Below are 71,025 nucleotides of genomic sequence, written 5' to 3'. Positions count from 1 at the left end.
GCCAAGGGGCGGCAACAATTCTTTTGGGCCATTTCTGCCAGGTCCATGAAGCATCAGTCTGCCCCATTCCTGCTGGCATGCAGTTCCTTGCACAATGACATCTCTCCTTATGTCAGGCACCTCACTGATGATGCTCAATGACCTCACAATCCAGACACCTGGTTTAAAGCCATCTCCTTGCTCACAGCAGAAACGGGCAGGGCAAGGAAAGCCCTGGGTTGGCTTGTTCCTGGGTTGAGACACCAGGAGTTTTGGAAGGGTGACCAACGCTGGAGTCTCTCTCCTGACTGATGTGACCACCAGCCCTTTGATGGTAACCCAGCTCCTGTCTTCTTGCTTTTCTGGGATCCCTGGGAACTAGGAAGGGGCAGGAGCTTCCCCCAAGTCCCCAGTCCATGGAGACTACTCTGGGACGAAGATTCAAGCCTCAGGATTGTGCTGTCGTGTGCTCTGCCCGGGCCCCCCGGTATCATTCTGGTTATAACTTGGGAGTACCCCACTGGACTGAGTGCTGGGCTGGTGGGAGTGGGACTCAATCTTCGGGGTGAGCAGAAGCACAGTCTTTGAAAGTGATTCTCTTCCCAAGGGCGGCGGCTGGCCCTGTCTATGCACCAGTTGTGCTTTGCTGGGGCTGTGATTTTTGACCAATCAACCCCCAGTGTGGCCACAGTGAAATCAATATAAATGCACTTCTGCTCTAGCTAGCCCTGTACGGGAAGGGGAGGAAGCTGGATAGGTAGAAGGCACCTCTACAGCAGTATAAGGGGGGGCTGCCCTGCTCACCCCTCTCCCATAGCGCTACCAGCCCCAACCCCTTGAGTAGCGCAGGCCTCACCGTGTTCAGTGGCTTTACCAGTGCAGGATTTGCCACGGGAGGTTATTTCCCAGTGACCAACGTTGCCTTCTGTCTGCTCTCCCAGTAGCTCAAAGTACAACAACATCCACCCGTTAATTTGTGACTGGTTTGTGTCCAACGCATTTTTATCCAGCCTGTGCACCGAGCACAAGCCATGTGACATTTGAGCAGAAGGCCTTAGTTCTTCAAGTGCTTGCTCGTGTCCATTCCATAGTAGGTGTGTGCTCCCCACATGCACCAGCACTGCAAGTTTTTCCCTCTGCAGTATCCATAGGGGACCAGCTCTGGCGCCCTCTGGAGTGGCGCCCGTATGACGCGGTATAAGGGGTGCCAGCTCCCCCCACCCTCAGTTCCTTCTTACCGCCAGTGACGGTGCTGGAACATCATCTTGCTTCGGCAAGCCTCCTCTGTCTCAGTCCGTTGATACGAGCTTTCCCTGTAAATCGTTAGTGTTATTAGTTTCCCTTAGTTAGTTCATTAGTCCTGGACGGGACTTAGCCTAGGGATGGGGCATGCCCCGATCCCCAGGCTTCAAACCCTGCAATCGTGGTAAAACAACGATGCCCATCAGCGATCCTCATAGTAGCTGTCTGAGGTGCCTGGGCGAGATCCAAAGCAGCGACAAATGTCGTATCTGTAAAGGGTTCATACCTCGGACAAAGAAGGAGCGAGACACATCTCCAGGTGCTCCCGATGGAACCAGCACTAGCACCGGAGCCGTCCTGCTCAGACTCTGCTCCCAGTACCGCTGTGTCAGTACGGAGGGCTCTGCCAGTGCCGTCCTCGGACCGACGCCAATCCCCCTCCCTGGTGCCGGCCAGGAGGCAAAGAAAGGCCGGGAGCGGATGATCGCCGACATCCCGTAAAGGGAAGGAGAGGGCCAGAGGGGAGCAAGGACCCAAGGAGGCAGCTCCTCACCTCTGTGTGGTAGTTGAGCCCAGACTCAGGTCGAGTGGGTTAGCCCATCCCGAGGCGTGCCTGCCACCCCGGACAGTGACGCGGCCTCCGGCACCTGGACGTGCCATTGATACCTGAGGCTGTGCAGGACATCTTTGTGTTACCAGTGTTTCCCACACCAGCCCCGTTCTTTGGGCAAACCCACCCTGGGATCTTTCCAGCGGTCCCCATCTGTGCGCAGGGCCGTCCCTACCCATACGCAAACTATGCAGCTGCATAGAGCACCAGGAAATTTGGCAAATTTCCTGGTTCCCTACGCAGCTGCGTGCTGCATCCAGCTCCAGCGGCCAGCCCGATTCCCCGGACGACTGAGCCGGCCCCTCGTGGGCCCCAGGAAAGCTGCCTCCGCCCCTGCCCCACCCCTTCCCCTCAGCCCCCGCCCCGCCTCTTCCCCCCCCTGCTCCCCCGCACCCCCACTCTGGCCCCCCCCCCCCAAACCCCGTCCCCTGAGCTATGCATCCCAGAGAACTGCAGCAGGGGTCAGTGTCGGGTCCGCCCTGCACTCACCGGGCGGCGGGAAGTGGAGCGACGCGACCCGGCCCCAGCCCGCTCCGCTCCGCCGGCTCCCAGCCGTGCTGCTGGTGAGTGTTGGGGGGCGGTTCCCCCCCTTCCCCCAAGCCTGGGAGCTGGGGGAGCAGAGCGGAGCAGGCTGGGGGTGAATGCAGGGGTGGGCCGGACCCCTGCTGCCTTCCTGCACTGGCTGCTCCTGCCTCACAAAGCCCTTGGGCGTAGGCCCCCCCCCCGCCCCACGGAGGCCTGGAACGCACCCCACCCCTGCAGAGGCCGGGGACGCCCCCCCTAAGAGGCCTGGGGCCGGCCCCCCCGCAGGGGGCTGCCTAGGTCACCACAATCTCTAGGGACGGCCCTGTCTGTGTGGCACTGCTCCCCACCTCAGGAAGTGTCCCTCCAGCGCTCACCCACGCTGAGCTGCTAGACCTCGGTCATGGGGAGGCAGGTCTGTCGGAGCCCCCACCAGTCTCTGGATTCGGGGCACCGCTCTTCGGGCTCGAGACGCAGATCGTTGGTGACTTGGTGCAGGCCCATGGAGGTGCGCCCGTCCCTGCAGCCCCGATATCAGGACTGACCTAGCCGCTCCCGTGTGTGTGGCACCGTTCCAGGGACACAAGACAATGGTCCCGGGAGTCTCACTACCGGTACAGGTCGCCATTGGGGCGACGCTCCCCATCTCGCTGGTCGACTCACTCCCGCTCTACGGACCAGCACTGCTTGAGAAGCGTGAGGCGTCGATCACCGGGCCGCCATCACAGATCCACCAAACGCCATCAATCTCCGGGAGCTCAGCACAGGGACTCATCACCCTCAGACAGATCCCCGTCGCAGCACGGGATCAGCACGGTCACGACCGGGACAAGCAGTCAGCACCATCCTGGTTTCCCAGACGCGGTCCCTCTTCTTCAAACTCCGGTACCAAGCAGGAGTCCATACCAGCGGGCCAGGGCCCTGCACCGGGAGTACCTACGCTACCGGCAGCACCACCTGTTCATCGTGGCCCTAGGGCCAGTGGCTGCCCATGGTACCCCTGGAACTCTTGGGGGTTCCCGCAGCCCTCACAAGAGCTCAGGTCGGCCTCAGGGGCCTCGGACAAGCCACCGGCCACTGTCTCCCGCCTGCTCTCTGACGTGGCGGGTTCCGGGAAGAAGACCCCTCAGCTCCACCTGGCTCCCACGGAGGAACCAGCTGAGCAGCCTTTGGAGACAGCAATGCCTCCGGTGCTCGTTTCATCATTCTCCTCCTCGTTCTCCCCCGATGAGGCGATTACGGGGGCCCCTCAGCTCATCCAGTCCCGCAGGGTGGTGCTAAGGCCCATCGGGAGCTGGTAAGAAGGGTCACCTCAAACTTGGGGCTTCATGCTGAGGAGCCGAAGGAACCCTCGGACTCCCTATTCAATGTCCTCAGCTTGGCAGCCCCAGCCCAGGTGGCGTTGCCCTTACACAAGGGGGTGGCAAAGATCACCAAGTCCCTATGGCAGACTCCCTCGTCGCTGTCCCCCATCTCCAAAAGGGTCGAGCAAAAGCACTATGTGTCCGCTAAAGGATATGAATACCTTTATACGCACCCTGCCCCAAGCACCCTGGTGGTCTGAGCCGGTAATGAACGGGAAAGGCAGGGCCAACCAGCAGTGACCCCCAAGAATAAAGACTCGAAGAGACTCTATTTATTTGGAAGGAAAATGTATTCTTCCCGGAGCCTTCAGCTGCGAGTGGCCAATCACTAGGTCCTGCTTGGCCGCTACGATTTCAACGTGTGGCCGTCCATGGCCAAGTTTGAGGATTCGCTGCCTGAGGACCCAAGAAGGAGTTCCACGTGATCCTCAAAGAGGGCAAAGCAGTAGCCAAAGCGGCCCTCCAGGAGGCCTCAGAGGTGGCGGACTCTGCAGCCATCTCAATGACGAGGGCACCCTGGCTACACTCACTGGGTCTGTCGACGGCGGTCCCAGAGTCGATACAGGATCTCCCGTTCGATGGCCAAGCTCTGTTTGCAGAACAAACAGGTCCAAAGCTACGTGCTCTAAAGGCCTCCTGGGTGATGCTGAGGACCTCGGGCCTGGCCAGAAAGCAGTTTAAACCGCAGCAACCCCATAAAAAGGGCAGAGGCTACAGACGCTGGCAAGATCACCAGCCAGCGCCCTCTGCCAAGCCGAGCTCCACCTGACACCAACAGGGTGGGAAGCCCAAGGACGACCTACCAGCCTGTTCCCTGGATCCTGCTTCCCCGCGCTTCTCCAACCGCCTGTCTCCTTTCCTCCCTGCATGGGCCTCTATAACTTGGGATCGTTGGGTCCTCGACACCGTGGTGCAGGGTTATACTCTCCAGTTTATTTCCACCTCCCTTCCCCGTCCCTCTTCAGGGACCCTTCTCACGAGCAGCTGCTCACCCGGGAGGTTCAGAGCCTCTGCAAGTGGGGTCTGTGGAGGAAGTCCCTCAGGAGTACAGGGGCAAGGGATTCTACTCCCAGTACTTTCTGATCCCCAAAGCCAAAGGGGGTCTGAGACCCATTCTGGACCTGTGAGACCTCAACAAGTATCTCAAGAAGCTGAAGTTCCGCATGGTCTCCCTGGCCTCCATCATTCCCACCCTGGATCCGGGAGACTGGTACACCGCCCTCGAGTTGAAAGACGTGTACTTCCCCGTATCAATATTCCCAGGACACAGGCAATTCCTGCGTTTCACGGTGGGTCTCACCCACTACCAGTTCACAGTGCTCCCGTTTGGCCGGGCTACAGCCCCGAGGGTGTTTACCAAATGCATGGCAGTGGTGGCAGCCTACCTCAGGCAGCGAGGCATCCAGGTTTACCCGTACCTCGACGACTGGCTTATCAAGGGCCACTCCAGGTCTCAAGTCCAGCAAGATATCTCAGTGCTGCAGCTCACGTGCCATGCCCTGAGCCTGTTGATAAACGAGGAAAAATCAACGTTAGTCCCAGTACAAAGAATAGAATTCATTGGAGCGGTTCTCGACTCCACCCTTGCCAGAGCATTTCTGCCACAGGACAGGTTCGAGACGATGGCGAGTCTCATTGCCAGCATCTTGGCATATCCCCTAACCATGGCCTGGATCTGCCTCCGGTTGTTGGGCCACATGGCGGCCACCATGTCCACCATGCGAGGCTCAGGCTGCAGCCCCTCCAGCGGTGGCTGTTCACAGTCTACACCCTGTCCAGAGATCATCTGAACAAGGTTGTCATGATTGCACCAAAGGGTGGACCGATCCGAGGATGTTCCTGGAAGGAGTTCTGTTTGAGAGTCCTCGACCCTCAGTATCTCTGATACCGGATGCCTCTGACCTTGGCTGGGGAGCTCATCTCAGCACGTTGCAGACGCAAGGGAGGTGGTCCCCAGAGGAGCTGACATTGCACAGAAATGTCAGGGAGCTCAGGACAGGTGGAGTCTACCTGCAGCACCTTTCCGGCCGAAGTGTGTGGGTACTCACGGACAACACGGCCTCGATGTTTTACCTCAACAGGCGGGGGGGGGGCGGGGGCTCGCTTGTCAGCCCTCTGTCAGGAAGCACTCCAATTGTGGGACTTTTGCACCCAGCACGACATCCACCTGGAGGCGTTGCACCTCCCCGGCATCCAGAATGCGCTGGCGGATTGCCTCAGCAGGTAGGTCCTCCTTCTGTCCCTACGAGTGCCGGTGCTCTTCCGGAGCTGTTTGCCACTAGACAGAACAGGAAGTGCCAGCAATTCTGCTCTCTCCAGGGCCGAGGCAGGGACTCCCTTTCTGGCACCTTCCTTCTGTCATGGGAGGGGGGTCTGATGTACGCGTCCCCGCCGATTCCGCTGGTCAGCAGGGTCCTAGCAAAAGTCAAGAGACAAGGCGAGAGTCATCATGATCAGCCTGGTGTGGCCTTGCCAGCACTGGTTCGGCACGCTCATGGACCTGGCCGTGGCTCCCCCATGGCCACTGCCCAGCCGTCCGGATCTCCTTTCGCAAGACCACAGCTCCTGCACCCAAACCTTCCCTCCCTCCACCTCATGGCTTGGTTGCTGAGTGGCTGAACCTAGAGGAAAGAGCCTGCTCCAGCCAGGTACAGCAGGTCCTCTTGGAAAGCAGAAAGCCCTCCACCAGAGCGACTTACCTGGCAAAGTGGAAGCGGTTTTCCTGCTGGGCAGAGGAGCGTGGTATCTCCTCAACACAGTCGCCTGTGCAGTCCATCCTCGATTACCTGCTCCACCTTAAGCAGCAAGGCCTCGCGCTTTCCTCCATCAAAGTGCACTTAGCAGCCATATCGGCTTTCCACCAGCAGGTCCAGAGCCAATCGGTGTTCTCACACCACATGTCCGTCCGGTTCCTGAAGGACTACAGCAGCTCTTCCCACCGGTCCAGGACCCGATTCCGCAATGGGACCTCAACCTCGTCCTCTTGAGGCTCATGGGGCCTCCCTTTGAGCCCCTGGCCTCGTGCCCCTTGTCACATCTGTAGGAAGGTAGCTTTTCTTGTAGCCATTACCTCGGCGAGGCAAGTCTCCGAGATTAAAGCCCTCGCCTCGGAGCCCCTGTACACTACACGGTTTTCTACAAGCTCCAGCTGCGAGCCCACCTGGCATTCCGGCCTGAGGTGGTGTCTCACTTCCACATTAACCAGGATATCTTTCTCCCGGTTCTGTGTCCAAAACCACCCTCGACTGCGGAGGAGAGGCAGCTGCACACCTTAGATGTCCAGCACGCTCTGGCCTTCCACCTGGAGCTCTCCAAGGCCTTCCGCAAGTCGACCCGACTCTTTATTGCGACCGTGGGCAGGATGAAAGGCCTACCGGTGTCCTCGCAGATCACATCGGGCATCCAGACCTGTTATGAGTTGGCATGGACTGAGTCACCACCTATACTAAAGGCCCACTCGACCAGGGCACAAGCGTCCTCAGGGGCCTTCCTAGCGCATGTCCCCATCCAAGACATCTGCAGGGCTACCATGTGGTCATCAGTACACACGTTCACGATGCATTACGCCATTACCCAGCAGGCCAGAGATGACACTGGGTTTGGCAGAACTGTGGCAATCGACATGTCTATGAACTCCTACCCGCCTCCGGTGGCACTGCTTGGGCATCACCTACAATGGAATGGACATGAGGAAGCACTCAAAGAAAAAAACAGTTTCATAACTTGTGTTCTTCGAGATGTGTTGCTCATGTCCATTCCACAACCCGCCCTCCTTCCCCACTGTCGGAGTTTCTGGCAAGAAGGAACTGCGAGTGGGGGGAGCCAGCGGTGCCCCTTATACCGCGCCATATGGGTGCCACTCCAGAGGGCGCCAGAGCCGGTCCCCTACAGATACCACTGAGGGAAAAACTTCCAGCACTGGTGCATGTGGCGAGCACACACACACCTACAATGGAATGGACATGAGCAAGCACCCGGGCTTCAAACCTTGTGACTGTTGCAAGAAACCTATGCCAGTCAGTGATCCCCAGAGAAGCTGTTTGAAGTGCTTAGGGGAAACCCACGTTAGCCACAAGTGTCACATTTGCAAGAGCTTCTGACTGCAGACCAAAAAGGAGCAGGACATTCATCTCCGAGCGCTCCTTATGGAGTTGGCCCTTACACTGGCCTCAGAGCCCACCAGATCGGACTCTACTCCCAGCACTGCGACCTCGGTGCGGAGTGCACCACCGGCACCGGCCTCAGACCGGCACCGATCACCATCCCTGGTACCAGCTAAAAAGCAGAGAGAGGCTAGGAGGGGACGTTCTCCTACACCCCATAAAGGGGAGGAGAGCAAAGATCCATGAGGGACAGTTCTTCCCCTCCGGATGGAGGTCAGGCTCCGACTCCCGCTGAACGGTTGAGCCCACTCCAAGACCCGCCCACCACCCTGGGGAGCGGCAGAGGCACTCAGCACCTGGTGGTGCTGTCCACACTGGAGGCTTTTCAGGCTGCAAAGGACATTCTGTCTCTTCCGGTGCCACCCATGCTAGCCGTTGAGGTGCCTCGTTCGAGGGGTAAACTTGCCTTGGGACCCTTTCAGCGGTTCCCATCAGTGCAGCACTGCTCCTCGCCGCAGGGGGTGCCCCATCAGTGCTCACCTGAGCAGCGCCACCAGACGCGGGTTGGCTTGCCTGCCAGAGTTCCTGGGGTCTGTCCCTGGACTCCAGGCAGCATTCCTCAGGCTCGAGGCGGTGATAGCCAGTGGGCTAGCACAGACCCGCAGAGGCGCGCCACCAGTCCCCAGAGCCCTGGTGCTGGGAGCTCCCGAGCCCGTCTCCCAGCTCACAGCACCGCTCCGGAGAGTCGAGACGCTGGTCCCCGGAGCCCCATCACCAATTGCCGGTACGGTTCACCGCGGGCACGTCAACTGTCTCCAACACGCCCATTACCAATTTGCAGTGCTCCCTTTTGGCCTAGCAACAGTGCGAAGGGTGTTTACGAAATGCATGTTGGTGGTGACGGCCTACCTCAGGCGTCGGGGTATCCAGATTTACCCATATCTCGATGACTGGCTCATCAAGGGCCGCTCAGGGTCCAGGTCCAGCACAGCGTCGAGATGCTGCAAGCCACGTGTCGAGCCCTGGGCCTGCTGATAAACGAACAAAAATCAATGTTAAACTCCATCCCTTGGACCGGGATTATCGGAGCGATGCTCCACTCGGCCAGAGCCAGAGCAGTCCTGCCAGTGGCCAGGTTCAGGGCAATGTCCGATCCGATTGCTAGCATCACCGCACATCCGCTCACCATGGCCTGGATCTGTCTCAGACTATTGGGTCACATGGCAGCATGCACATATGTTGTCCGCCATGCGAGATTCAGGCTGCGCCCCCTTCAGACGTGGATGGTGTCAGTCTGCTCCCCGGCCAGACATCACCTTGACAAAGTTATCACGATCCCTCCAAGGGTACTTGCCTCTCTGCAGTGGTGGTCCGACCCCAGGTTGGTGTTGGAAGGAGTGTCGTTCGGGAGCCTGCAACCCATGGTCTCCCTGATTTTGAATGCGTCCGACCTCAGTTGGTGAGCACATCTCGTACGCTGCGGACTCAAGGGTTATGGTCTCAAGAGGAGCTCGCATTACATATAAACATAAGGGAGCTCAGGGCCATCCGTCTAGCCTGTGGTGTCTTCCTTCCCCAGCTGTCCGGTCGGGTAGTGCAGGTGTTGACAGACAACATGACCTCCATGTTCTATGTCAACAGATGGGGCGGGGGGGGGGGGGGCGTGTTCATCGGCTCTGTGCCAGGAGGCCCTCTGCCTGTGGGACTTCTGCATTCAGCATGTGATCCACATGGAAGCCTCGCATCTCCCCGGCATCTGGAACACGCTGGCAAATTGCCTCAGCAGGTCCTTCTCTCACCACGAGTGGTCACTCCACTTGGAGATCATCAGGGCGCTCTTCCAGAAGTGGGGGGCTCCTTGAGTGGACCTGTTTGCCACCAGACTGAACAGAAAGTGTCATCAGTTCTGCTCTCTCCAAGGCCTTGGCAGAGGCTCCCTTTACGATGCTTTTCTCCCGTCATATTTGGGAGACCTGATGTATGCCTTCCCGCCAAATCCACTTATCAGCAAAGTCCTCTCAAAAACCAAGAGGGACAAGGCACGAGTCATTATGATCACCTTGGCGTGGCCTTGCCAGCATTGGTTTGGCGTGCTCATGGACCTCGCTGTGGCAGCCCCATGGCTACTGCCCAGCCACCCGGACCTACTCTCGCAGGATCATGGTCAGCTCCTGAACCCAAACCTCACCTCTCTCCACCTCACAGCTTGGATGCTGCGTGGCTGAATCCGGAGGAACAGGCCTGCTCTAGTCAGGTACAGCAGGATCTCTTGGAAAGCAGAAAGCCCTCCACCAGAGCGACTTACCTGGCAAAGTGGAAGCGTTTTTTTCTTGCTGGGTGTCTGAGTGCAACATCTCCCCTACCCAGTCGTCTGTGCAGTCCATCCTGGATTACCTGTTTCACTTAAAGCACCAGGGCCTTGCCTTCTCTTCGATCAAGGTGCACTAGGCAGCCATATTGGCCTTCTATCCTCATGTCCTGGGTAAATTGGTATTGCATGAGATGTCAATCAGGTTCCTGAAGGGCCTTGAACGGCTCATTCTGCTGATCTGGGGACCCGGTTCCCCACTGGGACCTCAACCTTGTCCTCTCCAGGCTCACGGATTCCCTCTTTGAGCCCATGGCTTCTTGTTCCCTTTCCCATCTGTCGTGGAAGGTTGCATTCCTTGTAGCGATTACCTCGGCAAGGCGTGTATCCGAGATCAAAGCCCTCACTTCGGAGCCTCCGTATTCTACAAGGACACGGTCCAGCTGCAGCCCCATCCGGCTTTCCTACCTGAAATGATGTCGCATTTCCATGTCAACCAGGATATCTTCCTCCCGGTGTTCTGTCCGAAGCCTCACTCTACCAATGAGAGGCGGCTGCACGCTCTGGATGTCCGGCGCACCCTGGCGTTGTACCTGGAGCACACCAAGCCCTTCCACAGATCGACCCAGCTCTTTATCACGACAGCTGACAGGATGAAGGGCCTTCCGGTGTCCTCTGAGAGGATTTCGAATTTGATCACCACCTGCATCTGTACTAGTTATGAGCTAGCACAGGCTGTGCCTCCACCGATAGTGACAGCTTAATCGACTAGGGCTCAGGCATCTTCGGCTGCCTTCCTGGCGCATGTCCCTATCCAGGACATCTGCAGGGGCGTGATGTGGTCTTCAGTACACACATTCCCGGCGCATTACGCCATCACCCAGCAAGCCAGAAATGATGCTGGGTTCAGCAGAGCTGTGTTGCAATCAACACGTCCAGGAACTCCTACCCGCCGCCGGTGGTACTGCTTGGGAGTCCCCTAGAATGGAATGGACAAGGATTGCCAACTTTCTACTGAAACAAAACCGAACACCCTTGCCCTGCCCCTGCCCCACCCCTCCTCTGAGGCCCCACCCCTGCCCTGCCCCTTCTCCGAGGTTCCGCCCCTAGCTCACTCCATACGCCCCCTCCCTCTGTCGATTGCTCTCCCCACCCTCACTCACTCGCTCATTTACACTGGGCTAGGGGTGAGGGCTCCGGCTGGGGCCAGGGATGAGGGATTTGGGGTGCAGGAGGGGGCTCCGGGCTGGGGGGGGGTGGAGCTGAGGGTTTGGAGTATGGGAGACGGCTCTGGGTTGACATAGGGGGTTAGGGTGTGGGAGGGGGTACGGGCTGGGGGGGGGTGGAGCTGAGGGGTTTGGAGTATGGGAGACGGCTCCGGGCTGACATAGGGGGTTAGGGTGTGGGAGGGAGTACGGGCTCTGGGCTGGGGGTGCGGGTTCCGGGGTGGGGCCAGAAATCATGAGTTCAGGGTGCGGGAGGGGGCTCCGGGCTGGGGTGCAGGCTCTGGTGTGGGGCCAGGGATGAGAGATTTGGGGAGTAGGAGGGTGCTCCAGGCTGGGATCGAGGGGTTCGGAGGGTGGGAGGGGGATCAGGGCTGTGGCAGGGGGTTGGGGTACAGGAGGGTTTTCTGGGTTCAGAGGGTGGGAGGAGGATCAGGGCTGGGGCAGGGAGATGGGGTGAGGGCTCTGGCTGGGGGTGTGGGCTCAGGGATGGGGTTGGTGATGAGGGATTTGGAATGTGGGAGGGTGCTTCATGCTGGGATCGAGGAGTTCAGAGGGTGGGAGGGGGATCTGGGCTGGGTCAGGGAGTAGGGGTGCGGGAGGGGGTGTGGAATGTCCCCCCTCCAGCTCCTATGCAGAGGCATAGCTAGGTGGTTCTGCATGCTGCCCTGTCCGCTGGCGCGCCCCGGCCGTTCCCATTGGCCACAGTTCCCGGCCAATGAGATCTGCAGAGCTGGTGCTTGGGGCAGGGGCAGCGCACGGAGCCCCCTGGCTGCCCCTACGCCTAGGAGCCGGAGGGGGGACATGCCGGCTACTTCCTCGAGCCACACGGAGCCACATAGGGAGCCTGCCTTAGTCCCGCTGCGCCACCAACTGGACTTTTAATGGCCTAGTCAGCGGTGCTGATCGGAGCCGCCAGGGTCCCTTTTCGACCGGGCGTTCCAGTCGAAAACCGGACACCTGGCAACCCTAGAATGGACATGAGCAAGCACTCAAAGAAGAAAAGACGGTTACCTTTCGTAACTGTTGTTCTTTGAGATGTGTTGCTCATATCCATTCCATGACCTGCCCTCCTGCCGCTCTATCGGAGTTCCGGCAAGAAGGAACTGAGGGAGGGGAGAGCTGGCTGAAACCGTTTATACCAGTGCTTACGCGCACCACTCCAGAGGGCGTCAGACCCGGTCCCCTATGGATACCAGTGAGGGAGAAACTTCCAGCACCAGTGCATGTGGCAAGCACACACACCTACAATGGATTGGACATGAGCAACACATCTCAAAGAACAACTGTTACGAAAGGTAACAGTCTTTTGTGACTGGTCGGATAAGTCACATGCTGACCTTCCATTGTGGGGCACTTTCCAGGCTTATACCCGACCCCGGTGAAACGGGCTAGCGAAAGGATCTGAGTCCTCGCTCCCACTTCCTTTACCCAGAGGCCTGCCTGAACTCAAGGGCTCCCCTTCCACTCTCCTGTGTGGCAGAGTCCTCGGAACCCCAACAAGGCTGGGCCCAGGATTCCTGGGGGGCTCAACCCCCAACCTTGTCGTGGTCACTCAGGGCAAGGGCTAGGGTGTCCCCACTCTGGGGTGCTCTCTCCACTCCGCACACTTCCCTGATCCACTGATCATTACATACAGTTCAAAGCAAATACACTTTATTAAACAGCAATCACTTAAAAAAATATGGAAAAAATGGGAAAGGTGAAAGGAAATCCCGTCACCCCGCTCTGTGGCCCGGGGACATCACAACCAGCGTCTCTGGAACGTCCGGGCAGTTCAGTCTGTTCCTCACACGGCCCAGGCCCTGCCCAGGCCCTGGCTGTGCTGCAGGGATGCTGCGGGTCAGACACTTTCTCTGGCAGTGGTCACACGACCTCAGGCTCTAGGTGGCAGGACCCTTCTTCCCAGCGTCGCCCCCGCCCCGTCGGGGTTACGATCCCCCCCAAGTCTGGCCTGCAGGGCCTCTTGGCTGAGACGTTTCCCTGTGCTGGGCCCACCGCCCAGGGTCCCCCCGTCACTCTCCCAGCTGCTCACTGCACACGGCTCTGGATGGCTCCGGCTCCAGCCCCCCCCTGCCTCAGCACCCAGGGCTGGCTCCAGCCTTTTTGCCGCCCCAAGCAACGGGGGGAAAAGAAAAAGAAAAAAAGATAAAGTGGTGATCGGCGGCACTTCGGCGGTAGCTCTACCGTGCCGCTGCATTCTTCGGCGGCAATTCGGTGGCTGGTCCTTCCCTCTGAGAGGGACCGAGGGACTCGCCGCCAAAGACCCGGACGTGCCGCCCCTTCCCCTTGGCCGCCCCAAGCACCTGCTTCCTGCGCTGGTGCCTGGAACCGGCCCTGTCAGCGCCGCTGCTGCTGCTCTGCCTCCAGCCCCCTGGGCTGCTTCTCTGGCCCCTCTGGCTCTGGTGGCTGCAGCTCTGCTCCCAGCACAGGTCTGCTCCCTGGGCTGCTTCTCTGGCCGGCCCGGCCCTGCTCCCCAGCTCAGCTCGGGCCCCTGCTCTCCCCTTAGCTCAGCCCCACTCTGTTCCAGGCCATTCCTGCTCACAGGAGGACGGGACCCCCCTGGCCTCCTGACACCCTCCCTGACCTGGAGCATTGGCCTCTCCCCATTGTTCCTGGGACTGTCAGTCTCAGGGTCCTGATTTCCCACCAACCCTCCCCCTTCCTTTTGGTACTGGGAGCTAGCAACCAACCCCCCCGACACACACTGAGTTTCAGTGAGGGGCCGACAGTCCTCTTACAGTAGTGATTTAACTATTGTTAATTCGCGTTTTGAGAGTGCCAGGCATTGTGTGGCCCGGAAGAGCTCACCGCCTATGACGACAAGCCTGAGCCGAAGAGAGAAACGGAGCTAATGTACCTTTCAAACTAGGTCTCCAGAATCCCCGCCCACCAGCCGCGCCGTCAGGGCCCGGCTGAGTCCTTGTAGGTGCTGCAGCATGGCTGGCGCTGACGGGGAAGGTCAGTGGCCTCAAAGCAGTGGTTCCCAAACTGGGGGTCACGACCCCAAGCAGAGTTGCTCCATCAGCAGGTGGGGGCGTGGCAATCCTGAGTGTGGGGAGGTCGCCATTTCACACAATGAAGCTATTTTGCTCTACAAAATGGTGCCTGCCATGCAGCGTGAGCTCGTGCACACTGTGTGCCTGGGGCCATGGGAAGCAACGCATCTGAAAATGGGGTGGTTGCAGGGAAAATGTTTGGGAGCCCTGTGCTAGGGGCTAGTGGTTCGGGTAAGTAGCCTGTGATCAGAGTATGAGCCTGGCACTGGGTAGGCCTGGATTCAAGTGTCTGCTCTGCCACTGATTCCCTGTGTGGCCTTGGGCAAGTCACTTGGACCCAGATCTAAAGGTATTTAGATTTCTAGCTCCCACGGACATCGACAGAGGTTGGGAGCCTAAATACCTTTTGTGGATCTGGCCCCTAGTCTCCCTTGGCCACAGTTGTCCACCTGTACAATGGGAATAATGACCCTGCCCTGCCCCAGGGCCACGTGAGGTAAATCCATTATAGACTGCGTGGTGCACAGTGCTGGAATCTATTGTGATAGGTGACGTGACATTGGCCGAGCCCAGTGTGCTTCCAAGAATCAGCCAATGGGTGGCCATGGCTGGCAGCGCTGTTGGAATGGGGATGAGGCCAACCCAGTGAGCCAGGAGGGGTTGGAGCTGGGAAGGCTTAGAAAGTGAGGCCAAGAGGAGGAGCTGGAAAGCAGGGACCTGGCAAAGGGATTAAGAGGGAGGCCTGGTCCTTGCAGCTCTCAGCTGCACCTGATGGGCTGGAGGGATACGCTGGCAGTGGGTGCACACGAGCTCCTGGCTCCAGCATTCATGTGCAGAAGTTTTAACAGTCAGTTCCCATGGAAACTCCTGTGTGTGACTTGAATATTTGCGTCCCACGAGCGTTGGTGCTGATCAAACCCCCTCAATGCAAGGGAAGCGCGGCTGGAGCCAGTTCAGCCAATATCCCCAGCAAGCCTTTCGCAGCATTTTCATCGTCCTGGCTGTTCTCTGTCAAAGTGCACTGGAAAGTGGGGAGATGCCTCCTGGTCTGTTCCGAGTCAGCACAAACATCGCTGGCCGTGGGCATCGCGCTAAGCAGCGCAGGCGTCGCCCAGCACACCCAGCTGGTGGCTCCAGCATGTTGCAAACACACATTAGGATGCTGGTCTTGCAGTCAGGGATCCTGGTGCCCTTCCAGCTCCACCATTCATTCCTTGGTGCCCTTGGTCAAGTCACTTCCCCCATAACGGGGCTACCGCTGCCCTCCTTTGCCAAGTGCGCTGTCCGAGCTGGCTGGTTACTGGCGTCAGGGTGACAGACCGGATGCCAAGACCAGAGGCTGCAATGGGCTGGCAGAGTCAATCTCACCACAGTCAGTGTGCGCACCTGGCAGTGATCATGAGGCAGGAGCCTTTCTCCTGAGGCTGTCCTCTGCTTCAGTGGGGCCCAGCCCAGGGCACAAGGGAGGGTTGTCCCTACACACACTGGCAGCAGCTCCTCTGGGGAGCCCATCAGCCGGTGCTGTGGCGCCATGGTCCTGGAGCAGCTGCTCTCCCCAACCCAGGGACGTCGCACACTGGGGACAGGGAAAAGGGCTGCTGGGATCCGTAAGGACCCCCAGGTTGTGTCATCCTCAGAGAGGGGAGCCAGGCAAACTGCTCCTCCCCTGCCTCAGCTGGGCCCTCCAGCTCCACAACCCCGCAGCTTCCCCTAGGCCCTGGCACTGCCCTGCGCCAGCCCAACAGCCTCACTCTGCCACCCCCTGCAAGCCTCACACCTGTGCCCTCCCATCAGGAATCAGGCTGGCCCTGAGCCCAGCCTGCCCGGTCTGTTCAGCTGTGGGGTCTTCGCCACGTGGGAGTCAGGGCTCACACTCCTGAGGGCACTGCTGAGGGGTTTTGGCCTGTGGCCCATGAAAGTGTCAGGGCTAGCAGGGCATGGGGTCACGCTCCCTGAGGTACCTAGTATCACAGAGCCCCTCCCCCAGTGGGATTCCTGCCCCAGGGTGAGGGGGCGGTGAGGGCAGCAGCAGGGCTGGGCTGGCCCAGGAGAACAGGGTAGGGACTGGAGTGTTGAGTGGAGCGGGGACCCAGCGCAAGGGCATGAGAAGGAGTGTGGGCAGCATGATGGGGGAGAGAGCAGTTGGGAAGGAGGAGATGGAAGGCCCAAACCTGGGGGGCAGAGGGGAGCGGGTGGGGGGAGGCAGAGGGGATACACTAAGCTGCGTTTGGTCTCCATCCCAAGCACTATCTGCTCGACACAGGCCAGGGCATGTGGGGCCCAGGGCAGCGGCTGCGCCCATCACTGCTGTGCTCCTGCCAGACCAGGCTCGGGGAACCAGCCCCTGTGCACGCTCAGGTTGGCGCATGGCAGGATCTTGTGATGAGGCGTTTGGGCAGCCTCCTGGCAGGAGCAGGGAGCAGCTCTGGGCTCTGTGCCACGCTGCCTCCGCCCCTGCCCGTGGCACTCCCGGGGTGGGGAAGAGAGTGCTATGCTGCCAGGGAGCCCAGCCTGCCATCCTCAGCCTCCCCCTAGCAGCCCTCGACTCCTCCACATCACCTCAGTGCACTGACTAGTTAGGAGTGAAACACCTGGGGACTGCATGTTCTCCTGGGCACTGTTGCGTGACAGAGGCCTGGGCATTGGGCTTTCTCCCTTCGATGAGACCGAAGGCGCAACGCTGCTGTCGCTGCACAGACCAGTGCCGGCCCGTTTGTCAGCAGCTCTGTACTGACTTGCTCCTATTTTGCAGGTTTGCAGGCAGCGCCCCCAGCGATTGTCCGGACCCTGCTGCTAAAGCTGTGTGTGACGCCCCCCCACCCCGCACTGGCTCAACTCCTGGGCCTGCAACAAGGAATCTCTGGGCCTAGCTATGCAGTCGAGGGCTGAATCGAAGGATCTGCTCTCTCCCTGGCTTGTTCCTTGCAGAATATAACATTGTGCAGGGGCTGCAGCCACAACAGGTTCCTCTGGAAAAGCTCCCGCAGGCGGAAAGGTGCCTTTGGGTTTACCATGGCGCTCCACCGACCAGCAGCCCTGCCTGCAGCAGAGCACAGAGGCAGCACGATGGAAAAGAGCCACTGCTAGTCTTGCTGCCTGAAGCATTGGAACTGGAGCACCCTTACTCCTGGAGACGGGACACTGGGAGCTGGATGGGGTTCTGAGCAATGGACAACTCACCAGAGTCATCAGCAGAGGAGCCTATGGAAGAGACAGCAGGGGAGCCATTGGCAGAGCCCGTGGAGGAGGCGCTCCCTTGCCTGACTCACGTCTACACACTCTATATTGGGAACCTGAACCCCAAGTACTCGCGGGAGGTTCTCTGCAGCATGCTGAAGGACATTCTGGGCACCGCCAGCCTCCCCCTGCAGCGGCATGACATAGAAGTGGTGAAGAAACCGAGACGGGCCTATGCCTTGGTGCAGGTGGCCACCGAGCTGAGCCTGGAGAACGTCCTGAAGCAGCTCCAGGTTGCCTCGGACATGGAGCAACATCTCCTCAGAGAGCTAGTGATGAAGGGGAAAACCCTGGTGGTGGGGGAAGGCAGGCGAGCCTCGCCCAGTGCTAAGGAGTGCCAAGAGGTAGGCCCAGGCATTGAGCTGTGACAGGCACAATGCACTACACTAGCGGAGTGTCAGTGAAGGCCCAGTGGGGAGGGCTGGACATGCTGCCTTTTGGTACTGAGATCACCAGGGCAGCAGGGCAAGGGGAGAGCTAAGCCCCAGCAACCCTTCCATCTGAAGGCTGGGCGCTTTGTTATTCCCTCCTTCCAAGAGATGAGCCACCTCATCCCATGGGCCGCAGCAGTCGTGTGAGCTGCTAAGAAGCGGAATGTCTCAGCAATCGGCGCTGCCTGCACGATTCCTGGCCCCCACGGTTTGCACTGCAGCAATGCCGCCTTCCTGGCTTGGCCCTGGAATGGGGCAGAGCTTCCCTGTCAACGCCAGCGCTGGGTTCCCGGTCTGGCCAGCTCGAGAGGTCATCCACCCTGGGATGGCTTCTCTCCTAACCATCGTGTCCAGGAGATGCTCTGAGAGAGGACACGCTGAGATACAGTGCAATCAAAACAAAGAGTCCTTGTGGCACCTTAGAGACTAACAAATTTATTTGGGCATAAGCTTTTGTGGGCTAAATGAGGCCAATGTAATCAAAGTGGCCCATTTCAAAGAGTTAACAAGAAGGTGTGAGTATCAACAGGGGGAAATTGTCCAGGGACATTGAAGTGTTCTCCTACTGGTTTTTGAATGTTACAATTCTTGATGTCTGATTTGTGTCCATTTATTCTTTTGCGCAGCGACTGTCCGGTTTGGCCAATGTACATGGCAGAGGGGCATTGCTGGCACATGATGGCATATATAATATTAGTAGATGTGCAGGTGACTGAGCCCCTGATGGTGTGACTGATGTGATTAAGTCCTATGATGGTGTCCCCTGAATAGATATGCGGACAGAGTTGGCACCAGGGTTTGTTGTAGGTTTGGTTCCTGGGTTAGTGTTTTTGTTGTGTGGTGTGTAGTTGCTGGTGAGTATTTGCTTCAGGTTGGGGGCCAGTAGGAGAACACTTCAATCTCCCTGGACACTCAATAACAGACTTAAAAGTGGCAATTCTTCAACAAAAAAACTTCAAAAACAGACTCCAATGAGAAACTGCAGAACTGGAATTAATTTGCAAACTGGACACCATCAAATTAGGCCTGAATAAAGACTGGGAGTGGATGGGTCATTACAAAAATTAATTCCCCCCTGCTGATACTCACACCTTCTTGTTAACTCTTTGAAATGGACCTCTTTGATTACATTGGCCTCATTAGCACTACAAAAGTGATGTCAACTGTTGAGAATTGCCTGCTTCCACCTTAATTGAATTGGCTCGTTAGCACTGACCTCCCACTTGGTAAGGCAACTCCCATCTCTTCATATGCTGTGTATTTATACTTCCCTACTGTATGTTCTACTGCATGCATCCGATGAAGTGGGTTCTAGCCCACGAAAGCTTATGTCCAAATAAATTTGTTAGTCTCTAAGGTGCCACAAGGACTCCTTGTTGTTTTTGCTGATACAGACTAACACGGCTGCCACTCTGAAAGCAGTGCAGTCAAAGGGGACATCCACGCCTCTGCTCGAGGTTCTTGTGCCACAGAATCCCTCTTAACCCATTTGAGGGCTTCAAAGGGACTGTGCTGGCCAGGCCTTGTGCTGCCCCCTGCCTGAGGGAGGGGGGTTCACCCCCTGTGCATAGACAGAGCCAGAGCTGCTGACCTTTTTTTAATCACTAAGTTGTTACTACGTTAGCCTCGAGGAGCCAGCACAGCTGAGAGAGCAGCTGGAGTCCGTTCCTTCTTGTGCACCGTCAACAGAACTGTTTGCCATGTTCCAGTCCGTTCGACCTGGGCAAGTCCAGCCAAGGCCTGGGCCTGTGTCTTTTGGGGCAGGATTAGGAGACAATGAGGGTTGCCCCTGTGCTACCAAGGGTATAATTTGGCCCTGTGGAAACTTTATACAGATGATAATGTGGGGGAAGGAAAGAGTCCAGCTTGACTCTCAGATCCCAGGGGAATTGGCAAGAGCAGTTAAGTAACCAATGCATTAGAAAATGTGCTACAGGGAAGGACCCGGAAGTGTCCAGGGAGATAGGACTGTGTGATGTGGACTGACTTACACAATGGGCATCCCCCTTGATTTCAGGGCAGAATTTCATTGATTTTAAGGCGAGCGGGTACTAGTATGCTCATCCAGCCTGACTCCCTGCAGAACACAGGCCAGAGAATTTCACCCAGAGATTCCTTTATCCAGGACAGTAATTTGTAGTTCTGCTCTGAGAATGGCATCATGGGCTCCATATTTGTTTGTTCTCCGTGACTCCAGCTCAGGCATGCTCAATCTACTGCTAAAAAGACGAGCTGTGTAACTGCCAGCGCTGCCAGGTCCCCCAGGACCTGAGAGTCAGGCTGGGCTCTTTTCCTTCTCACACATCAGCACCAGTTACAAAGACGCTGTATGGAACCCCCAGGCCTTCAATGGGTTTGCCCAGGGACAAGGGGGAGAATGAAGTCAATCGTTCTGTGGATGCTGCACAAGAAGGCATAGGCTACACGCCCTCGTCTGTCACTGGGCTGCTCTGACAGGAGTAAAAGGCGCAGTAAGACGTCGGCAGCTCTGCTGATGATTCTCACGGGGGGCAGATCTGAGCGTAGTCACTTGTTGCGGCAGGATTGCAATTAAATAAAAGGGCCCATGTGCTTTAAAGCCTGAATTTTATTATGACTAGGGCCCTTGTGCTGTTGTTATAAGGCTGGCTGCAGTCGTCCGTGTCACCCCCACTCTGCGCTGTCTGTCCCTGCATGCACGTGATGTTTAATCTTTCTGGCTCTGCACAGAGTGACACACAGATGAATGGTGCCAGCGCCCCAGAGTCTCCCGTGCTGGGGTGTTTGCAGTCTGGCAAGAGCAGGCTGTGGGGGGCCGAGGAAGCCCAGCCCAGCCCTTGTTGGAAGGGCCCCCCTCAAGCCCGGAAGCTGGTGGAGCGGCCGGCAGCGTTTCTTAGCGGCACCAGGTCAGACAGCGCCATCGTTCGGAGGGAGATCGTGGGCCAGGAGCGCTTGTTCTATGGAGCCTTCATGGGGAGCGAGACCAGGAACGTGGAGTTCAAGCGGGGTGGGGGGGAATACCTGAGTGTGACCCTCAAACACCACGTCCGGAAGTATGTATGCGCCTTCCTCAACAGCGAAGGGGGCAGCCTCTTTGTGGGGGTAGAGGACAGCGGCTTCGTGCATGGGGTCATGTGTGGGCACAAAGAGGAGGACCGCATCCGCCTGCTCATTGACTCCATTCTGAAAGGGTTCAAGCCGCAGGTGTTCCCCGATGCCTACACCCTGACCTTCATCCCTGTGGTCAAAGCAGAAGACACCGGCATCTTCCTGAAAGTGATCCGGCTAAGCGTTCATCTGCCCAGGCAGCAGGGGGAGCTGCTGCTTTATGAAACGGACCAGGGGGAAGTTTACCTGCGCCGGGACGGCAGCATCCAGGGACCACTCTCTGGGAGCGCCATCCAGGAGTGGTGCAGGCAGGTAACTGGCATGCAAGGGCCGCTAATGCAGCAAGGCAGCAAACTGCTGCTAAATACAGGGTGAGCCTGAGCTGCAACCAGTGATGCTAGTGCAGCCTGCCCTGCAGGGGGAACTGCAGCCCCCCTGCAGAAGGGATCCGAGGTGGAATTCACTCCTGAGCAGAGTCAGTGCAAGGCTGAATTTCACCCATCTATGGCTCTGCTCTCACCAACGGGCCCTAGGCAAAGCCATGGGGAGATGGTTTGATCCCCAGACCCTGTCTTTCTGTCTACATACACGCCTTCCCTCACTCGCTCTCTCTGACAGTAGACTAGGTCACGTGGCTGGAAACATTTAATCACAGTGCTTTCCGATACCCACTTTGTCCATTCCTTGTATTTGTCCATGTTTGTTGTGTCTTTGGCCCTTACAGCACATATGTCATGTAAAGGACCCGCATGGGCACAGCGGGGTCCAAACAACAGTGGTTATTAACTAGCCCCAGCTAGGGTGAGCAGATAGCAAATATGAAAAATCGGGACAGAGTGTGGGGGGTAATAGGCACTTATATAAGAAAAATCCCCAAATATTGGGACTGTCCTCATAAAATTGGGACATCTGGTTACCCTAGCCCCAGCCAGCTAGCCCAGCTACATACACACATTGCTGATCTTCAAAGTCCTGGTGGTTTCTGAGACTGGAGACAGTGAGCACCGCTAGAGGGCTCACAAACTATTTAAAGGGATGTCACCCAATTCCTAAACATCACAATTTCACAGAAGGGTTAGGAGCAAAAATAAACACAGTGGAAAGTAATGCTGAGAATCCAAGAAATCACTGTTTAATGTAGTCATCTACCGAAGTGCCTAACACATTTTGCTTAGAAGTAATAATAAAATGATCACTCTTCATTTGGCAAAGTTGTACAATGATAATGATCTTGAATTATTATAGTGTTATTAATTTAACCTGTAAAATATAACTATATATTCCAGTCTTTACTTACCTATAGTACAGTTGCTTCCCTCACCGCTGAAATCCAGCCACCTCTGAGGTGAAATATGGCAGATTCGCTAAGGCCTAGGGTTGGATTATGGTTAGGGATCAGGTTGGCGTTAGGTTGACTGTAACTTTATGGTTAAGGCTCAGACTAGGTTTAGGTTTTGGCCTAAATTGCAGTTAGGGTTGGGAATATTTTACATTAGGTGAAGTTACTGCTCTGCCTAGGCCTAGGGTTAGTTAGGCCCAAATTAGGGTTACTTCTCAGGTTAGGGTTAGCGCGTTACTGCTCAGTGTATGCAGTGTTGTGGTAAACTTTTAGGTTAGGGTTAGTTCTCAGTCTAGATTTAGGATTAGGAGTATCTCTAGGGTTACTGCTTGGCCTACACCTAAACCTGGTTTAAGAGTAGGCACAGATTAAGGTTAGGGTTTGGGTTATTGCTTGGCCTATGGCTATGCCTATAGCTAGGTTTGGGATTAGGGTTTCTTTCCAGCCTATGTCTAGTTTTAGGGTTAGGTTAGGGTGACTGCTCAGGGTAGAGGGAGCGGTACTGCTTGGCCTAGGTCTTGTGTTAGAGTTAGGTGTTGGTTTAGGGTTAAAGTTAGGACTAGATTATGTTTAGAGTTAGGAATAGTGGTCACCCTACACCCAGCATTAGCATTAGGGTTAAATGTAAACCTAAATTAAAGTTATTGTTAGAGAGTATTCAGCCTAGGCACTGGGTTAGGGTTGGTGTTAGGGTTACCTCTCAGCCTAGGTTTAGGGTTAGCATTAGGCCTAGTGCTAGGTTTAGGGTTACTGCTTGGTCTACCCCTAGGATGAGAGCAGGGGTTGGGGGTAGGCCTGGGTTAGGGCTACTGCTGGCCCATATGCAGGATGAGGGTTATTGCTGTAGCATGCAGAAAGAATGGCTCGCCCAGGCCATATCACCCCCAATCCCTGCTCCAGCCATCTGCAAATTCAGTTCAGATGTGCCTGCCTGGGCTGGTTCTGGAACCCACCCATCTCCCCATCTTCACTCTCCCCCCAGACCTCTTCCCTTATCGCTCCAGTGTTCAGACATCCTGTGTGCTGACCATTGTCTGGATCTCTTTAGGCATTTCCCCTCCCTGCATGCCACTGCTCTTTTAATCTCACATCAAAGGCACTGCTCTGCCCGATCTCTCTAGCCTGCCTCTGACAGGCCGACGCGCCAGTGTGGGGGAGGGGTGCTCTATAATGTAGATTCCCCCCACCCCTCCAGAAATTCACACTCATCATTAGCAAGAGGGTCACCTTCATATTCTTTTAAGGTTTTTGTACCACCAGCTTTCTTCACTGTTCCCCCTGACTCAAGGCTCCAGCACAGAGCTTTTCACACACAACAGGCAGGGCTACTGGTGTGGCCATCGCAAACACTGGCATTTTTACAAGTGTTTTTACCAGGTGTCCTGGCTGATTTCTAAGCTGGGGGATTGCACTGTACCTCCCCAACAGGCTTCTCTGATTACAGGGAGGCACTAGCCCCATTTTAAATGGGTAGTCTGATATTTTGCTTTGGGTCCATGCCCTCCCTTTGCCTTTCTTTTTGTGCTGTCATGTTTAGTTGAAAGCTATTATTTTTATCACATAGGGACTAATAAAACCAGTCACAGATGCACTGTTTGCACCATACAGAAGGGAAGGACGCCATCTCTGCAAAAAGCAGTCCCTATCCCAGGCAGAAGTGGCTGGGTTTTTTCTTTTCTTTTCTTCTTTCCTCAAAAGCTCTTGTAGCCTTGCTCCCTGCTTTTGTAAGCGCTGGTGCAGAGGTTGGTTAACACTACACCCAAAACCGGCAAGTCACCTGCTAGAACCTCAGCTGTAATGAGCCTCCAGCGTAGCAGCTTCGCTGGCAGGTGTTCACCATGCAGTGTATGAGGCAAGGGAGTTAGGGCTCGATTCATTGCAATACTGTGTGTGACAAGATTAACTTCTGGGTGCCCTGCCAGCCAGTGGCATTCACAGCCCCCACACTCCCCCATGCAGTGCACAGGAAGTGTAGGGCCTAAGAGAGTGATTCACAAAAGCCAGCACATGATCTGCCTAAGCTAGCCAGGAACGAAATGCTGAGGAAAGGGGCAAGGCTTAGGGCTCAGCTCCACAAATGTACTTAGGTGCCTAACTCCCTTGATCTGGGTCTTAGGCACCTGACGGGGGGGGAGGGGGCGCCTGTCTCTGCAGAGGGGTCTCAGCCATAAACCCTCTCCTGGAGGTAGGTGCCTGAGCCAGGTCAGCCCTTTCTTGGGAAAAACAAGTGACTCCCTCACAGCCACTGGCCCCATGGGTTGGGCACTGAGGTGGGAGAGTCAGGTTCATGTCCTCGCTCCAATGACCATTTAGTAGTTATACACAATGGAACAGCCTCAGTAGGGGAGAGAGACCCACCCCCCAATAGCCTAGTAGTGAGGACTCTCACCTGGGTCCAAGTCCCTGCTCCAAAGAGAGGCAGCACAGGGATTCAAAGGTGACTCTCCCACAGCCCAGGTAGCCTGGGGGACAGACAGAGACACACACCTGCTTTCCCCTGGATGCCTTTTGTGCAGGCTAGCCATGCTCACAGCACAACTCCCACAGCAGGCCCTGCATGCAAGCTCGTGTGAGACGCGCACTGGGGATTAGCCGTAACCTGGGTCTCAGACCAGCTCATTAGCTAGCTACCAGGAGAAACTTAAGGGTTAGATGGCAACTGAATGGTAATTTTGTGAATGGCAGAGGTACCTAACTGTTGGACTTCAGCGCCTAAAGAAGCAGTTAGGTACTTAAGTCCTTTTCTGAATCTAGCCTGTAAGTGCTATGCCAGTGGCTCTCAGACAAATAGTGACTGTGCTGTTGTACATCCTCAGAAATGGACCGGAGAAGTGAGGAAGCTGGAAGAGCGGATAGAGAGTTTGATGAAGGAGAAGGAGAGCCTGCAGCAACAAATCAACCAGCAGCGGAGCCCGAATCCCAAATCTAGATTCTGCACCATCCTGTGAGTCACAACAGAGCAGGAGCAGCACTACCGGAGCCAGGGGAAAAAGTAGTAAGGAAAAGAAATCAGTTCATGTATATTTGTATAGATTTGGAAAGTAAATTCATTCCAATACAGAGCACTGGACTCAAGGGTAAGGCCTGCCTTGTTCATCTCTCGGCAGCATGCCGCCCTGCAGCTCGTGGCTGTAACACAGCGTATTTGTTGCGAGTTTGACTCCAACTCTGACTAGCTGGATTTCATGCCATTTGGGAACCTGCGCATCACTGATCACTCTGACCATGAAGTTACAAAACCCCAGAGACTATGAACAGTATTTCCCTTGTGAATTCAGGTGGAAACTGAGACAGTCTAAGTCCAGGGGAGAAATGTTTTCAAACCTGGCTACTTAATTCAGCCAACTAAGGAAGTCCTGAGCACCCAGAGATAGTGAGTTGGCACGTGGTGAGTTCCTCATCCAAACTGGCAACTGCGTGCAGATGTGGTCGCCCCATCTAAAAAAAGATGCATTGGAATTGGAAAAGGTTCAGAAAAGGGCAACAAAAATTATTAGGGGTATGGAACCGCTTTCGTATGAGGAGCGATTAATAAGACTGGGACTTTTCAGCTTGGAAAAGAGATGAATGAGGGGGATGTGAGATAGGTCTATAAAATCATGACTGGTGTGGAGAAAGTAAATAACGAAGTGTTATTTAGTCCTTCTCATAACGCATGAACTAGGGGTCACCAAATGAAATTAATAGGCAGCAGGTTTAAAACAAACAGAAGGAAGTATTTCTTCACACAACGCAGTCAACCTGTGGAACTCCTTGCCAGAAGATGTTCTGAAGGCCAAGACTAGGGTTCAAACAAGAACTAGATAAATTCATCAATGGCTATTAGCAAGGATGGGCAGGGATGGTGACCCTAGCCTCTGTTTGCCAGAAGCTGGGAATGGGCAACGGGATAGATCACTTGATGATTCCTTGTTCTGTTCATTCCCTCTGGGGCTCCTGGCACTGGCCACTGTCGAAAGACAGAATACTGGGCTAGATGGACCTTTGGTCTGATCCAGCATGGCTGTACTTACTGTGCAGCCACTCCAGCTTGAGTAATGATTTTGTGTAGGAAGCAAGGCCAGGCCTGTTTTGAGTCGTGGGGGCTAGGTTGAGCTTTTCCTTCTATTTGTAATTTAAATAAGAAAGGTAGTGCTTTTCTTGCAGCACCCTCTACTCCCTTCCTAAGCATCTTGTGAAGGGCAGCATCAATTATCCATGCCCTGACGGGCAAATCTCATTGCCTACCAGGTGGCTTTACATTGGAAGAAGGCGGGACATATTATGGGGGGCACGCGGTAGTGGGTATTATTATAAAGCAGGTCTATGATTAGTATTTAGAAGTACCACTGCTTTCTGAATATCTATTCTACCGCCTTGGGAGCTCGGCGATGCTCAGTGGCTTACCCACACCTTCTCACTGCCACTGTAGCCTTGGACATATTTAGGTTTGGGAACTGAGCCTTCTGGAATGCTCCATAAGCAGGGGGCCTTGGCCCAAAAATCAGTCAGAGCAACTATCATAGTTTCCTGCCCATCTGAAGGGAATTAGAGACATGCCATATTGAAGGGCATGTCAACCTACAAACTTTTGCCCATGCAAGTTATGTTGGCATAAAGTCACCATAGGTGTATACTTGGTGCCTTGCATGGGTGCTGTGCATACTCACCAGGAGCACTTGTGTCAAAGCACAGTGCAATGCACCATGGGTAGGTATGCCAGTTTGCAACTTGCTCGTGTCCAACGCACTGTCTTTTGGGAAGTTTTGGCCACATATGGTGGGACAGAAACAAATCACACAGGGGTGACTGGGCACAAGGGGTCAAGTTTCAGTTTTGCAACTTTCTCCACAAAACAAGCCCAGCTCTAGCCCATCTATTTTGAAAATCCCACAAACCCACATGGGACTTGTTACTGCCTGCGATCTCTGACAGCAGCACAGAGCCAGCACAGCTCTGCACTACTGTCATGAGCACTGCAAGCACAGGATGCATGATGATCCTCTGGTATTTGCAGCGCTGCAAGAGCTATGGGGAACGTGAAGATTTTCTGGAGTCAGATTGCCATGGGACATGGCAAGAACCACTTAGATTGTTGGTGGTGTTCATGGAACAGCTAAAAGGCGGGTGGGATGCTGCTTCTGGGCCTGAGAAATAAGCACAGACTGGTGGGATCACATCATAATGCAGGTTTGGGATGAGGAGCAGCAGATGCAGAGCTTTCAGATGCAAAAGGCCACATGCCTGGATCTGTGTGCTAAGCTCACCCCAACGTTCCCGAGCAGGGACTCCAGAATAAGAGCTGCACTGAGAGTGGAGAAGCGAGTGGCAATTGCACTGTGGAAACTTGCAATGCTGGATTGTTACCAATCAGTGGGAAATTATTTTGGAGTAGGAAAATCTACTGTGGGGCTGCTGTCATGCAAGGTCATTAATCGTCTCCTGCTGCACAGGACTGTGATTCTGAGCAATGTAGAAGACATAATGGACAGATTTGCAGCTATGGGGTTCCTGAACAGCAGCAGAGCGATAGATGGCACATCTATCCCTATTTTGGCACCAGAGCACCTCGCCATGGAGTAGATTAACAGAAAGGGCTACTTCTCTATGGTTGCATAAGCGCTGGCGGATCACCAGGGACGCTTCACTGACATCAACATTGGTGGCTCAGAGGATGCATGATGCTTGAATCTTTAAGGACGCAGGACTGGTTCAGAAAGCTACAAACAGGGACTTTCTTTTCTGACCTCAGATTACCATTGGTTATGTTGAAATGCCAATAGTGAGCCTAGGGGACCTAGCCAACCCCTTACTCCCCTGGCTCACAAAACCTGCCATCTTGACAGTACTAAGAAAAGATTCAACTACCAGGTGAAGACTGAGAGCTGAATGTGCTTTTGGTAGATTGAAGGGACGATGACATTGTTTACTCCATGAGAATGGATCTCAGTGAGAAAAATACCTCACTGTTACAGCTTCCTGCTGGGTCCTGCAGAATGTGAGAGGCAAAGGCAGAAACGTTGCTGCTGGGGTGGAGGTGGAGCTAAGTTTGAACAGCCAAATAGAAGGGCTATTAGAAAAGCTCAACGGCTCAAGGCGGCTTTGAAACAGCACTTTGACAGTAAGGCACAGTAATGTGTTGTGGCTAACTGTGCTCCACCTGCCTGGCAGTTTGGGGGCCCATTAGGAATTGTGCAGTGCTTGGTGCCCATCTATCAGTACAATACAGACAATGCACCTATTACGTTTGTGGTGCTTGCTATACATTTATGATTACCCTATTTGTCACTGATCCTGTGAGCTGTGTCAAAGCATATAGTCATCAGTAAGTGGATGCTTCAGTACCCCGCTACCCATTCTGCAGCATATGTTGGGAACTAATAAAGATGAAACAGAGCTTTATGAGTAACAAACACTTAAAAAAATTCTGTGCAACTTAAGAGCAAATACTTTAAAACCTTAATTAATGTATGGAACAGACCTTAGAGGGGAAGGAACATTCGTGTCCATTTTAGCACATGCACATGCGTGTATGTGAAGTTGTGGTTGTCCTTGATGTCCTCTGCGGTGGAGTGGTTGTGGTAGAGATGTAGTTCCCTGGTGCCATGTGGGATAGTAGGGGGAAGGGTGTAGGGAAGTGTTATACTGGAGTTCTCCATGGATTGCAAAGGGAGGTCCACAAGAGTCTGCAGCATCTGCCTTTGCTGCTGGAAAAGCCTCATTAGGTCCCGGTGCATCTCTCTCTCCTTTTCCTGCTGGGACTCCTGGGTCTCTCCCCTTTCTACTCTTTCCTTCTCCACACAATCTGCACTATCCACCCTCTGTGCATAGTCTGATGCCGCACTGGCTTGCAGGATCTCACTGAACAGGTCATCCCTTGTACCCTTTCTTCTCTTTATTTAGCTCAGATGGTCAGTCGGCGGGGAGGGGGAACCTCTCAAGGCTGCAATGGCAGCAGCTGCAGCTAAAACCCAGAGGTACCGTTGTCGGTGTAGTCACAACCGAAAGTGAAAATTAAGGTTCAGAACTCTCTTCCCTGGCCCCCTAAAGGTTTCAGCAAGACATGCCGATTGACACTTCTGCTCAGAGCGCTTGTGCGTGGCGTCACTCCCAGCTCCAGCCATGGCAAGCATGGCCTGCAGGAAACGATGGAACTATGAGGACAGGGCAGTGGCACTGAATCCTGGCACCTTTTCCACAGGTGGTGGTTCTAGCTGATCTCTCGCTCCTCTGGGGACCACAAGCAGACAGCACAGCTGCTTCTGGTGTCCTGACTGTTTACTGCAATGGTGCCTGCTGACATTATCTCTGAGTGGCGTGGGAAAACCTCCTACTGAGGAGGAAGCAAGAAGGCTGCCATCCCTAGAAACATTCGGGAGAGGATTGCTAAGTACTTCCATAAATGTTTTATTGAACTCTCTCAGAAGGATTCAAGGGACAGCTCGATGTACCTAAAGAATCTGATCTGCATGGCTTCCCCTGCCTAACTGTACAGGGGAATGAAAAGCAGATAATGCTACTTCTCTGTGTACTGCTACACTTTCTGGTACAAGTAAATTAGTGAAAAGGCAATAGCTGTGTCCTGCTAAGTTGGAGGCACAGTCACTATAATGGAAAATAAATTTACATATTTATCAGAGGAACGAAGCTTGCCCATGCCAGGACTGCAGTGGAGTCTCATACAAGCCATGACTCATGGCATAACTAGATCCCCTGCTTTCATGTCCTCCATCCTCCTCCTTTTCTCTCCTTGCTGTTCACACAAGGGGCATGCGACACGGCTCCTCGTAGGTATCCACAGTGGTGTGCAGGGTGACAGTGAGGTCTCCGGCACGCAGCTCTTTGTAAAAGCAGCAGGTCTGCCTCTTGGCACTGGATTGACTGTTGGCCTCCTGATATGCCTGTTGTATTTCCTTTGTTTTCATATGACACTGCTGGTAATCATGTCACACCCCTTCTCCTGCATCACCCATGCAACCTGCTCATCGATGTCCACACGTCTATTGCTGTGCCTGCAGAGCCTCTTCTCCCCACAGGCCCAGGAGATCCAATATCTCCTGCCTACTCCAAGCTGGAGTGCATGTGGAGTGTGTAGTTGGCAGTTGGCTGAGAGCCAACACCAGAGAGCTGCTAAGTGTGCTCACCAAGCTAGATAATCAGGAAAAAGCATTTCAAAAATTTGTGGGACTTTAAAGGATTGGAGGAGTTTTCTGGTTTCCCTGACCCCTGCGCAGTGGAGTGCACAATTGTGACCAGAAAGGTCAGCATAAGGCAGTGTAGGACAGTTGCTGGAGGACTGTTAGGGTTGACATTGTTAATGCAGTGTTTACTTTGATGCTGCATCAACCTCAGTACAGCAACCATGGTTCAACACTGCTCTGGTAAGTAGTATCATTATGTCTGCATAAAGGGGAGCTTACATCAGTGGAAGACAAATTTAAGCATATGGACATGCAAGGCAGTTTATGTCAATCTAACTTTGTAGGCCTAAGAGAAGGGAAAGTACAAATAGGTTGAAGCTCATGCTGACAAGGAAAATAACAGCTGTTAGCTACATGGAGAACAGCAGTTTCACACTAACATCAGTCAAGTATTGAAGCTTTGCATATTAGTATGTGAAAGGAGAAAAGATTGAGATCACATGATCAATGCTGTCCCCAAAGGGTTAAGGCACCCATGAGTGTCCCCTGTCCCCCCACCCTCTCAAATCAGGTGCTGAGTAGTTGCCTGCAGCTGTGATCTCATGCAGTCAGCATGAAGCCCAGGCCATAGAGAAGCAGGGTGGATGGTTCAGGGCAGTACTCTTCCCTCTGACACATAACTCGTGTGGGGCTAGGAAGTACACTGTCCAATGTTCATGAGACAAAACAAAACTGGTCCACTTCTCATTAAAAAGCCCAGAACTCTGTTGTGCAGGAGAATGGGTATTAGGAACAGAGCGCTGGACCATTTCTTCTAATTGTGCCTGGCTGACGAGTTCTGAGAGGAGAGCTCTGCAGGGCACTGCTGAAAAGTTGCCATGTTTTGTGGTAGGATTGGTCATTCTTCACAACTGGATGATCAGAGGTGCCCTTTGTAACTGGTTAAGTTAAACAACATGGGGTTTTGCTGCTCTACAAAAGCTGAATGACATAGTTAGCACTAGCTACTTTCAGCCCAGCTGCAGCTGTGGAGAAAGCAAGAGTGCTCCAGTATTGGAGCATCTTATGCATGGAGTCTACTAAAAAGGGAAACTGACCAGAAAAGTCCAATCTTCATCAGGAAAAACTCACTGCCCTGAGAACCAGGCCCTAGTCCCTGATTCCAGTGACAACTCCTGTTGATTTGAACTGGGACCAGAGTTAGGTTCTCAGCACTCAAGGGCTGCAGCAGGAAGATAAGCCAGGCTGAGGTAGATGAGACTGGCCATGCAATGGGAAGAATAATAAAGGCAAAGATAGGGAAAATCCAAAACAAAAAGAATCACAGAGGGCAGAGAAGTGTTGATTCCAGTATTTGGGACATACTGATAATGATGATGCACTTGAACTGAAGTTCTGTTCTGTGGTATCAGTAGGGCTGCACTAGGTGTATTTTAGTACCAAATACATCCAGCATAAAAAGGTGCTTACCCTTGCTAACTAATCCAATATATTTGAGGCTATGTGGGTGGAGAAAGTTACACTTAAATATTACACCCCACACTGCTTTGGTCCTTTTTCCTGAAATCAGGAAAAAAACATGGTAGGCTCTGAGGTATCTATTAGACATTTTATGACCAAATTTTCAATTTTTCAACCAATATAATATTATTAGAAAGGAAAATAATGACACTGATAAAGTGAGATCACAATACTAAAGAATTAGTCACTTTATAGCAAGTGTCTATTTCAATATATAGATACCAGATTTTGTGTGTACACACACACACACACACACACACACACACACACACCAACTGTCCTCTAATAGTAATGGCACATACAAACCACTCCAGGAATTCTTACCAAAATTCCCCTCAATAAGATGCAACCTTACAATGGAGATTTCTTAAAATGTTTATTTAGGAACAAAGCCTGGAGGGCTGCAAGTGTCATGAGGACACACTATTAAGAAGAGTTTTCACACTGTTAGAATAGAGTTTTGAATGAGTTTGAGAGTCAGACAATGTAAGGGTTAATACTCAATCAGGCGAGACACAGGCACAGCTTTGCCCAAACTTTAATGAACTGAAGAGGGTTTAGGACATATGACACAATACAATAAAGAAACTAGCTTCCTTTCTTCTAACTTGCTGAAGACCAAACTTTGTTTCTCACAGTGTGGCAAAAAGGCAGAACAAAAGGAATCACCCCATTTCACCCACCCCCTCCTCATCTCTGGCAATTTTGAGAATATCGTTAGTGGGCAGTGCACATTTAAGGACTAAGCCAAATAATACTGTAGGCAAGTTGCTAAGCCCAACTTTTAGGACAATGGCACTTTTTATTGCATTCCGGAAGATGGACATGACAAAGAGGCAAGGGAAAGTTTCCCTTTAATTTGAAGTGTTAATAAAATATAGCACCTTGAACTTTTCAATCCAAGGTGAATAGCAATGAGAGCTTTTAAAGGCAGCATCTGAAAACAGTTCATCGCATTCTTTTCTATACCATCCCCTTGATGCAAGGAGTTAAGATTTCCCAGCCCAAGAAGCAGCACCAGAAAATGCTGGCATTAAAGGGCTAAAAGTTATGCCTCATTCAGACAAAGATGGGGCTTCCTGACATTGTGGCATTTTTACATGATCTCAAGTTAATTACATCCCTGCAGAGTGACATGTCACAGTTAGGATCAGAGTTGATCATGTTCATGAACAGACTAACTCTTCTGTTCCAGGAATCAGATTTTCCTGGTCATAAGTTCATTGCTAGCACTGAAAGCACAAAAACCACCAGTGCCAAAGAGTTTTAAATAGTAGTTTTAAAAAGATAGGCTGCATAAAGCACAATAAACTGACATCCCACCTTTCCTAGCTCAGCTCAAGAGCTGAATGAAGAAAGCCCCAAAATTTGACCTCCTGCAAGAAGTTCAACTGTATGACTACATGTGGTGCTTGGAGAAAGCAGCCCAAATACCAAGTGTCTGAGACACAAACTCATGCTAGTATTACCATGCATTAAGAAGCATGTGTGACTGGATTCTCCAGTGAAACTAGAGCCTGTTCCAGCATCTAGCCTTCCTGCTTTGATTCTCAGAGATAGTCATAGCTGCAGAAAAGGCCCAGAGCTGCATGCGCCATGGCAAATGCTCCTCGGGGAGTTATAAGGATCGACAGAGCGGAACATTCAACAAAAGACAGCGAAAATTCAGAAAATAAAAAGGGACAAGATTTTGTCATAAAATTATAAAAACATAACTTAAGAAAGCCCATAGCTGACAGCGTTCAGGCTATTGCTGTAAGAAGTTTAGGAAGTCTAACAAAGACTCTGCTCCTCTTCTAGTGAAGATCCACCTGGACAAATAGAGAAAGGGCAAGAGTAGGAATTATTGAAGAACAAGAGCACCAGATTTGAAGTGCACAGTGGATTCCACTCCGCCTGCAGTGGTGTGATGGTCAGTGTACTTGCACCTCCCACCCCCATAGGAGTACGACATGTAGTACCTACCTCACTAGGCTCCTCTTCCCCAGAATAATTATGCCTGCTAGCTTATAGGGGGCATTATGACAATTTAAAAAAAGAAATGCATCATCTACCCCTTTGAAAGCAAGCTTGTTATACAAGACAGCACTAAAGTAAACTAGAAAACAAACACTGCAGAGCTGAAGAATAAAATCAGGATATTTGCTCCCTTTGGCTAAGCAGTATCACATCTTATCCCAAGAAGCAAAATCCTGATTCCTTGGGCCAGTTATTAAAACAAAAAATGACAACTGAGTTAAACCCAGATTTATGTGCTAATGTCCCCACTAACCAGGCTGTGAGGGACATCAGCACAGAAATAAGTACAACGGCCTCTGGGAAGTCTTTGTATTTCCATTGATGATCTCCTAGAATGTGGCATCACAAGCACCAGAAGTCTCAATGCGATCCACAGTATCTGTAATATCACAGGCTTTCTGAGATACTTTCAGTGACTCAAGGCACCAAGAAAACTTTATGGAGGGAAAAGTGTTTTAAAGAGTATTTCTGTTCCAAGTGCCACATCAATAACCTTTTTAGGGAAACCTACGCACATTAGTCCGGTAATTTTCTGACACTCTTCACTTTTACATTGCAGTTCCTTTGAAATGATAGCTACTACGAGGAAAATAACTATTCTGATCCTATGGCTTTAAACAATAAAAATCCTCCCTCATTCTTGCAAATACTACATGTACGTGCACAAATTCTGCTTAATTTATTAGAAAAATACCAAGTACGCCTACAGGATAGGTAGAAAGTCATAGCTGGGAGCAATGGAGAAACTAACTACACCATGTTCAGACACCAACTCCAGGAAGAAAAAGTGACTTCACAAAACCAGTTACAACAATTTTGTTTTCCTGCAGAAGCTTGAATTTTAGGACTTTAATGAGAAAAAAACTGAGGTTTTAGTAATGACAATCAACCTGATTTTCACAGCTGCCTAGCATCTGCAGCTCCTATCTGAGTTGTGAGAGCTCAGCACCTCTGAAATTCTGGTTCATTGTTTTGACATGGGAACCTGTAGTCAGAACAGCAGCTGAAAGAGTGATAAAGACACCTTATCTGCCTTTAAATAAGAGGCAAACAGGCAGATGAGCCTATAGATAAATACATGTGATCACAGCCTAAGCAGGCTAATTACAGGACTTTTTTTCCTTCCTTTTGAAATGTTTCTATACCACATGTTTCTCAGGTAAAGGTTTCCTCATCAAAACAACAGCTTTTTAAATCCTCAGCTTCTCTTTCTACTTGGTGTAATGTCTTAGATAACGGTTCTATAGAATTAAATCTAGTAATTGATTCTGAGAGTCTCTTATTTCAAGCGTGCATAGTACATTTATTATTTAAAGAAAAAAAAAACTCCTACACACCTTTTTGTACTTTGCTGTGTGCCCATTTTGCTAAGAAAGGGGATCAGAACCAGCGACAGCGTTTCCAGACACAAAAATACCATGCATCACTCAGAATGCAGCTGGCATATATGCATGAGCAGTGCAAGCTGACTCACGTCGTGCCAGTATTTTCCAGACTGATTTGAAGAATTCAGATGTCAGGAGGGAAGGAATGAACAGATAAAGGAGGAAAGAGACTGACGTCATGTTTTAACATTACCAGGAATTAGTCATGATTTACTGATGGGAACTTCAGTTCTGTGATCTCTGAGTCAGGCGAGCTGCTGCCACTTCTATCGCTGTAGGTGTCCCTGTAGAAGTCAGATAGCTTTAGGAAAGGGAAGATCTAGCAGAGATTACACCACAGGACTAGCCAGGCAGCCTAGTTCAACGGCATTTGTTGTTTTATAGTGAGCACAGACCCTTTAGAGATCAGTCTGCACATCATGAGTTAGTGGGAGCTGGCTGTAAGCGTAGCAGATTGCGGGTTCTAGATGACACTCCGCTGCTCTTGTCTTTAAAGGCAGGGATCATTCCATTCAATGGTTTTTACTTGCTTAATTTTGTGGAACAGCCATCAGTGGCCTGGCTGGCCTCCAGGAGCCACCACAGCCTGTTCCCAGGCACTACACAACCACAACACCAGGGAGCTTGGCCTTTATTTACTTCTGAACAGAGTTTTTTGAAACCTGAAACCCTGCATGAAAGGTTAAGAATTTCTCCCAAGAGAGAAGTGCAAAACCCAGTAGGACACGTGTCAAACAAAGCATGTTAAGACTAAAGTCTGCAGTCTCTATGGGAATGAGGCTAAATCACAATGCCATGGTTTCAATGTAGGGGTCTATGCATTTCAAAAGCTATTTAACCCTCTTCATAAAGGCAAGCACTGCCCCAGTGACATGTCAGATAAGCTAGCCAGAACCTTCAGTATAACCCATTCTACTGCAACCCTTCCAGGGCAGAGGTCCTGCTGCCTTTAATCTGGAGACAGAGCTATTTCATAGGAGCTTTGAAAACTCAGGAATGAGAAGAGCTGTAAGACAGGCACAGGCACCCTATGCGCACTGTCAGCTCCCCTAGAGCACATGCTAAGCATGGAAGCACATTGTACGTTGGTGCAATGAAATACAGACTCAGCACCAAGAGGTGAAGTGTTTAATCAGCAGTAGATTATAATGACCCAAGATGTTTCAAGTTATTTTTTCCCTCCCCACAGCAAACCGACTGACATCGCCTGTTCTCAGTGCAGCCATTCCCAACAGCAGGCTTTGAGAAGGGAAATCTAAGGCCTTGCCTACAGTGCGGGGGGAGATTGATCTAAGTTACGCAACTTCAGCTACGTGAATAATGTAGCTGGAGTCAATGTACTTAGATCTACTTACCGCAGGGTCCACACTACACCATGTCGACTGGAGACGCTCTCCCGTCGACTCCACTTGCGCTTCTCATTCAGGTGGAATTCAGGAGTCAATGGGAGAGCGATCTGTGGTCGATTTAGCGGGTCTTCTGATGCTGTAGACAAGCCCTAAGACACGTCATCTCAATATTCTAAAGGTCTAGATACTTCGCCTTTACATTCTCTTTGTATTTTGGTTACGTGCCCGCATAGTTCAGAGATTCAAATGAGCAGGGTTGGAGTACGACTGCCAGCCATTTCCAGGTACTATTATAGAATCATAGAATGTCAGGGTTGGAAGGGACCTCAGGAGGTCATCTAGTCCAATCCCCTGTTCAAAGCAGGACCAATCCCCAGACAGATTTTTGCCCCAGATCCCTAAATGGCCCCCTCAAGGATTGAACTTACAACCCTGTGTTTAGCAGGCCAATGCTCAAACCACTGAGCTATCCCTCCTCTCCTCTCCTCCCCTCCAACTGCTGTATGCAGGATCCTTGCAACTCCACCCAAGAGCTTCAACGCTTTTCTCATTGTAGTACACTATTGGGTCCACTTGTAAAGGACACAGCTTTTCCTGACACACAGTCACTTGTTCCATGTGCTTTCTACTGTGCTTTGCTCAGTTATCAAGCGGTCTCTGCTGCCTGCTGTGCCCTGCAAGCATCATTTCCCTGTGTGTCTGAAGGACACGACTGCTTCATCTTTTAAACCAACAATGTCTGTTGATAAAGGGAGGTGTCACCAACCAAAGGGTGGACTTTTTTGTATACTGGCCACATATCTGCTGTCTGTACTTAGAGTGCAGTACACGGGAATAAATGGGAGTAGGTATGTCATTAGAAACTTATTCCAGCATATCAATCCCTCTGCAAACTGGGTCAACAACAAGCCAGAAAGGAATCTACTCTTACTCTGGACCCAGCAAGAGGACAATACAGAGAACAGTGTGGAGATTATCTAGGCATCTGCCTAGGCCAACAGTGGTCATGTTATGCCTGGTAATTGTTTGAGTGTGGGGAGGATGCCAGCAGCTGTCCTTACCTTACGCAAGGGCCAGGCCTAACCGCAATGCCTGAGCACCCCGGCATACCCGTTCCCCAAGGAATGGTACAACATGCATACCCCTTGTTCTCTGCAAGCGTCTGATCCCCCTTAAAGGTAAAACCTTCCAAGGTTCTGTGTTGGGCAGAAGGACTCCACAGCCCCCCATGTAGGCCAGAATCTTCAAGGCACAGTCTAGCCCAAGATGAAGGAGATGAAAGAAGGAATGTTGAAAGTACGCACTTGATGCCTTTGTGCTAGACATGCTGGGATCCCCATTCCTGTCAGGTCATGGAGTCCCCAGCCCTAGCGTTAAAGAGTCAGCCATGGCTCAGTAGAGAGATCTGTACTATGGAAAGTCGGGCACTGAACTAGGATATTAATTCAAACCTACCTGGGTGAGAGCCTGCAGCCCTTCTGTAGATAATGTGTGAGCCTCCCTGCAGAAGCCAGCAGGAGGCCAAAGTACGGGGGAGACGGCTTTATGGGTCTGGATAGGAACTCTGGGTGATACTGAACACCAACAAAAAATGGATGCTCTAAGAGAAAAGCAGGGAGTGTGTTAGGTTAATTCTGAATAATGAGTCTCTGAGAAGATCATTGAGCTGCCACATCTCATGTTGGAAGGCCTTTCTGGATAACCTCCTCACATCTCACAGCTGGCATCTGCTGCTGACAGTCTAGAGCAGGTGTTCTCAACCTTTTTCCTTCTGAAGCTCCCCCAACATGCTATAAAAATTTCACAGCCCACTCGTGCCACAACAGTTTTTCAGTAGATTAAAATCCGGGACCAGCATTAGGGAGTAGCAAGCAGAATAATTGCCCAGGGTCTCACGCCACAGGGGGTCCCATGAAGCTAAATTGCTCAGGCTTCAGCTTCAGCCCAGGGTGGAAGGGCTTGGACTTCATCTTCAGTCCTAGGCAGCAGGGCTTGGGATTCGGCTTTCTGCCCTGGGCCTCAGTGACTCTATCGCTGGCCCTGCTCTCTGGTTTATTTGGGCGGACCCCCTGAAATCTGTTTGCAGCCCCCAGGTCCATGGTTGAGAACTGCTGGTCTAGAGAACATCATTAGGATCTGAGTTGCACGGCCAAGCTGACAAACTCAGGACCTCTGAGTTCCAACCCCAGCTTTGGTTCCTTCTGTCCTCTGGGAGGTCACCTCCTTGCTCTGTCCTTGGTATTCCTCTGTCCTCTAACTCCTAACGGTCATTATTATTTTGCACTTCAATAGCTCTGTTTGGGGAACAGACTTGAGATATTGAGATCTTGCCCTGAGCCCATAGAGAAGCTGCCATGTCAGACAAAAAACTCTCCCCCTGACACACACACCAACTCCCAACACAGCTGCTCAAGTGCTCACCTTCCAACTCAACCACTTCCATTCGCTCTCCCTCCACATCCTGGCCTACGAATTTCAGACCCTGCTCTTCAAAGAAGCATTTCAGTTCTGGATTCACCTGAGGAAAAGCAGCAAAGTACACATGATCTCTCATGCTCATGCTCTTCAGTGAGAAAGCTTACAAACCCCAGAACACACCAACTGATACCTCAAATCTGTGTCTGTGTCTCTCTTCCAAGAAGTCATGATCTCCATACAGTTTTCCTGCCCAGAAAGAGAGGACCTTTTACATTCTCCTTAATTACATCCAAAATCATGGTAAACTCCACTTGATGATGTTTCTACTCCTCTTTAACCAATTAATGTATAACCCCAGCCCCACCATCTTCCCCCTGTGTTATCCACAAATCATGCAATCTGCACTGCAGCATTGCAACTGAACATTAGCCAGCATTAACTCCTAGGCATCCTGCCACCCAGTGGAATTTACAGACCTGAATTAGGTACCTAACTCTGGGGAGCCTAGGCACCTATGAAAGGGATTCACAGAGAGCTGAACTGAGAGCTGCCTAAATCAGCCAACAGAAAACACTGAGGAGGAGCAGGGTCTAAGCCCCACCCTCAGAGGTAGTCAGTCACCTGTCTTCACTCAGTACTCACAGCTGTGAACACTCTCCTGGAGTCAGGCACTTGGCCAGGTCAGACCCCCTCCCCATTACTGCCAATAGCTGAGGGATTAGCACACTCACCTGTGATCTGGGAGACCTGTTTTCAAATCCCCACTCTGCCGGTTTTGGAGCAAGGACTTGAACCCAGGTCTCACATTCCAGGTGAGTGTCCGAGCCACCAGGCTATTCGGTGAGAGTCTCTCTCAATCTCCCCTGCTGAAGTTGTTCCATTTTGTATAAATAATTAAATATGCATCGGGCCTGAGAGAGAGAAGGTGAGAAACTGACTCTATAGTCTGGTGGTTAGAGCACTCCCCGGGGATGTGGGAGAGTCAGGTTCCAGTCCCCGCTCCAAATCAGGCAAAGTGGGAATTCAACCCTGGGGCTTCCACATCCTAGGCAAGCCACCGGGCTATTTGGGTATCATGGGACAGAGACATGTGTCCCCCCCACGTGTGTTCTGAGCATGCCTACTGGATCAGGTCCCACAGGCGAAATAGGCAAGGAGTGCCTTGCCTGAGAATGGTAGTAGGGCTCAGGTATGAGCTAAGGCCCCAACAAGCAGAAACTTAGGCATCTATGGAATTCAGGCATCTACAGCATAAGGCAGCAGCTGAGTATCTCAATGACACCTGAAGTGACAGTTATGGCTTAAGGACCTTTGTGGATCTAGCCCAGAGTGACTGGTTTCCACCAGAACCTACTTCTTCTGCAGCACAAGGGGGCTGATGTTTCACTTCCACCACAGAAAGTCTAAGGAATGCCTAGCAGACAGTCTTAGCCATTTTTTTTTTTAAAGCATTAAACAATCTGGCTAATTTTCTATATCTCACTTCTGTCCCACTCGACACACTGTATTCTCATGAATCATTTCAGACACTAGAAGGACCGAGAAGATATAGCAGTAAAAAAAATCCCATACTCATGATCGAGTTCTTGGTTTGGAAGAGGGTTCTCCTTTTGCCAAGCCTCATGGTCCCACCCATTTGCCCAGGATTATGTTCTGGCATGTCTATGACCTAGGGGAGATTATTAAAACAGTGAACTGACTGAAACAGGAAGAAAAAACCTGAAACAGGATTCAAATGCAAACATCCATAGGACAACGTAAGAAAGACAAACAGTGAAATCTGTCTTAAGCAGTCACTCCAGAGGCCCAGCACAATCAGACATTTAATTGAGGTGTTCTTTTAATGAAGACACAGAATTGTATTTGGTAGGTTTGGCGATATTTTGGGGCAGTCTCAGTATAGGAGATAACAAGGAGTCTGGTGGTACCTTAAAGACTAACAGATTTATTTGGGCATAAGCTTTCATGGGTAAAAAACCTCACTTCTTCGGGAGATAGTCTCATAATGGTGGTATCTGTACAGATCCCAATGTAATCAGGGTAATAGGATTCTAACTGCAAAACGGAGTCACCATCAGCATGTGGTGGCTCGACTTATAAACTTGATATTTTAAACATACTCCTTTCCAGAGTCGGAGAGAAAGGAGCACTGGAAATTATTGTAGCCGAGGTCACAAACAATTCCAATACTTTGGGTTGTTGACTGGCTTACCTAGCTGAGATTTTTATGGACTTGCAGCCCTAGTTCTGGGTGGACAGAGATTCAGTTGGCTCAAGAAGAAAATGTATGAAGTTAATGTTTAGGTAGGTTAATATTTGGCACTGTCACCATTAACTTTTTCTCTGTTTGGTCATATCCACCATTCCACTATAAATTTTGTTGATTGCTCTGTAAAAAAGTCATCCATGCTGAAAACTGCCCTTTAAACTCTCAGGAGTAAGTTCTTTGTTTTATAAAAATGCATAGATGGAAAAAACCCTCAGTGTCTGTACATTCTACAGTGTGTGAACCCGCTGCCAAAAAGATGACAAATTGACTTAAGGTAAACCAAACTAGGACATTTACTTCCAAAATAAAAGTGCCCATACACAGACTTGCACCAAGATATCAAGAGATGTAAATTCCAATTTCAGATATTTCAGTACAAGTTTGATTGGCTTTATCTACGCACAGAGAACACTTCTAGCTTTGAAGAGGGGGTCAGAACAAGCCACATTTGAATCACACCATACTCACCACTGGATGAGTAGTTTTGGGGTCAAATTCTGTAGAATTGGCATCTGTAAAATGACATTCTTAAATTAGAAGCAAGAAGTCACACACTGAACATGAGTAAGATAGAAATGAATCCCACTCCCACACTCATGTGAGCAGTACCAACTTATGAAGGGACCACTTGTGAGAGCAGAATCTGTCCCAGACACCAAACAAGCCCAGATGTATTTATTAGACTTCTGAGATAAATATTTCTGAGTCTAGGTAGAAGCTGCCATCTTCCCGAGGACAGCAAAATCATTTGTGACATAAGCAGTATGGGAGACCATTATGAAATACCGTAAATCAGTTTCCAATTTGCCTTAAGCATCAGGAAAAAAATGCTTATTTTCTGGAAATTGAACCTTTTGTTTCACATTTTAATTCTAACTAGCAAGCAGACTTGAAACTGGATTACAGTATTTTATAGTATATTTTATCTACGGTGACAAGTATCTCCTATCTGGCTAGCTTTCAGCTTGATGGACTGAGCAAAGTGGGTACAGTTTTCCTTTAAGACTGGTTCTTGGAGACAGATTTTTCCCCAAAAGCCATCTCCTACCCACCAAGAATGGGGAGTAGTTACAGCCATCATCCCAATTAATCCATTAATAACCTGAACTCAGAAAGTTAGTTATCACTGCAAGTACCTTGCCAGCCGAGAACACTGCGCGCAAACTCCACAACTGCAAGCTGCATCCCCAAGCAAACTCCTGTAGAAAGAGCAGAGAGTATGAAAGTGACACCGGGTAGTGAACTGTAAGGGTCTCCCAGATCATGCAGTAATGCAAAGCTCTGCACTTTGGCACCTGCATAGAAGTCTACAACACACAGAAACATACTGATTTATAGAGGAAGCATGTCTTGTGGCTACAGAACTGACTGGGACTCAGACCTGGGATCCATTCCCTGCTCTGTCTCAGACTAAGTGAGACTTTGGACAATTCAACTGATCTCTCTGGGCCTCAGCTGCCCATCTGTAAAATGGGGATAATATTTCCTCTCTCACACTACTTGTCCATATGGTCTAATTCAATTGTAAGTAAGAATCTCTGCCCAGAACAGCAAAGTTTAAAGCCCAGCACAATGGGGTCCCCATCTCATTTTGGGCCCTATGTGCTATCTTAATACAGATCTTAACAACTTCTTGATCGACACTGGCAGCAGTCATTGATATGCCAGGGCTGCACTGGAGAGTAAGGTATCTTCCTTTAGTATGTGGAGTCAGAACACAGTGGTTTAAAAATATTTATATATATTCACACACAGTGTCACACAATTGTGAATCAAGAACAACGTTGAGTGCCGTACTAGTCTCTCTGTTAGTTTCTCTTATCTTTTCTCATTACATGCATGCATTCCGAGAATTAAATCATGGGGGAAATTATTACAATCAACCACATCCAGAAGAAATTCAAGTTTCCTTGGGAATATTAAAAAACATTTTAAATGCTGCCTCGGTGCTCTGTTAATTTTAAGTGTTAGTCATTAGCTATAGTATAATATACAGAACATCTGCCTCAAGAGAACACTATGGGGTTAAGAAAGCATTAACACAACAGTTAATCAATCAATCAAGAGCTTGATTGATCCACAATAGAGATGTCTCTGATCAGAGGGCTAGGGTGGGATTCAGATTTTGGATGTACACCTGTTGGCTCCTTGCTTCCCTCCTCCCCCCATAATTACTTCATACTGTCAAATACGTTCTATTTCTCACCTAACAAGGGCTTTTTCTGTTTTCTTGCCCAGGAAATAGCTTGAATTTTCCCTTCTGTTCCTCGAACGCCAAACCCACCTGGAACCAGGACTCCACTGTACAAGGGAAGGGGAGAAAAAAAAAAAATCCAGCTACATGAGACTTGCAGTTTTCGATACCCTCCAAACAAGTATTGCAGCTCTTCTGCTTTAAGACCTTGGAGTTACAAGACCTGACCAATTCATTTTACTACCAAGATCTCTTTGAATATAACTGCGTGCACAGTAGTGAAAAGCCTTAAGGTGCTTATAAATGACAAAGAATATCTGTACTAAAATAATCTGATGAATGGGATTAAATGACAAGATTGCCTATGACAACAGGGGACTGGACTTGTTGACCCAAGAGGTCCCTTCCAGTCCTGTCTCCCAATTTTAAGATGTCTCTGTGAGAGCTGCAGGATTTTGTAGGCAAACACTTGTCGGAGCAACATTTATAAAAAAAGTCTAGTTTCTATGTAATAAATCTTTTTGGACAGACAAATATAATATGGGCTGTAATACAAGAGGCAGTGTGGCCTAGCAGACTGAGCACTGGACTGGGACTTAGAAAATCTAGGTTCTATTTCCAGCTCTGCTACTGGCCTAGTAGGTGCTGTTGGGAAAGTCACGTCCCTGCTCAGTGCCTCAGTTTCCCCATCTGTAAAATGGGGACAGTGACCTCATTTAAGAGCTACAGATGAAGTGTGCAGTGTAAGTGGTAGGTGTTGTTATTACTGCTGCTCTTCACATGATCCGAAAGAGCAGGACGATGTACGTAGAATAGCATACGTGCTTCACAACAAATATCTGTTAATCAGTCTATTGCTTAGAGACAAGTCAACTAAATTGTAGCACAACATGTCCCAACTGCAATCGCAAAAAACACAAGGATTCTGCAGGTGATTCTTTGTATTATTGACCAATGGCAGAAAGTGGATAACTGCTTCCCAAATAACTGATCACTAGTCATGACCCACCACTGCTCGCTTGGCTCAACCACCCCTTCCCTGCAATCTAGTCTCTCCCTTCCTCCTCCAACATCCCTCTTTCCTACAAAAAAAAGATCTCATCCCACATTTGTACCCTCCTCTTTCTCCCAGCTTTGGCCCTCCCCTCAATCCTCCCCCTTCCTCATCCCACTTTTCCCCCAGTGGCCCTTCCCATGCCTCATGCTGCCCCCACCCTTTCTCCTTCTCCTCCTCAAAACCAGCCAGTTGTACACATAGCTAGTCTGTGTAATCACATTGCTATTGCTGTCCCTCCCTCCCCGATCTGTTTGTTACAATTACACAAAATTATATTGTAAACTCTGCAGGACAGGGGCTCTCAGTGCACAGCACAATGGGGGGAGGGTCCCTGAGTACAACTGTGTACGATCACTTAGAAAATGACAGCAATACCAAGGGAAGTCAGATCCTCTTTGAGGAAAGGCTTATGGTTATGAACTGCTTACTCAGCACTACAGAGTTTCTGCCAGGCCTCGTGGTATCGGACTGGTTCTTCTTGTAGAGTAGCTGGTTCCAAGTCTGCAGAATCGATATACTAGGAAGAAATCCAGGAATAATCACAGTGAGAGAGACTGGCACAAGACCCCCCGATACCAAATCCTGCTGTTTAGTTTTCATTGAATCTAGATGTATGAGACTCCCTCCCTGCCAACACAGGCTTGTTTCTTATTGTACATTTACTAGTGGTTTGCTTGGTCTGATTTTCCACCTGCTAGGCAATATAGCTTCTTGTTCATAATCACTACAGTCTTTAATTACATGTACAGACACCATGCTTTCAGGAGGTCCTCTACCTCACTGAGCAGTTTGGATGGTGACTGATAAGGCCTGAGTGGTAAGTAGGGCTGAGGTCCATAGGTTTTAGATTGCATGCAGCATATGAGCCACATTTACAATAATGAGGATAAAAAATTCAAACAAACAGTCTCCTTAACTGCATGTTCAATTTACACACTGAATGTGGCAGGCATCCAGGAGAACAATTAGACTGCATTATGATGGCACATATGAAAAAGTGTTACAGTTCTGCAGGCACTCTTATCCTTAGCATCTCCTGACTTTGGGCAGTTTCACTTTTCTCTTCTCTCTCTTAGATAGCTCTTTAAGCCCCTGTGTACCACCTACATGCATGGGTCCCCTGCAGCACTTAGAATCCTGTGCCCATAAACCGGAGAGTCCCCAATGACAGACTACTGTTACAAGCAAATCCTATCAATAATCCGAGAAGGGAAATGATGGAAGGCAGCCCAGCCTTTGTACAATGCTGCAATAAATTAAGTGACAGTGCACAAGACATACTTCACTAGTCCTATTACAAACAGTGGTGCTACACACGTCTTGGGTAATACTTCATATTTAGAGGTAACATGGTTTAAAGAAATTTTTCTTTAAAGTTTCAGATGAAAGATGGCAGACATTTCAGTACTCCAAGAATGTTCATGAAGTTCAAATATGTTCCAAGAGGCTTACAGAGACAATCAGTTTCCAGCTGGTGTCAAGATCACAGTGGAATACTAGGGCAGAGTACCATGAAGCTTGACAGTGCCACCAAGTGAAGTCAGACTACCCTACAAAGAATTGGTTATAGTAATGGCTAGAGGAAATTCAAAATGAACACTGGCCTTCCCAACACCACCACTCAGGTTCAACACTGAACACCTGAAAAAACCAGACAGTGCACATGTATTATGGAGATCCTCTGTTCTGAAAGCAGGAGGTTGGTTTGCTATTAAGTTGTATGCATGTAACAGATGTTTGGACGCTGTAATCCAAGGAGAATGAATGAGTTGTTATATTCCTGGCTGCTGAATCATTCTGAAAACTGTGAGGTGTTTCCTAGATGTGTGCAAAACTGTAAGCAAGAACAATCTGGTTAAGACACAAATACTACTCCAGCTAGGAAGGGGGGAAAAAAGCATACCTTTATCTCAAGTTTGTGGTTGATGGCCAGTGCAGAGTGTTCCAAAGCTTTAATGACAGAAGCATAGGAATCTGAGAACTTGGTGTATTTGCCAACAAGTGCAATGGAGCAGGTCTCTAGCAAACGGTCATATCTAGAAACACAAAACCAAAATATAGGGCTTGTTCATTGTTAATGGGAATTGATGGGCACTTTTAAAACTCTGGCCTAATGGGAGCTGGCAGCTTGAGAGCCTGGCCTCTGACTCCTTTTAAAAGTCTGGCCTTTAAACAGTTGTTATTCTGAATGAATGACAGTAATCTGGGGACTTCCATTATTTGATAAAGGAAAGAAAAATTCTGCTAAGTAGCCACAGAGAAGAATAATGGTATGGGAGAACAAATAATTTCTTACCTTTATTTCCAATTATTTTTGGTAGGTTTTAGGTTTGTTTTTGATGAGCTTAGTTGTACTAGGTCCAAAATAGGTATCAAATTTATTAAATAAAAGTCAGAGGAAAGCATAGTCAATTTTGTTTATCTTGCACAGTACTGTCCTCTGTGCATTCTAACTCAGTCCATTCCAATGGCTGAGGGAAAAGAAAGACTTCTAAATCCCATAGAAGTGCAGATTTCAACAGCCTGGCAGTGCAAGATGTTACATTCTTGTTTGCAGGATCTGGAAAGCCACAGGACTCTCTGGGCCTGATCCTGATCATTCACACTCACAGTGAAGTCAATGAAAGACGCAGGTACTCATCACTTCTGAAATTGGGCCACTTACTGAGGTTCCAAAATATGCCTATAAGTGCCTAACTTCAGGTACCCTGCTTTGAAAATACTGACCCAAGTTATTGTAAATGTGGAGAGCACAACTCTTGTCAATCTGAATCCCTCCAATCCTTCCATTCTGGTCACTCAGACACCTTTTTGTTTCGCCTTTAAAAGCAGCACCCATAAATAGTAAAGGGAACATTGAAAGGCAGCCCAACTTTGGTACAATGCTGCAATTAACTGTCAGTGCACTAAACATACATCACTAGTCATATTAGTACCCAATACACCACTATGTATACTTTGCCTTTGTAAGCATATTTATATTGTACAGTCATATTTAATTTAGTTTTCACCATCCAGGTGATTAGAACATACACCTCTACCTCAATACAACGCTGTCCTCAGGAGCCAAAAAATCTTACCGCGGTATAGGTAACTGCGTTATATCGAACTTGCTTTGATCCACCGGAGTGCGCAGCCCCGCCCCCCGGAGCACTGCTTTACCGTGTTATATCCGAATTCGTGTTATATCGGGGTAGAGGTGTATTAGAATTCTAGAGCACTAGAATACTAAAGGAACTGAAGAGATCTCTGAGCCATTAACAATTATCTTTGAGAACCCAAGGAAGACAGGAAAGATCCCAGAGGACTGGAAAAGGGCAAATATAGTACCTATCTATGAAAATGGGAACACGGACAACCCAAGGAATTATAGACGGTCAGCTTAAATTCAGTACCCAGAAAGATAACGGAGCAAATAATCAAACTATCAATTTGAAACCACCTAGAAGACAATAAGGTGATGAATAACTGTCAACGTGGATTTGTCAAGAATAAAACATTTGGTTGATTTGACATGCAATTCTCTGACAGGGTAGCAAGCCATTTGGACAGGAAGAAGCAGTAGATGTGATATACCTTGACTTTAAGGCTTTTGATATTCTTTCACATGGCTTTTTCGTAAGCAAACTAGGGAAATATAGCCTAGATGAACCTACTATAAGGTGGGTGCACCACTGTTGGAAAACCATATTGAGAGAGTAGTTATTAGTGGTTCACAGTCAAACTGGAAGGGCACATGGAGTGGGGTCCTGCAGGGATCTGTCCTGGGTCCAGTTTTATTCAATATCTTCATCAGTGATTTAGATAATGGCCTAGAGAGTGTACTTATAAAGTCTGCAGATGATACCAAGCTGGGAGGGGACTGCAAGCGCTTTGGAAGATAGGATTAGAATTCAATAAGATATTGACAAACTGGAGAAATGGTCTGAAATAAATCGGATGAAATTCAATGTGGACAAATGTAAAGTATTCCACTTAGGAAGGAATAATCAATTGCACAACTACAAAATGGGAAATGACTGCCTAGGAAGGAGTAATGCAGAAAAGGATCTGGGGGTTACAGTGGATCCCAAACTAAATATGAGTCAAAAATGTAATACTGTTACAAAAAAAGAAAACACCATTCTGGGATGTATTAGCAGTAGTGTTGTAAGCAACACATAAGAAGTAATTTTTCCACTCTACTCAGCATTGATATGGTCTCAAGTGGAGCACTGTGTCCAGTTCTGGGCACCGCACTTTGGGAATGATATGGACAAATTGGAAAGAGTTCAGAGGAGAGCAACAAAAGTGACTAAAGGTCTAGAAAACATGACCTACGAAGAAATATTGAAAAAAAATGGGTTTGTTTAGTCTAGAGAAGAGAAGACTGAGGGAGGACATGCTAACAGTCTTCAAGTACTTCAAAGGTTACTATAAAGAGGGTGAAAAATTGTTCTCCTTATCCAGTGAGGACAGGACAACAACAAGTAACAAGCTTAAATTGCAGCAAGAGAGATTTAAGTTAGGAAAAAACTTCCTAACTGTCAGGGTAGTTAAGCACTAGAATAGATTACCTAGGGAGGTTGTGGAGTCTCTGTCACTGGAGGTTTTAAAGAACAAGTTAGAGAAACACCTGTCAGGTTGGTTTAGATAATACTTAGCCCTCCCTCAGTGCTGGGGACTGGACTAGATGACCTCTCGAGGTTCCTTCCAGTCCTACATTTTTATGACTACCCTCAACCACCGTACTAGAAGCTGCTGAATCTTAAATACATCAGTGAAAATTTGAGTAAGTTTAGCTGTTTTCTCCACTAGCTTTACAAAGTAGTTCTGCAAGGTCACTCATTTCTCACCCAGACACATGCAAAATGGATTGTATCAGTGGCCTCTATTAGCTGCACTGGAGCAGGGATGAGTCTGTATGGTAAAGGTAAATCAAGGTTTGTTCATTTAGAAGTTTCTGAAACTTACCATTTTCTTATACCTAGGGCCCTACCAAATTCATGGCCATGAAAAACGCGTCACGGACCGTAAAATCTGGTCTCCCCCTGTGAAGTCTGGTCTTTTATGTGCTTTTACCCTATACTATATAGATTTCACAGGGGAGACCAACATTTCTCAAATTGTGGGTCCTGACCTAAAAGGGAGTTGCAGGGGGTCACAGTTACTTTGGGGGGTGGGGGGGGGTTTCGCAGTATTGCCACCCATACCTGGGTGTCTGGAGAGTGGCGGCTGTTGGCCGGGCACCCAGCTCTGAAGGCAGCGCCCCACCAGCAGCAGCGCAGAAGTAAGGGTGGCAATACCATACCATAACATCTTTACTTCTGCGCTGCTGCTGGCAGCAGCTCTGCCTTCAGAGCTGGGCTCCCGGCCAGCAGCCGCTGCTCTCCAGCTATGAAGGCAGTGCCGCCACCAGCAGCAGCGCAGAAGTAAGGGTAGAAGTACCCCAACCTCCCCTACAATGACCTTGTGACCACCCCCCATAACTCCTTTATGGGTCAAGAGCCCTAAAATTACAACACTGTGAAATTTCAAATTTAAATAGTTGAAATCATGAAATTTTCAATTTTTAAAATCCTATGACCATGAAATTGACCAAAATGGACCGTGAATTTGGTAGGGCCCTACTTATACCCCATGGAACATACAATGTTGAAAGCTTCAGTACATGCCTGGATGTTGACTAAACCCTGACTTCATCATTTCCCTAATGGCGGGATGTGTGTGACCCTGCTCTCCACAGGGGTACTAATATGTGCCAGGGAGTCCAAGACAGAAGACACATCAAGAGACAGCTGCTTTGCTGGGTCGGAAGTGAAAAAAAGAAATGATATTGTTGTTGAAAAGCCTCCTAAACATGCATCAGTAATTTCTAGCAAGGCTGGCCTGTTCAGAATAAAAAGGAAAAATCCTAAAGCACACATTCCCCTTTACATTATTTTAGACAGGTTTTGAGTAGTACCAGATTACAGGCAAAGGATACAGTTCTAAGGAACTCAGTAAATAAACTGCCCAACAGTATCTTAGTTCTCTGTGTTGTTGTTGTTTTTAATAGTTAACGATCTAAAAATAAAATGTATTGTTGTGAAAACAGACATGGAGTTTTGGGGGAATTTGAAACACAGGCCTTCTGGGGAACCATTCCCCAGCTGACCACTGAAAGCCAGGGCACAATCCAATTCCAAACTATTCCCGATTGTGACGCCCACCTGTCAGCCATCTCCTTCCACTTCATGAGCATCCTCCTGGGCTGCTTCTCGATGGGAAGGTCAAGCCTGCGGCGGAAGTAATCAACAACTCCCTGCTCCTCTAGTAATAGAGGAACCCGGTAGATGGAAGAGACATCATGAACACAAATGACCTGTTCATAAAAAGTGAGGGTCATTAAAATATATCCATATGTATCTACAAATGATCCTAGCAGAACATCAGACAACTGGACACTACTACTTCTTTCTGCCTCCAGAAGACAACTGCGTGATCATTTAACACACATTTACTCAAAATGAACAAAAACTGATTTTTAATTCAAACAGTTTATAAGAACATTCTTCCTAAATGAATGATCTAGCAACAGCAGCTAGTACTTGCTGATGGCACCTCATAAAAAGTGCAACTAAGTAGGAAGTAGGAATGAGCAAATCCAGTTCCCACCTGAAGGCACAAGGAAGCAGAAATCTCAAGACAGTCATAAGGTAAGATCTACTATTTAAAATAATAAATGACATTGTAAGCCAGTTCCCAGTGACTAAGTGTGCACTTTACAGAACACCCAACACAACTTGGCTGTCCTCATCCTTGGCTGTTTCAATAGAGAAACCACTGACTGAATGGGCCATAGAGGTTGAACTCCCTCCCATGCTCCGTTTGTTTTGCCCAATTGCATCTGGTCTTGAACGGATATCACAAGCTCTTTGGGGTAGGGACTATCTTATTTTAGGATTGTGCAGTGCCCAGTACAATAGAGCCATTTCCTGACTGGTGCCTCTAGGTACTACTGTAATATAAACCAGTAATAATTGATCTCTCCAGACCAAGACTGAGGCATGTACGCAGGGCACAGAGAAGCTTGTACTGTTGTCAAGAAAGAATTTGACAACTTTCACCACCACTAAATTTACAAAAAATGTTTTAAAAAATAGTTAATTTAAGACTAGCCAAACCATTCTGTAGGGCTGAGAAGGGGGGTTATTTCAATATCTCTAGTCCATTCAACTCTTCGTGTTTCCGATGAAGGGATTTGACTTGTGACACTTGTCCACTGGGAATAAGACTGCACTTAATCTCACAAAACATTCCATTCCAACTTTGAAAGTCCTGCTTCCTCCTGGATTCAAATGGAAGCTGAATTCAGTTCTCCACAGAAAGAATTAAGCAGCAATTATTTCTCCTTATATAGTAAATAGCATTTAGCATTAAAGTGTGATTATGGTTCAAAAGGACAATATGTAAAAAAAATGGCACCTACTTAGTCACTTTACTGAAAATTCAATACATTTTACTTCTATCTGCCCTGCAGCTAGATTTTATTCTAGTTTACACAGCAACAGAATTTTTAGCCAAGATCCAAATGCAGAACTGGGGACAATGCATGAACCAGTAAGACTCAGCTTGACTTTGCAGTGCTAGAATTTAGAAAATTATTTTTAAAACGAACAAACTTAATCTGGAATAAATGAGACACAAATATGGTTCCCCATGAGGATTTCATAGAAGTGATACTTTAAGGTGCTATCCCCTTTAGTCTACAAAACACTTATTGGTCTAGCTTCATCTTTTGTTCATACTCAATGATTTATCTACTGACAAATAAATGATTGCCTATCATTTAACAAGTATCAGGGGGTAGCCGTGTTAGTCTGTATCCACAAAAACAACAAGGAGTCCAGTGGCACCTTAAAGACTAACAGATTTATTTGCATCTGAAGAAGTGATGTTTTTTACACCCATGAAAGCTTATGCCCAAATAAATCTGTTAGTCTTTAAGGTGCCACTGGACTCCTTGTTGTTTTTATCATTTAACAAGGAGTTTCTTGTACATGAAAGACATCACACTCTGGAGTGAAAAATAAATGTGTTGCAGATAGCATTAAAATTTCCCTGGATATCTCTTCTTGTGCAATCTGTCACTAATGTGAACAGGCAGATATGAGCAATGCCCAAGTATGACCATTAGACAGCATATTTGTACAAGGAGCAGTGTGCAAAACACACTCACAAATCCCATTACTTAAGATGGTGCAAATATTTGAGCTCTAAACGCTGGTTTTAGAAGCCAGAGTCTTTCCTAAATGCAGAAGGAATTTGGAAGGTTAACAGGTCTCAAGAATAGCCATTGGGAAATAATCTGATTTAACAATTGTAAGAGGTTTATTGTACCTAGTGTACTTCTGCCTATTCAGCCAGGTATCAGGCTTACACAGAGAGGAATTGACAAATATGTGAGACACATGTATTTAAGAATTGGAGAGAAGACAAACATGTAGATGTATTTTTAGTCTATAAAAAATGTATAGCTAACACAGAGGAACTCTAGGCACCAAATAAAATGTTGCCCTCAGCATCTGACAGATGGCAGAAATACTGGTTACAGGGAAAGGGAGAAAGTACAGCATTTTTTACCTGTTCTGGTTCTACATGACAGAACATAGAGATCTTCTCCTTTACGGAGGTGTCCAGCGGAGTGGAGCATCTGCACACAATCTAGCAGAGAAAGCAGCGATATCAAGGTTGTGAAGCAGAACAGCAGCACTCAGGCATTAATCTGACCGGTCACTAAAAACAGTTTCTATGCCAAGTTCCTATCATGGATTATTTGTTAATATAGTTTATTACTTCTATACCACCATTGGTATGCAGCAGCATCCTATCATCCCAAGTCCAATTTAGATCAGGAAAGGTTGCTGAAGGATGCCAGCCCCACACTTTCCAAATGAATGTAATACAGCAAAACTTACCAAGTCTGGTGAGAGACCAAGTCCTCTGAGTTCACGAACACTATTCTGGGTAGGTTTAGTTTTCTGCTCTCCTGTAGAACTTGGCTAGTAGTCAAAGAAGACCAAAATATATTATTGAACTAATGTCTAGATGTACATATGAGGAGTTCAATAGTCATTCAAGCCTTCAGTTCCTATGCATCATATTAAGTTTTAATTATGGGTCAGGAACCCTGAATTTATGATAGTCTTTCCCTCATTTCACTGCCAATTTAATCACACACAGACCCAGAGGGACTGCACGGTATTGGGGAAGGGAGAGGGAAAATATGAAGACTTTAGCTGGATAGAAGCTCAAGGTACCTGTCTAGTGTGTGCTCCCTGTAAGTAAATAACATTTTACTCTTTGAGTCCATGGAGTGGGGAAAGTGAGAGAAGGGGGCCTGAGTTAGTTGTTCCCCACCCCCAGGAACTTTTAGCAAATTAGTTGGCCTGCTGTACTCATCTACATCCAATAGTGCTGGATAAATCACATCAGGTAGATGTTTCTGCTAAAATGATCACCAGTGAAATATACAGTGGTATTGTAGCAGTGTTGGTCCCAGGATATGAGAGACACAAGGTGGGTGAGGTAATCTCTTTTGCTGGACCAAGTTCTGTTGGTGAGAGAGACAAGCTTTTGAGGTTACACAGAGCTTCTTCATGACCTGAAAAAGAGCTCTGTGTAAACTTGAAAGCTTGTCTCTCTCACCAACAGAAGTTGGTCCAGTAAAAGATCTCACCCACCGTGTCTCACCAGTGAAATAGTTAGCGTCAACATTAACTGTCACTATGCAGAGTTAAGAGGATTGTACAGCAACTTCAAAACAGGAGAATTTGTGCAGCTATTTGCACCACCAAATTGTTATGTACTGGCTTTGGGATTATGCTGTGGAGATTATAAAACAATTACTAGTGACTATGACTAGGTTTTAATTTAGCTTTTAATCTTCATTTGTAGGACTCACAATTTATTTCCTTATCCATTTGGCATACATTGATTTAGCTTTTCTTTTGTATGGAGTCTATCAACAACATTTTGCCTTGTTTATTTGATTCTCATCTGCATCAATGATTTCAGTTTCTGCACAGTCTCAGAATAGCTTTTCTTAGCTAACTTTAGATTCCTTTTTAAAGCTGCTATGGTCCTCAGGAAACTTCTCTGTCAGATCATCATGAATTAAAGGACACTCAAATCTGAGAGTCTATGCAAGGTTATAGTGTCAATTAAACCCTTTTACTGAGGGAGACAGTTTAATCAAATTTAAAATGTACATTACGTCAGAACTATTCAACTTTGTAACTAAAACCACTCAAAAAAACCTTTAGGGACTGCCTGAGAGAATATCCTGGAAATTACTGTTTTAAAGTTTGAGAAGTTATCTGATTTATTTTGTAAGTCTGAGATAACACAGACTCTAAGAAGACACATGTAAAGAGAGGCTGTTAAAAGGGTACTAATCAACATAGAACCCAATTCTCTGTTCTGTTGCACCTTGTGTAGTCTACACCAGCACAAATTGGGTGAAAATGGTATCTACTCTGATTGATAGCATTTTACAATCACTTTACAGAAGTGTAAATGACTGCTCAACATGCAGGGAAATGGGACACTAGGCTCCCAGAGTGCACTCAGTTATGAAAGACAACAGAAATAAATATTCCAAAATTGTGCAACAAAAATATAAAAGAAATACATAACTTTACATTTGCTGAAATTCCTAACTATTTGCTAGGCACACAACAGTATCCTTTGGGAGGATATAGCTATTGTAGGATAGTTGTGAAGAGCTATGTCTCTGCATGTTCTGAATTCTTTCCTTATGTACACACTTATGTTCTGCATTACAAACCCACACTACGCAGATATCTTTCAGTATATGTGTATCTATACTACATCTCTAAACACATTTATAAAATAAACCCTAATTATAAAAGAAATCCCTGGCCAACACAGCTTTCCATGGACTTACCTGGGGAACTAGACTGACATGAATATTACAGAAGTTCTCTCTTTTGGCTTTGAACTGGAACTGGCGGAAAGCCTCGATGAAGGGCATACTTTCTATATCTCCCACTGTTCCACCAAGCTAAACGAAAGAAGACCATTTAGAATAGCACCAAACTTCTCATAACTGATACTACCCAGTATCTTTCTGGTCTCTTCACTTGATTTAAGAAAAAAAGGAAAACAGCCTACTGCACAGCCAATATCATTGTATGGACTCTCTGAAGAAACAGCAGCAGGATTTTTGCTGGGCATATGGTTTCCTTTAATGAGATGCTGGGTATTGGATGATGTGTTCCATGGCATTTTTCTGTTCTTCTCAGACAACCGTACATGGACAGATGCAGGGTAAGCAAAGCTGGCCAAGAGAGGGTCCTTGGGACTCCACTCTTCCTTCTATCCAACCATTATTTTAACCCCTTAACGCCCTCTTCTTATGACAGTTTGGATTGCAGAAGAAAAGCAGCTTCCCACAAGGCCAACGTTGCTCTAGGGACTGATATGCAAGGACATTTGGTTCACATGCCTTATTACCCTGGAGTCCAGGCATATTAACTCTGTGATGAAATTGAGCTCCAATGCCCTAGGCAACAAGAAACCCAAAGTACCACCACTTCACCCTGCTAGAACACCACGCTGACACGCACACAAAATGGGGTTTGTTCTTTTGGAACTGTCCCAATCAATAGGATGAAAAATTGTTTAGCAAAATAAACAAAAAAAACCAAAAACACATTCTCTACAAGGTTTAACTGCCAGTGCACAGTTCAATTTACTCTGCATGAGAATCAAGACTAAGGAGGGAAATGCTACAAACCTCAATCACACACACTTGGGGTTCAATGCCATCTTCATCCACAGGAATTCGTGCCTGCCTCATTACCCACTCCTGGATAGCATCTGTGATGTGGGGAACAACTAGAAGAGAAATAGGGACAAAGGTTAAAACCACAGTCTACATAAATTGCGGTCTAAAACTCATTGTGTAGCAAATTGAGATTAACTGGCCATTGCTTCTCATTCACATCTAATGTTGTTGATATGTCTTTTTAATCAAAGCATTCCTTTTAATAAGTGGTAATTCCTAGCCATGACCTTTCAGATGAGGAGATGTAGTCCCACTCCACATCTCAGACAACTGTAAGTGATGTTTTTCAGTTGAAAGCCTCCAATACAAACTGTATTATATGCAGAGCCTGGAGAGTTTTGTTATTTTAGAACTGTCTATGAAAGGAGTTTTATGCAAGCAGACAAAGATGACATGAAAAAAAAAAAAAAAAAAATACTAATATAAAAATAAAAAAAAAAAGAATTATAAAAAAAAAAAAAAAAAAAAAAAAAAAAAAAAAAAGGCAAAAAGACTAACTCAGTCCACAGAGAATGCAGCTTCCATACTGAAATCACAAGAGCAGGAAGGCAGTTTTAAATGTTACTAGACTGTGTCCTACAGTATTATTTAATGAGTTATAAAAAAGCAGTGGCCCACCTTAAATCAGCCACAAAATGTACATAATCCACAAGATACTGGTCTGAAAATGAGATTATTTGTATGCAGTGTAGTTGTAGTCATGATGGTCCCAGGATATCAGATTGACACTTTGGGTTTGTTTACACTAGAAAGTTGTCCCGCTTTAACTACAGTGATACAGTTAAAGCAACACCACTAATATGGGCAGTTATATGAGTATAAAGGTATAAACCTCTATACAAGTGTAACTGCACCCACACTAGGACTTGTACCAGTATAACTATATTGGTTAAAATGTCATACCACTGACTGATATAGGTATTGCAGTACAACTTTCAAGTGTAGACCAGTCCAAAGAATTATTCAATGTCCTCTTTGTAACTCAAATGAGACGAGAGAGACGTAGAAATACTCAAGATAGGGGCAGATTTAGGTTTATATCTACAGAAGGTAAAGCGAAGCATTGCATTACCTTGGACAGTTTTGCCCAGGTAATCTCCCTTCCTCTCCTTGTTGATGACATACTGATAGATTTTCCCAGTGGTCAGATTATTGTCCTTGGTGAGACGGATATCGAGGAAGCGTTCATAATTGCCCAAATCCAGGTCTACTTCCCCTCCATCATCCAGCACAAACACCTCTCCTGCAGAAAATGGTAAGATGCAAAAACATCTGAGTCAGCGAGACAAAGTACATGCAAGCAAGTTGTTTTTCTGAGACAACTGAAAGAGTTCAGTGTACCAAGACAGCTTCTTGATAAAATAGTTTATTTTATACAATTAAATATTTTAAAAAGAATAGCTAATAAAAATAAAAACCTCATAGATTAGAAAGTGGAATAGGATTAACATGTTAAAGAATAAATCACTGCACAGCCTGTGTATAACAGACAAGATTCTAAGCTTATTTATGATGACATAAAACTGAAATAAAGCCCTTGAGATCAGACTTTCACTGAAATGTATTCTAACCTTTAACATCAATTCAATAAATCTGTAAGGAAATATTTACAAGTCCAGCATAGTCATTTTTTAATGGAAATTACTAGTATCAATATTTGTTCTACATACTCTCAAGGTGAATCTACACATTACAAAGGCTTTAAAGAAAATATAGAATTGGATTCCCTTTAGAGCAGTGGTTCCCAAACTGGGGTTCGTGAACCCCTGGGGGTTCACAAAATGTTACAGGGGGTTCTTGGGAAAAAATTCCCTAATGGCGGACAGAGCTGTCCCTAGGGACCCTGGACAGCACGGGGCCAGCAGCCTGGAGCCCCTGGACTTCCAAGAGCTAAGCAGATCAAAGCAAGGATGTCTATCACACTGAGGAGATTTAAACTTCAAGACTCCTTATAAGAAATGGAAAGGGAGGTGGATATTTTTTGCTGTTTTTAAAATGAAATAGGCAGCTAGTATTGTTTTTAAAATTATTATGAAGAACAAGTTTAAGCTTTGTTGTAATGTGCGTTGTTTGCCTGGACTGCTCGAGACCTGAATGCTTGTGTAGGAGGAACTCTTTGAGTTGGCTTCTTAAATACCTTCCTGCTGTTTCACATCTGATACTCCTTGGTGAAACATAGGAGCCTTGTCTTATAACAGGCTTATTCAAAGTGATACAAGCTACGAAAGTGAGATCTTGGAAGAGTGTTGCTGTTTTCATAATGTAATAATACTGTAATGATAAATATTAATAATAAATAATGTGTAATAAGCATGTCATAAAAACAAAGTGTATTTCCAAGATCACTGCTTTTATAATTTATACTCAGGTAAAGGAGAAAATCCCTGGAAATATTCATTTCTAGGAGGGGGTTCGCGAGACTTGACATTTTCGTGAAAGGGGTTCACAGGTTGTTAAAGTTTGGGAACAACTGCTTTAGAGGCAAACAGTCCTCAGTACACCTTTCTAAGAGATGTTTGTTTAAAGATCACAAAATCCTCACCAACATTGTCTTATCCACTTTCTCCAGCTATTCATCTCTCTCTTTTCCCTCTCACTCCAAAACAGTTTTTTATTTCCTTCTTATGCAGATAAAAAGGTTTGGGCCCCCACTAGGCAAGTAGCCAGGTCCTACAACTGCAACAAAAAGGAGCTGACAATACACAACTTTCACCTGAAATCACTGATGGGCTTGTCACTGATGCATGGGAATTAGCCTTTGCTAATTTCAAACCTTCATCCTGGAGAAGGTGTAAGAGTGTACAGAATAAGTTGTTTATATCAAAATATTTCCCTACTCCCCACAAAAGCCTTAGGACCATAAAAAATTTAAATTAGAGGAATTTTATGAATGCAGAGTTCAGCTTACCATGCTCATACGGAGAGAAGGTCCCTGCATCAATGTTAATATATGGGTCAATTTTAATGGAAGTGACATGTAACCCACATGATTTCAGGATTGTCCCAATGCTGCTTGCAATGATCCCTTTCCCAATCCCTGAGATGACACCACCTGTGACTAGAATGTACTTCATTTGTCTAAGGATCTAGAAAAGAAAATATTCTTTGTTAGACACCAAGATCTCTGTCAATTTAAGTGGACAAAAACATATGGCCAAACCGAAATAAGAATGTTCTCTGAAAATATTTGTGGAACAATAAGAAAAGTATAGGAAGATTAAAATCTCTGCTCTGTGAATATGTTCAAAGCAAGTATTCACAAACAGAAGAGGTGCACTAGTGTCTACTGGACTATCAATAAACTAGGTCTAGTCCTTTTCGAACGGTATGCTTCACTACCAGATGCTGTGTGTCATGGAAGTCTTGCTGCTGCAGTTAAGTGAAGTACCCCCCATACTACAGGAGCTGAGTAAAAGAGCAAGAGTCCATATTTAAATGGCTGGGGAAATTAGGCAGAGCCCAATATCTACACTACATCTGGGAACGGCCAGCCGGAGGTTGCAGGGCTCAGGCTAGCGCACCTGATCTCGCTGTGTAGACACTGCAGCTGGGGCTGGAACAGAGGCTCTTACGCCTGGGAGGAGCAAGGGGGCGAGGGGACTGCAGATCCTGGCGCACTGCAATGTCAAAGCACCATCCCCGCAGCTATGTCTATTACCACGGGCAGAACCCATTGTGCTAGGCGCTGTACAGTGACTCCCTGCCCCGGGGGGGGGGGCTGGCAATCCAGAGACCCAGGCACTCTGCTGAGGTGGCCCGGGCTAGTACCCAGCGGGCGGGGGGAGGGGGGGCACGGCCACGAGGCATTGGGGCAACGAGACACCCCGCCCCTCCCCCCAGCGACCCCAGCCCGCGCCACGCCGCCAACCCACCTTTGGGCGGGCCCTGTCTTAGCCCCGCCCCCAGCTGGGCCGCAGCCCGCCCTTTCCCGGCCCGGAGCTGTCAGTGCCTGAGGGGTCCCTCTGCCGCGCGCGGGCCCTGCAAGCGACACCCCATCGCCTGGGGCCGCACCCCGCCGGGCCCGAACCCCCCATCCGCCCCCCGGCTGCCCGGTCCCGTCCGCACCCCCCCGCCTAGCCGCTTGGTCCCGTCCACCCTCGCCCGCCCGCTTGTTTTCCCACCCAGCTGCCGCCATGGTCCCGTCCTGCCCTCGCTCTCACCGTGCCCGCTGGGCCCGGTGGTGGCGGCGGCGCGAGGCAGGTGTGCGCGCGGGCTCGAGCCGGCTTGGAAGTGAAGTGAGCGCATGAGGCCGGCGTGCTGGGAGCGCACGCGCGTCGCTGAGAAGACGCGCCTGCGCAGTGAACTCCGCGGATTCAGAATCAGCCGCGCTCATCACTGTTGGGAGCGCTCGGCGAGGGGGCGGGGCCTGGTCGGGGCGGGGCCACTGTCGGTGGGGCGGGGCTGGGCCCTGCAGTGGCAGTGAGAGCTGGTCTGGCTGCCCTGCTGCAGAGCCTCTGCCTGCCCTCTGCCCCTTGCCTGCACCCAGCCTGCGCCCTGCTCTGGCTGTGGTGCCCCATCACAGCCACCAGGCCGGGAAAGTGGCACCGCTTGGCACGGTCTTCAGTTACACGGTCACTCTAGCGTTGTCCCAAGAGCCCAGCACCCCTGTGCTCAGGGCAAGGCTGTAAGATGTGCAGTGACCGAGCGACACTTTTCTCCAGTGATCCTGCAGGCAGGATTGCCTCCTCCTGGGTCCTGTGCCTCTAGCGGCAACCATCATGCAGGATTCTCCTCTAGCTCAGCGGTTCTCTTCTCAAACTGTGGGTCGGGACCCCAAAGTGGGTCACGACCTCATTTTAATGAGGTTGCCAGGGCCAGCATTAGACTTGCTGGAACCCGGGGCAGAAGCTGAAGCCCAAGCTTCACCCCCACCCGGGGCGGCAGGGCTGGCCTTACCATGAGGCGAACTGAGGTGGCAGCCTCAGGTGCCAGACTGTGTGGGTGGGGGGTGGGGGGCGCCAGGGGTTGCCACTAGGACCCAGAGTGTAGAAAATTGTGTCTGCTGCTGGTGCATACGTATTCTCTCTGCTCTAGATGCACAGAGATGGTGGAGTGCTGTGCTGGAGGAAGGAGGGCACAAGAGACATAACAGGCAGGCAGGAGAAGAGGTGAGAGGGAATAACAGAAAGCAGCAGGAGCTGCAGGGAGAGAGAGGAGGAGGAGCCTCCTATGTACCTCTCCAGCACCCCCAGGAGCCTGGACTGATTAACACCAGGTTCTCAGGGAGCTTCCTGTTTCCTGCTGCTTCCCTGAACCCACTTGAGAAGAACAGGCAGTCAACTGAAGTAGTAAGAGCTAGTTAGGCCCTTAAGACACTGATATCTTCCCTCACTCAGGCCCGGCTACCAGCCTGCTTATTTGTCCCCTTCAATTGAGTGTTGAGAGCCACTATCGCTGGAACAGAAGAGCAGTCATGAGTGAAAGAAGAAGCGCCTCTGTGGGGCAGCATTCAGAAAAAGAAAGCAAGCAAAGGAAGCTTTTCTATCTAAGCAGGAAGGAGCTCTCCTGAGATACATAGACACAAATGTTCACGGTGAGCAGTGAGGATGTGAGTGGTGAGGAGATGCCTGATCTTCCAGTTAGTCAGAGTGCAGGTGACCTGGCAGCTACTGCAGCATCCATATCTCCATCTCAAATGGATGTAACCATGCACATTCCTGAAGAAAAGTGTAGATCAGAGAAGAGTGTGGTGGAGGCGCAAGAAACAGCTGTTGCTGAGTTTAGTTCCTTAAGTCTAGATGATCCAGGACTGTGGACCCACTTGAGCAGTAGCCTGAAGGACTTCCTTGTACTGCAAGGGCCACAGCAAGTGAAAAACTTCATGTTCCCCAAAGACAATGAAAATAGAAGTTTCCATCCAACACATTACTGGCGTGAAATCCCCAATGGTGACAAAGTGGAGAGGCCATGGCTTATGTACTCAAAAACCCAGAATGCTGCATACTGTTTTTGTTGCAAACTCTTCCAGTCTAATGTTCCAGCCACATCGGGTTCTACAGGAACAAAGGGCTGGAAAAATCTGGCTAGAAATCTGGCATGCCATGAGAAGGCAGCAAATCACTAGAGAGCATTCCATAGGTGGAAAGAGCTTGAGATGAGACTAAGGTTAAAGGCCACCATAGATGATCAGCATCAAGAAAAGATTGCATCAGAGTCTCTTTACTGGCAAAATGTTCTGAAAAGGCTCATTGCCATTGTGAGAATGCTTGCTACCCAAAACCTAGCACTGCGTGGCACTTCAGATCAGCTGTATGTGCCAAACAATGGAAACTTCCTTAAAATTGTGGAGCTGATGGCTGAGTGTGATGCTGTACTCCAGGAGCATCTAAGAAGAGTCACCACCCAAGAAATGTACACACACCACTATCTTGGAAAAACAATTCAAAATGAGATCAGACAGTTACTGGCAACAAAAGTCAAACAGAAGATTGTGGCAGATCTGAAGTCAGTAAGGGGCGAGGGATAGCTCAGTGGTTTGAGCATTGGCCTGCTAAACCCAGGGTTGTAAATTCAATCCTTGAGGGGGCTATATAGGGATCTGGGGCAAAAATCTGTCTGGGGATTGGTCCTGCTTTGAGCAGGGGATTGGACTAGATGACCTCCTGAGATCCCTTCCAACTATGATATTACTCTGTTATTCTGGACTGCACACCTGACATCAGCCATACAGAACAAATGACTTTAATGGTGTATTTTGTAACAACAACAGAACCTAGTGAAAATGTCCCTGCAATGGTGACTGTGAGAGAGTATTTTCTAGAATTTATTGACATTGATGATACTACAGGAGCTGGTATGACAAATGTGCTTCTTAAAAAGCTGAAAGATACGGGAATTGCAATAGCTGACATGAGAGGTCAGGGCTACGATAATGGTGCCAACACGAGAGGAAAGAACAGAGGAGTGCAGACACGGATCCGAGAGTTAAACCCTCGAGTTTTTTTTGTCCCATGCAGTTCTCATTCATTGAACTTGGTGGTCAGTGATGCAGCATCAGCTTCTAGTGAGGCTGCTGAATTTTTTAATGTAATTCAAAGCATCTATGTATTTTTCTCTGCATCAACTCATTGATGGCAAATTTTGAAGCAACATCTGGGAACATCCTCTCTGACACTGAAACCACTGAGTGCCACATGATGGGAAAGTCGAGTGGAGATGATAAAGCCTATCAAACACCAAATTGGGAAGATAGATGATGCCATAGTTGCCATTATGGAGGATAATGCTATGGTAGGAACTGTTCGTGGGAGAACAGTGGCAGAGGGAAATGAAATCACCAGAAACATACATAACTTCAAATTTCTGTGTGGCTTAGTATTGTGGCATGACATACTGTTTGAAATAAATGTTGTAAGCAAGAGACTCCAAGGTGTTGACCTTGATATATCTGGAGCAATGGAACCACTGGACAAAGCAAAGTCATACCTACAGTCTTACCGGTCAGGTGAGGGATTTCAAAACATTCTGAAGAGTGCACAGAAGTTGGCAGAGGAACTTCACACTGAAGCTATTTTCCCACCCATTCAAGAATACAAGAGTCACTGAAGAAGACATTTTGATTACGAGGCACGGGATAATCCCATAAGAGACCCCAAACAACAATTCAAAGTTGAATTCTTTAACCAGGTGCTAGATTATGCAATGCAGTCAGCTGAAGAACGTTTCATGCAGCTCAAGGAACACAGCAGTATATTTGGGATGTTGTATGATATTCCAAAACTCTTCACTATACCTGAAGAAGACCTACACCAGCAATGCAGGGCACTAGAGACAGTGTTGACACATGATGACATGCACGATATTGATGCGAGTGATTTAGGTGATGAACTGAAAGCCCTTTCAAGATACATTTCAGCAGGGTCAACTCCAAAGGCTTTCTGGAATATATGTGCACAAATAAGATGACCACCTTCTTTCCAAATGCTTTTGTTGCTCTGCGCATATTTCCAACACTTCCTGTAAAAGTTGCCAGTGAAGAACGCAGCTTCTCCAAGCTGAAGTTAATAAAAACACATCTACGCTCCACAATGACACAAGAGAGGCTGGTCGGCCTTGCAACCATCTCAATAGAGCATGAGCTGGCCCAGACTGTGGACCTTTAGGAAGCAGTTCAAATCTTTGCAACCAAGAAGGCACAGAAAGCACCGCTTTGATTATTCAAACAGATAAAAATGCCAGTGTTTACTATGCAGACAAAAAAAGTTACATTTGCTGTTCAGGCGTTTGAAAGTTAAGTGTTACTTAAAATTTTTGAACAAGGCATTTTAAGTTGTTAGTTCTCCTTTATTGGGGTAGGTAGCAGAGGAGTACCATCAGAGGAGTAGAAAAGGAAGAAGGCAGAATTGAGACCTTTCAAAGTTTTGGCCCAAGCGAGGGGGTATGGGGGCGTCATTTGAGCTCCCCCCCTCAGGTGCCAAAATGTTGTGTGCTGGCCCTGGGGGCTCGGGCTGTGGCCCTCTCTCCCCCAACCCAGGGCAGTGGGGCTTGGGTTCTGCCTCCCTTCCCCTGCCCTGGGGTCATGTAGTAACTTTGTTGTCTGTAGGGGGTCGTGGTGCAATAAAGTTTGAGAACCCCTGCTCTAGCTCTCTGGATATTTGGCTCTGTGAAGCACAGATTAGTCTGGTTCAAGGTCTTTGACCTGATTATGAAATAAACGCAGAACCTCAGATGCTCCAACCCATTCCATCCAGCTCCTTTGAAGAGTGGGAAATTCCTCTAAACTCCAGTTACGTACAATCCAATGTTTAGAAAGTGCCTAGCATGCTAGGGTGTTACCAGAAAAATATTATTAATAATAACAAAAGGAGAGTCATTTGCAGTATTGTTGTAGCCATGTCAGTCCCAGGATATCAGAGAAACAAGATGGGTGAGGTAATATATATTTTATTGGACCAACTTCTGTTGGTGAGAGAGACAAGTTTTTGAGCTGCACAGAGCTCTTCAGGTCAGGGAAAGGTACTCAGAGTGTCACAGCTAAATACAAGATTGAATAGATAGTTTAACATAGTGGCCTGTTAACACCCCTGTAGTCACAGGAGAAAAAGGGGGGTTACTGGGTTACAGATTGTTGTAGTAAGGCATAAATCCAGTGTCTTTATTATGACCGTGATTTTTAGTGTCTAGCAAAGTTATGAATTTAAGCTCCCAGGCTCATCTTTTGAAAGTGTTGTGCAGGTTTCCTTTGAGGATGAGGACTGATAGGTCCTCTAGGTAGGTGAAACCAGACAATCACTATGCTCTTGAATGAACTCACACAGGAAAATGATATAAGACAAGATCACCACATTGCCTCTGGGTGAGCACCTTTCACAAAGCAATCACTATGTCTGACCTATCAGTCCTCATCCTCAAAGGAACCTGCACAACACTTTCAAAAGACTTATAGTGTAAGTAATGTTTCCCTTCTCAAAAGATATCAGCAGGGCAGGGATATATTTCATTTTCAACAGATGCAACCTTCACTACTACTAAAATGTCAGATGCCTATAGGAAATGGGTGAAAAGCAGCTCGAGCTGAATCCAGGCAGGTCCAAAATAATGCTGGCTGGAAAGGGGAAACACTTTGTGAGCAGGCCAAAATGTTGTCTCCATCTTCCACTGAAGCCGCACAGCCCCATTCACCAAAGTTATGTGAAGCCTTGGGGTCCTGTCTGAGTCCTCACTAAACTGGGATGATGACCATAGAATCATAGAATATCAGGGTTGGAAGGGACCTCAGGAGGTCATCTAGTCCAACCCCCTGCTCAAAGCAGGACCAACACCAACTAAATCATCCCAGCCAGGGCTTTGTCAAGCCTGACCTTAAAAACCTCTAAGGAAGAAGATTCCACCACCTCCCTAGGGAACCCATTCCAGTGCTTCACCACCCTCCTAGTGAAAAAGTTTTTCCTAATATCCAACCTAAACCTCCCCCACTGCAACTTGAGACCATTACTCCTTGTTCTGTCATCTGGTACTACTGAGAACAGTCTAGATCCATCCTCTTTGGAACCCCCTTTCAGGTAGTTGAAAGCAGCTATCAAATCCCCCCTCATTCTTCTCTTCTGCAGACTAAACAATCCCAGTCCCTCAACCTCTCCTCATAAGTCATGTGCTCCAGCCCCCTAATCATTTTTGTTGCCCTCCGCTGGATTCTTTCCAATTTTTCCACATCCTTCTTGTAGTTTGGGGCCCAAAACTGGACACAGTACTCCAGATTAGGGGAATGATCACGTCTCCCTCAATCTGCTGGCAATGCCCCTACTTATACAGCCCAAAATGCCGTTCGCCTTCTTGGCAACAAGGGCACACTGTCGACTCATATCCAGCTTCTCGTCCACTGTAACCCCTACCTAGGTCCTTTTCTGCAGAACTGCTGCCTAGCCATTCGGTCCCTAGTCTGTAGCAGTCCATGGGATTCTTCCATCCTAAGTGCAGGACTCTCCACTTGTCTTTGTTGAACCTCATCAGATTTCTTTTGGCCCAATCCTCTAATTTGTCTAGGTCCCTCTGTATCCTATCCCTACCCTCCAGCATATCTACCACTCCTCCCAGTTTAGTGTCATCTGCAAACTTGCTGAGGGTGCAGTCACGCCATCCTCCAGGTCATTAATGAAGATATTGAACAAAACCGGCCCCAGGACCGACCCTTGGGGCACTCCACTTGAAACCGGCTGCCAACTAGACATGAAGCCACTGATCACTACCCATTGAGCCCAATGATCTAGCCAGCTTTCTATCCACCTTATAGTCCATTCATCCAGCCCATATTTCTTTAATTTGCCGGCAAGAATACTGTGCGAGACCATATCAAAAGCTTTGCTAAAGTCAAGGAATAACACGTCCACTGCTTTCCCCTCATCAACAGAGCCAGTTATCTCGTCATGGAAGGCAATTAGGTTAGTCAGGCATGACTTGCCCTTGGTAAATCCATGCTGACTGTTCCTGATCACTTTCCTCTCCTCTAAGAGCTTCAGAATTAATTCCTTGAGGACCTGATCCATGATTTTTCCAGGGAATGAGGTGAGGCTGACTGGCCTGTAGTTTCCCAGATCCTCCTTCTTCCCTTTTTAAAAGATGGGCACTACATTAGCCTTTTTCCAGTCATCCGGGACCTCCCCCGATCGCCAGGAGTTTTCAAAGATAATGGCCAATGGCTCTGCAATCACATCCGCCAACTCCTTTAGCATCCTCAGATGCAGCGCATCCGGCCCCATGGACTTGTGCATGTCCAGCTTTTCTAAATAGTCCCGAACCACTTTTTTCTCCACAGAGGGCTGGTCACCTCCTCCCCATGCTGTGCTGCCCAGTGCAGTAGTCTGGGAGCTGACCTTGTTCGTGAAGAGAAAGGCAAAAAAAGCACTGAATACATTAGCTTTTTCCACATCCTCAGTCACTAGGTTGCCTCCCTCATTCAGTAAGGGGCCCACACTTTCCTTGACTTTCTTCTTGTTGCTAACATACCTGAAGAAATCCTTCTCGTTACTCTTAACATCCCTTGCTAGATGCAACTCCAAGTGTGATTTGGCCTTCCTGATTTCACTCCTTCATGCCAGAGCAATATTTTTATACTCTTCCCTGGCTATTTGTCCAGTCTTCCACTTCTTGTAAGCTTCTTTTTTGTGTTTAAAATCAGCAAGGATTTCACTGTTAAGCCAAGCTGTTCACCTGCCATATTTACTATTCTTTCTACACATTGGGATGGTTTATTCCTGCAACCGCAATAAGGATTCTTTAAAATACAGCCAGCTCTCCTGGACTCCTTTCCCCCTCATGTTATTCTCCCAGGCAATCCCTCCCATCAGTTCCCTGAGGGAGTCAAAGTCTGCTTTTCTGAAGTCCAGGGTCCGTATTCTGCTGCTCTCCTTTCTTCCTTGTGTCAGGATCCTGAACTCGACCATCTCATGGTCACTGCCTCCCAGTTTCCCATCCACTTTTGCTTCCTCTACTAATTCTTCCCAGTTTGTAAGCAGCAGGTCAAGAAGAGCTCTGCCCCTAGTTGGTTCCTCCAGCATTTGCACCAGGAAATTGTCCCCTACACTTTCCAAAAACTTCCTGGATTGTCTGTGCACTGCTGTATTGCTCTCCCAGCAGATATCAGGGTGATTGAAGTCTCCCATGAGAACCAGGGCCTGCGATCTAGTAACTTCTGTTAGTTGCCGGAAGAAAGCCTCGTCCATCTCATCCCCCTGGTCTGGTGGTCTATAGCAGACTCCCATTATGACATCACCCTTGTTGCTCACACTTCTAAACTTAATCCAGAGACTCTCAGGTTTTTCTGCAGTTTCATACGGAGCTCTGAGCAGTCATACTGCTCTCTTACATACAATGCAACTCTCCCACCTTTTCTGCCCTGCCTGTCCTTCCTGAACAGTTTATATCCATCCATGACAGTACTCCAGTCATGTGAGTTATCCCACCAAGTCTCTGTTATTCCAATCACATCATAGTTCCTTGACTGTGCCAGGACTTCCAGTTCTCCCTGCTTGTTTCCCAGGCTTCTTGCATTTGTGTATAGGCACTTACTTTCTCAGTATGAGACAGGAGTCCTCCCCTCTTGCGCTCTCCTGCTCGTGCTTCCTCCTGGTATCCCATTTCCCCACTTACCTCAGGGCTTTGGTCTCCTTTCCCCAGTGAACCTAGTTAGCATCAGTTTCCAAAACTGCCTTCTTTCACCTCCAACTTGCTAGGAAATTTCATCCCTTCCTCCTGGACAAGGACCTGGCACAGTGATCCATGTTAGGATTAGACATGTTAGACAGGCTACATGACTGAAACTCATTGTAGTAGAAGCTGAATGTGAAGATGATGCAGAGGCTCCAGCTGGCACAGAATATGGCTCAGGCTGCCGTGAGTACAGCAAATCCCTCCACTGTGCTCCCAGTGCTCAAATCCCTCCACTGGCTCCCAGTTAGCTTCTGAAGCCAGTTTAAGGGCTAGGTCCTAATTTTCAAAGACATTTACGGATCAAGCCATAGCTACGTCAAAAACCAAATTTTGATCTATGATCCACTGCAACAGCTGCCCTCCTCTGGGACAATGTAGTTCACACAAGTCAGAATGAAGCATATGAAAACTGGGGACAAGGCATTATTTGTTGAGGTGATCCTGTTATACCAATAAAATAAAAACCAGCCATATCTTATTAAAGGGGCAAAATGCCACGTTTATTGTGAATACAGAAAGAATCATAGTAAGCAGTCAGTTATAGCTATAACATTCCATTCAATTTCACATTCATTCATACACACACAGGTTCTGCAAGGTTGTTATCATAGTTACCAGCCTTAGAGTTGTTCGTGCCAAGCCACTGGCCAGGTGGCCTGGACACGAGGATGGAGCCGAGTCTTGTCAGATGCGCATCCGATGCTCCTGGAGGGTGGTTGCAGAACCAGACTCAAAGTTCTCAGTCTTCAGAGTCTGTTTTTATAGGGATTCATCCTCATTCAAATCTATAGGGTTTGCTTTGTCATGCTGCTCTCAGGTTTGAAGTGATAATCACTGTTCTCATGTTTGAAGTGATAGTTCATCATGCAGATGGCCCAACAGTGAGGGCTTATTGTTATCTTGTTCTTCGGTTCTTCGGCCCCTTCGTCCTTGGGGCAGTTGGGGGTGGATTCCAGTTTGCCCTACGGGGTCATCCGGTTATCTCCATCCTGCGCATTCTTCGGCCGAATGTTCCTGGGTAGTTATTATTTATTAGGCTGGCACTTCAACCTTTTATTACTCATTCAAACATTCAAACATACATTTACAATCACACCCTATTTCACTTAACATAATTATTCTCTAATCATTAGGGCATGACAGACTCCAATGAATCTATTCATGCCACTTGTCACACATGAAAAGAAAACAAGCAAGATAGGAATGTAAAAGTGGAGGAACAACAAATCTTGTTCCTGAGTTTAGAAAAAATATTTGTAACGTTGTTATCTTATCACTTTTAGGACAAACTCTTTGTCTCTGAATGTTTTTCTACAATTAGCACAGACCTTGCAAACTGGCAGGCCTGTTTCAATTAGCACACACTCAGCAGGTTGAGAGAGAGCTGAGAGACATATTTCTTTCTAATGATCAGGCCAAATCCAGGGTCTGTTCTGGAATCATTCTTTCTTACAAACCAGCTATGGAACAATCTTCTAGAGAAGATCAAGGCAAATCCAGAGACTGGCCATCTTTAGGAAATGTTGTAAAGACTTCCCCTGAGAAAGCCTTTCCACCATAAGTGAGAGGCACAATTCAAACATTGCTTGTATTCCCAATTGCACCCAAAAATACAAAAACAGAAAAAGCCTACCCCAAGCAGAGTTTTGACCCTGTAAAGGGAGAAGTGTCAGAGACTCCATGAAGTCCACTGGGAACTTGATTTTACTTGCTTTGATGGGATTTCCTCCACTTCCTTTGCTGACAATTCCACAGTCTGATCCATTTTGTT

At 48.5% G+C, this 71,025-nt stretch overlaps 2 protein-coding genes across 2 annotated transcripts; one reads left to right on the top strand and one right to left on the bottom strand.

The window, feature by feature from the left end:
• The first annotated feature begins 17,517 nt into the window (after positions 1-17,517).
• Positions 17,518-25,392, top strand: SLFNL1 (schlafen like 1). Its single transcript, XM_024209093.1, has 3 exons — positions 17,518-17,931; positions 20,728-21,417; positions 25,261-25,392. The coding sequence occupies exons 1-3, from the start codon at positions 17,518-17,520 to the stop codon at positions 25,390-25,392; spliced, it is 1,236 nt and encodes a 411-aa protein (XP_024064861.1).
• Positions 25,393-32,607: 7,215 nt separating this feature from the next.
• On the bottom strand, positions 32,608-59,695 carry CTPS1 (CTP synthase 1). Its single transcript, XM_029912679.1, has 18 exons — positions 59,518-59,695; positions 57,682-57,852; positions 56,559-56,659; positions 55,707-55,823; positions 53,716-53,799; positions 53,381-53,461; positions 50,968-51,119; positions 46,680-46,812; positions 45,205-45,293; positions 43,732-43,826; positions 42,662-42,724; positions 41,994-42,037; positions 40,829-40,925; positions 39,447-39,502; positions 39,260-39,356; positions 38,294-38,438; positions 35,683-35,773; positions 32,608-33,896 (listed from the first exon to the last, which is right to left on the bottom strand). Exons 1-17 carry the CDS (start codon positions 59,681-59,683, stop codon positions 35,689-35,691), a joined length of 1,776 nt encoding a protein of 591 aa, XP_029768539.1. The 5' UTR covers positions 59,684-59,695; the 3' UTR covers positions 32,608-33,896; positions 35,683-35,688.
• Positions 59,696-71,025: the final 11,330 nt, after the last annotated feature.

The sequence above is a fragment of the Terrapene carolina genome, unplaced genomic scaffold, assembly GCF_002925995.2.
Source record: "Terrapene carolina triunguis isolate 2854851 unplaced genomic scaffold, T_m_triunguis-2.0 Scaffold236, whole genome shotgun sequence".
Classification (NCBI taxonomy): Eukaryota; Metazoa; Chordata; order Testudines; family Emydidae; genus Terrapene; species Terrapene triunguis.
This window is presented reverse-complemented; position numbering and strand designations above follow the sequence as displayed.

Bases quoted from the DNA above. Each gene is read 5' to 3' on its own strand.
- CTPS1 (XM_029912679.1), bottom strand. From the start codon at position 59,683: ATGAAGTACATTCTAGTCACAGGTGGTGTCATCTCAGGGATTGGGAAA. The intron at 46,813-50,967 runs GTGGGCGTCACA...TTGTGTTTCTAG, and splicing joins TGGAAGGAGATGGCTGACAG to ATATGACCGTTTGCTAGAGA. The intron at 40,926-41,993 runs GTGAGTATGGTG...AATCTCCCCTAG, and splicing joins CCAAAACTACTCATCCAGTG to GTCATAGACATGCCAGAACA.
- SLFNL1 (XM_024209093.1), top strand. From the start codon at position 17,518: ATGGACAACTCACCAGAGTCATCAGCAGAGGAGCCTATGGAAGAGACA. The intron at 17,932-20,727 runs GTAGGCCCAGGC...GGCTCTGCACAG, and splicing joins GTGCTAAGGAGTGCCAAGAG to AGTGACACACAGATGAATGG. The intron at 21,418-25,260 runs GTAACTGGCATG...GTACATCCTCAG, and splicing joins TCCAGGAGTGGTGCAGGCAG to AAATGGACCGGAGAAGTGAG.